This window comes from Hypomesus nipponensis, chromosome 8, assembly GCF_054491055.1.
Source record: "Hypomesus nipponensis isolate SF chromosome 8, ASM5449105v1, whole genome shotgun sequence".
NCBI classification, from domain to species: domain Eukaryota; kingdom Metazoa; phylum Chordata; class Actinopteri; order Osmeriformes; family Osmeridae; genus Hypomesus; species Hypomesus nipponensis.
In genome coordinates, this window is record NC_140368.1 from 17,769,822 (window position 1) to 17,830,769 (window position 60,948).

General features: G+C 41.5%; 1 pseudogene; it reads right to left on the reverse strand.

Moving 5' to 3' along the window:
- Positions 1 to 34,176: 34,176 nt before the first annotated feature.
- On the reverse strand, positions 34,177 to 52,604 carry LOC146276181 (uncharacterized; annotated as a pseudogene).
- Between the last annotated feature and the right edge of the window lie 8,344 nt (positions 52,605 to 60,948).

Sequence of the window (60,948 nt, forward strand, 5' to 3'; positions counted from 1 at the left end):
CACCACAAAGTAAAATGATTAAATATCACCCTGGCCTCTTTGCTTGTGGCGTTTCTGCAGCTGCCTTGCAGATTAGTATCCCCCAAGTTAACAGATGGGAAACTAATGTTCTGCTAGAGATAGTCACGCGAGTTTTCGTGACGTTGGTGACGTTAGTGGCGTCAGTGACTGTGGCTAGCAAGTTAGCCACCGTTAGCTTCACTTTTTGCCACAAAAACGTAATTTCTACTTAAACCGTGCAATGGAACATAAATCCCAATACAACCAACGCAATCGCTACCGAGACGAACCTTTTGACATCGCCGTTGTCTATGTAGTCCAAATATTGAGGCATCCTTAGGGGGGCGAAAAGAAACAATAAATAATAAATAATATATATGTGAGATAACAATGGTTTGTGCTCGCCGAAGGCAAGCACACCCCAATGAGAGGGGCGTGGTTATCGTCAGACCAACGCAGCAGATAGCTATGCTACCTGTATGGGGGTGACAGTGGCATCGCACTGCCGAAAAGCATACAATGTAGACAAGCTTTGCCCATAATGTCTGTGTCGTCTCTACCTTTGTATGGGAGTGATGGCGGTGACTTAGTAGCCTACGTGTGGGGACTTGATCTTTGATAGCTATGAAGTTGCGCTGAAGTTACCTTTATAAACATGGCTTTCGCTCGTGTGACGTGGAACTTGTCTGCAAAGCTAACAATCACTGCCAACACTGTCTTCCTAGGTGGTATGTTGGCTATCACCGGTCTCGAAGTCGGCAACTGTAGGCTAAGTGGCTGGCTATCCGGCTAGCTAGCTGACAAAATAATAAAAGGACGACATCAGTGTGGCCATTTCAGCTAGAGCTAGCTACTGTAGAGCTAGTAGTGTTGTGCTGTATTGGCACATATGAACAGCCAAACCCGTTTTGTCACTGAATGGTCATTAAAACGAGTCCAGTGGTAGTGGTTTGATTTAATATTGAATAATTCCATAAACCTGTACCTAATATCTGGGTTTGGTTATTGTGTACCGTGTTGAATGGGTCTTGGTCTTTACACGTCTTGGTTAGTTGCAAGTTTAAATTGCCAATAATAACAAAGCGTTAAGAAACGACTTCAATTTGAAGCAGTAGCCTACTGTAAATCCACAGGTATGGGTAATGTCTGGAATGGTCTGGCTTCACTTCAGGTCTCGTCTCACTTAATGGTAATGCATGGCATAATGGTGAGGCTAGATCGTTATTATCAGGTGCCTTATCGACCTAGTTATCCACATAATAGCAGAGCGATGTAGCGGTGGTGGCAGTGATTGTCTTCTTTGTTGCTAGCTGTGTTAGCTAACATTACCTGGCACTTATCACCCCCCACTACCTGTACATCTTGCACACGAACAGTGCTCGATAAGTCTCAAACTATTTAAGACTTCAATATCTATGTTCTGTAGAGCACTTATCCGCCCAAGTACCTCTACAAAATCTACTATCTGTGCCAAATTAATATATCCTGACAAGCCATGCCGTTCAGCAGTGCGATTCCACTGTCACCCCCATACAGGTAGCATAGCTATCTGCTGCGTTGGTCTGACGATAACCACGCCCCTCTCGTTTGCATGTGAGATTTGAAATAAATACAGCACAGAAATAAATGTAGTGTGGAAATAAATGTGGCGTGGAAATACATGTGGAAATAAATGTGGCGTGTAAAAGTCCCATGAAATAAATAAATGTTGTCTTTACAAAAACGTCATTTTGAAATAAATACATGTATTTATTTATTGATGTCGGTAAATGGATTCAGCTATGTAATTATATAATGCTATATTTATATATTTATTGCCATCTTTTTTTAATTTCAGAATTTATTCCACAGCCCTTATTTACCTATTTATTTATTGATTTAATTTTGACTAACTCTGCGTTCCATAGTTGAGCACTTCGTTTAATTAATGTTATAAGAACCTAAAAATAAATGTTATAAACGTAAAGTAGCAATGACGTTCCGTTGTTTATAATACAACAAGATATATGATAACATATTTTTGACACTTGCAAATCGAAACATTTGTCACATTTATGCGGCGCTGCACCCGGCTGCAGGCGGCTGACTTGAAACAGTGAATTCTCATTAGACTTTTTGTCCAACTTGAGACGGCTCAGAGTATACGTCACTGTGAAGTTGCCATCAGAGTACAGTGAGATCGATTCGAGAACTGCCGGCTGTGTAGCCGAGCGCATTTTCTCAAGAGCAACTGCACGGGTTCAAGTGACGACATAGCTATTTCATGATTGGCCAGACTCACACACAACAACTTTGATGCGTGTTTTGTAATATTCGGACACCCTTAGTTTCGCCAATGCTCAAATCCGGACCAACCAGTTGAATTGAATACAAAATGTATGGAAGAAAGGGTTTTACTCCGCCTCTTCACTAACGGAAAGACTAATCGGCCTTGACTGACGTCAATGCAGCAAACCACGAGAAGCTGAAATGTCTGACTTCACAGAGCCGTTTTCGGCCGCTCTCGCCAGCCGTTTCATGCAGCCGCAGTCCATGTCGAACGCACCTACTGACGATTGTGAGACTGACGTCTCCTTGACGTCACTTGATTCCTTCCTTCGCTCGATACAGTCGCCATACCATAAACTGACCAGCAGATGTCCCTATGGAGAAGATGTATCGAACGCTTCGAAAAAGCGATACTTTTTCGAGACAATTGTGTCAAATAGCTCGTTGCTTCGGGAAGCTTCGTTTCCCCCATCACTATGCACCAGGGTTAATTAAAACTCACCGAGCTAGCTACCATTGTGGTGCCGAGACTTATGCTACTTGGCTAGGCTAGCTACTTGACGCATGGTCACATAGGTTGTTTTTATTATCAGCTGATACTGTTACGAACCATTCGATTAGCTAACAAGATAATACACGAGTTCAGGGGGTGTTCCATCAACGTCGCTAACGCAAGTTGCGCTAACACGAATAAGTCTCACTTGGGTAAACGTCAACTTAGACTTAAGCCTCAAGCCATTCCACTAACGTTCTGTTCCACTAACAGGCAACGCTAATTCAAGCTAGACCTCAGTAAGCTTAGACAGCCCGGGGGCCTGTACTACGAATCAAGATTTGGCGTTAGCAAGGTAACTTCAGGTTCAACCCAGGGTTTTCTGTACTACAACGGTGGATTACTTGTTACTGGGGTAGATCGCCATGGTAACATATGCTGAACGGCTAAAGGCCGTTATATGCTACTCCGTACTATACGATTACGGACACATGGGAAGGGCCTACGCATAGTTGGAACGCCCTGAAACGCCCTCTCCGTCGTCTGCGGTGCCGACGGAGACCTTTCCCGTGCACCGTTTAAATTCCTGTCGATCCGTCGTGCCGTGCTGTACGCGACGGATACCTCTTGGCCGTGATTGGTCCGCTACAACATCATTTCCAAACAACATCATTTCCGACTTCGACAGAAAGGCGTTTTCTCTAAGGTCGTCTTTTTGAAAGACGTCTGTGATGAGAACTTCTTGGAGAGAAATTTTATTGTGAGCTAGTTTATGCTCTACTCTAGCGAATTCAGAAACGTTCTTGACGAGTTTGTTGTCTGTGCACTGACTGCCACAGTTTAGTGACCTAGAGTAGTACATTGTAGTTTTGACTGTAGCCTACATACAGTTTGTATGGATCTTTTTGTTTCCAATTATATCAGTCTTTTTGTTTATCATTTTTCACATTGGATTATACACTTGGTGGAGAAAAATGAATTCACAAAACCAGAGCCTTGTCTATATCGCAGGGGTGTCAAACCCATTTTCACCGAGGGCCACATCAGCATGGTTGCCGTCAAAGGGCCAGTTGTAACTACGATGTAACGTCAGTAACGATGTGTTTTTGTTGTAGCTTTTGTGAACATAGGGCATATTATGCTGCAATTTAAGTCCGCCTTTTAATTCTTGGACAATCTGCTGTTTTTCTTGGAGGATACATTTGCAAATTTTTCTCAGTGTTTGGTGACAAAATGCAAGCGCGCATAGCGCAAGAGCAAAACTTGTTTTGCCCTTAAATTGAACGCAGAATAGCTTTTTGAGCTTTATGTAAAATAAACATTGCCGTTTTCCAATAGCCTAGGTAAAAGCTTGTCTAATGAACGTGATGTCTTCATCATTGCTGGCTCCAAATTGTCGATAAGGGAAGCAGAAACATGCTAGCTTGGCTGAGTACTCTAACCAAGTTCGAGAGCGATACCAACTTGGGTTGAATGCCCGAGGACCTTGGCTGAAAATGCACATGGGGTACGTTCGCAGAACCGGCTGCATTGGAGTGCTGTCATTCAAACCATGCTCGCCTTCACCCAGTTAAACTTTGCGTTAAACACTGATGTGCATACACTGCTTTCTAGAGGCGGGATGTCGTCACTTTGCCGTAACACAATTGAAATGCATGGTGAGAGATGTCGTTTATGGTCAATCCACGCTGTAAAGCAGCGTAGACTTATTTCAATAGCCCATTAATCTTCCGCGGGCCACATAAAATGACGCGGCGGGCCTTGAGTTTGTCTTTAATGTCATATTATGTGACTGCACCTGCTGCACTCATCGTCTGACTAGTGACAGCTGGTAAGAGTGTCACACGTGTGATGAGAGGTGGGAGATAAACAACGACGATTTCTAACTTACAAAGACGCAACAAAGCAACGTGTTTTCGACAAAAAACCGCTTCTCCACATACTGTTCTGGCGGTGAATTGTTTTCAGCACCCCCTGCCTTCGGAGAACCATAAAGGCAACAGAAATGCTAATTAATCCGTCCTATCCGGCGGCCCGCCCATCCGTAACGGAGTCGGAGTACCATACTGGCACCTTAACCTGGTCGGGAGCAGGATAAATTGGAGATCAGAGATCAACCGGTATAAAAACCCCGTCCATTAACTCATTCTTGACGATAATCGTCACCGTTCATAGTAGATCCTGTGCAGCTTGGTGCGCGGATAGTGAGAGGTGCGCTCAGAAGAGCCAGAACATTTAGAGAACCCTTTCGCATTCCCTCATGAGTATCTTTTTGAAAGATATAGATTCTTAGCAGAGGGAATTACGTATATTGCCAGCTTCTTGAGCCGTAGGTTGCCAATGCGACGCATTAAAGCTGTGCACTCAGTCCCACAGACTGAATGCATAGCGTTTCGTTATTTCGCTATGGGTAGTTTTATAGTGTGGGTGATGCGGAGAACCTGAGCAAGAACACGGTCTGCTGCGCAATTTTGAACGGATTTTATTTAATGACATGTTGTCACCATATTCTTATTAATGGAGTGATGAAAAATAGATATCCAAAGTGCTCTTTGTCAAAACTGTGGACTGTAATATGTTGACAAAATGAAACAAGGTTTTTCACTCAATGTTCTGATTTCCGTTCTGGAAATGTATGCAAAGAATATCATATTTTACAACTTAATCATTTGCTCATTTAAACATAGGCCTACATTTACAGGAAACTAGTAATGAAAACATTATTTGGCCTACTATTAGTTATCAACTTGGGAGGTTTCATATTGATATGTTATTCCTATTCACTTAACCCTTTTGTCTTTGGGTTGCTTTGACCCATTTTCTAATCATTTCCATATCAGAAATTGGGGTTTCTTTCAACCAAAACCTTTCAAACCAAAAAGAACAATGGGTATCTGTACAAAGCTCTTCACAAGTGATACATAAATGATCATTTCACTACTTTCATTGATTTTTGATGTTTCATTCACTTTTATTGCATTTTTCAAAATAATAAATAGGACATTGAAAGAGAGAAGTGGTGAAAACCCCCACAAAAGATTCAAAAGGCACAACAAAAAAGCCACAAAAAGGTATAAAAATACCAAAACGTAGACAAAAGTTTAACAAATACAGGAAACAGGAAAAATATGTCAGTGTAACTAAGTTTAGTGTCGTTCAGTCATGTACGATCTCTTCTCATATTCTAGTTTTTCTGTCTCCAGCCTTGTTTTTTTAATTAAAAACCTTATAATTGAGCTCCAGGGTTCTTTTATACAGGGCCCTCACACTGTCTGCTCCAACCTGAAACAAATGAAGAACATTGTCCCTTTGCAAGGCACACTTGGAGAAAGTTGAAGGTGTCCATTTGACTACTGTGGTTTGATTTAATATTGAATAATTCCATAAACCTGTACCTAATATCTGGGTTTGGTTATTGTGTACCGTGTTGAATGGGTCTTGGTCTTGACACATCTTGGTTAGTTGCAACTTTAAATTGCCAATAATAACAAAGCGTTAAGAAACTTGACTTCAATTTGAAGCAGTAGCCTACTGGCACTACTTGTACATCTTGCACACGAACAGTGCTCGATAAGTCTCAGACTATTTAAGACTTCAATATCTATGTTCTGTAGAGCACTTATCCGCCCAAATACCTCTACAAAATCTACTATCTGTGCCAAAATAATATATCCTGACAAGCCATGCCGTTCGGCAGTGCGATTCCACTGTCACCCCCATACAGGTAGCATAGCTATCTGCTGCGTTGGTCTGACGATAACCACGCCCCTCTCGTTTGCATGTGAGATTTGAAATAAATACAGCACAGAAATAAATGTAGTGTGGAAATAAATGTGGCGTGGAAATAAATGTGGCGTGTAAAAGTCCCATGAAATAAATAAATGTTGTCTTTACAAAAACGTCATTTTGAAATAAATAAATGTATTTATTTATTGATGTCGGTAAATGGATTCAGCTATGTAATTATATAATGCTATATTTATATATTTATTGCCATCTTTTTTTAATTTCAGAATTTATTCCATAGCCATATTTATTTATGTATGTATTTATCTATTTATTTATTGATTTAATTTTGACTAACTCGGCGTTCCATAGAAACACAGCACGAGACATTCCAAGACATGTCGTAAGAATTACGACATTACTCGTGCAGATTTAATTTCCCGTTTCCCACGACCAACATCCAACCATACTTTTGTCACAAGAGTAGGTAACTCAGAGGACTTGAACGGCAAAGATGAAAATACAAGTGCAACTGGAATTATTGAGAAAGTCAAAACTGTGTTGACAAAGCCTGATATGAATTTCAATTCAACAGATGTATTTTTTGAGTCTATTGGAATTGATCAAGGTTTGTTTGAAAGAGCATACATCATATGTTCCAAAAAGAAAAGCATTGTGCTAAAGCGAAGTGCAAAAGACATTTGGGCAAATAAGTACAACAAAGACCTGTTGCGTGCATGGCAAGGCAATATGGATATCCAGTAGGCCTATGTCACAAATGCCTTTTCAGTAGTGGTCTACATACTGATGTATATTTACATTTAGTCATTTAGCAGACGCTCTTATCCAAAGCAAATTACAGTAAGTACAGGGACATTCCCCCCAAGGCAAGTAGGATGAAGTGCCTTGCCCAAGGACACAACGTCATCTGGCACGGCCAGGAATCGAACCAACAACCTTCTGATTAAAAGCCACTCCCTAACCGCTCAGCCATCTGACCCCGTATATCACAAAAGCATACCAAGAAATGGGATTGCTGATACAACGTGCACAAACTGAATGAATTAATGGGAATCTTGACGCAAAAGCAGCATTCAAACAGCTGGGAAGCGTATATCTGCACAATAGAGAAGTTTCAGCCCAAGAGGCAGTGTATCAATTAACACATATATGCCAGTGTTTCCACTATGTTGATTTTTCCGTGGCAGCCCGCCACGGCTACATTTCTGCCGCCATGGTATCAGAAATAGGGCTGTACAAAATTTCAGGCCATCTATCAGCAGTGATTGTTAGAAAGCATATCGGAGGATAGCACGGACGCGCTTCACAGCGCAGTTGAGACTGTGTTTGTGCGTCCTTGAGAACTGTAGAGCTAAGTCGTATAACTTATGTTGTGTTTGCCTTGGCACATACTCCAAAATAAATCTCAACATCAAGTAAGTAAGTGATGATGAAAACAGTCTTTGGATGACCAATGTAGTTGAGAGGTATAAGAACAGACCCAGGACAGCACCATTAGAGAGTCTATGCCTTGCCAGTTTTTGTTCTGAATATAGAGTACTCTCAAAGTCACAAGTTTCCACAGAAAAAGATACACACATACAGAACATAATCAAACTAAACAACGACTGTGGATTTTTGAAGCAAAGTACCCGGACTGAACCTGCGGTTGTGAGGTATCCAAGATTTTCTCCCCCCCCAAAAAAACAGAAAAGTACTTTCATTCATTATTGCAACTTTTTTTGCCATATTATAATGACTGTCACCTTAAAGGTCACATGACATTAAAACTTCCCTTAAGGAGGTTATTTAACATTAATATGAGTTCCCCTAGCTTGCCTTTGGTCCCCCAGTGGCCAGAAGTTTCGATAGGTGTAAACTAAGCCATCTGTATTCTTCTCCGCCTTTGAAAAAATGAAAGCTCAAACGCTCAGTTTGAAACTCTCCTCCTTGTGACGTCACAAGGAGGAAGGTTACCTCCCCTCTCTCTGCTGTGCCCGCCCAGATAATCTGGCCTGCCCATGAGAAACTGAGCTATGACCGTGCAAGTGTTTTTATCCTGGAGAGACATCATGGCTTGCAAACAAAGAAGCATTACATTTGGTCAGTTTGGATGTACAAAGGAAAACAAAAGTATTTTTACAGTTCCTTCATCCGAGCCTCTGAAGACCCAGGGCCTCATGTACGTACATTCGCAAACGTAGCGTTATTAACGCCATGGGCAAACCGCAGATTGCGCACGCTGTGATACTTCAGTTTACGTTGTATTTACGAAACCTGCAGGTCATCGGGTAAACAGCGCCTTTCTCCGCCCACTATACTGTACATTGCGAGCATTTAAAAGCGCAATTGAATGGGCCTCTTTCTCTCTTTCTATCATGGATCAGCCACCAAAGTCAAAATAGCATGAGTGTTTGAAATGGTCCCGATGCCAATATTCAGTGCCGCCGCTCCCATAACGCGCACTACGCGCTAGCATAGGGCACCAAGTCTGAGGGGGCACCAAAAAATTTCCAAAATCATCATAGCTATTATAATTATAATGTCGATATTAGTTCAGTAGGCCTATATAAATATTACGCACCTTTTAGGCATGTAAATCACAAAACAGGCAAAACAAGAGATATATTTAAATGCTCAAAAAATGTTACGACGGTGACATCCCCCCCCCCACCCCACAAAAAAACAAATACACACTCAACTTTCCAAGCTCGCCGTGGGTGCCTTTTCCTACCTCAGTGGCCTGACGAATTTTGACAGTAGGCTAGGTAAACTTTTCGAAAATGGCCTCAAAAAGACAACAGGAGTCAGGGGCAGAAAAAGAAATAAACTGCGAGATGATGCCCGTGCATCACTTTCAAGTAAGTCCATGTTTAATTATTGTTAAATACGGATAATGTGCTGCTAACTTATAGTTAGCCTATGCATACACCTCGAACTAGCTGACGTTATTGCTAATTTTAGCACACTCAAATATGTTATCTATGCATTTGAAATAACTGACGCCAGCTAGATGTTACTTTACTGTACATTCTATGATGCTTTTATATTCGATTGATCAAATAGTTTTCAAATGAGTAATAAAGGTGGAGAGCTCCTTGGCTGCTTGCTTTCAGTTTTAAATGTTTATAATTAATTTGGAAAACCATGCTAAGAAACGTAAGGGTGGGGCTGACAAATTAAGAGACAAAAATACATCACCTTAACTAGACAAGGTTTTACCAATTGAAAAACGGCTGTTTATTTTACATATTCTGTTTATGCTCCAAAAACTATTATGCACTCAAATAAAGGCCCCAAAATTCGCTCGCACGCATTGCGCGCTCGCATTGCGCGCTCGCATTAACTCCTTAACTAGCATCATATCAAACACAGAATGTAGATGCATTGACAGGGCAACTGTGGTGGTGGTGGGGGGGGGGGCATCATAAAGGAATTATGCGTAGGGCACCAAAATGGCTAGCGGCGGCACTGCCAATATTTGTAATGTAGAGAGGAGTTTAACAGCTGCTGTAATGGATTGTGAACGCTGAGTCGGAGATTCGATGTAATCTTTGATTTCTTCCAGTAACTGTAATATTGCATTGCTTTTAAAAGGTGGATAATTTTCACCGCAAAATGGAAGCACGTTTTCACGGGCGGTTTCTGCACATACCGCTGAATACATAATTAGGCACACTTTACGCATCTCCTCCCATCTCTTTATGGGAAATCTCACTTTCCCCTTGACCCTACCGTGAATGCATATACGACTCGGAAAAGCGCAATTTGCCATTTTCAGTTCCCGCGACAGGTAGTCTGCGCTTTTCCATCAGTGCGGCATATAAAAGCATCCAAAAACAGCATATCATGTGACCTTTAAGCCAGCCCAGTTTGATACATATGAGGATTTCTACAAGAATGGTGCAGTGAAATGTGGCAGTGATATCCAAACAGTGCAGTTAATTGTTGATTCTAACAAAACTTTATTTGAAAAAGAAAGCGATGAAATCGATAAAGCCAAACAGTTGCTGGAAAACAACATTGACTTCGAAGATGCCTGGGGCCTGTACTACGAATCAAGATTTGGCGTTAGCGAGGTAACTTCAGGTTCAACCCAGGGTTTTCTGTACTACGACGGTGGATTACTTGTTACCAGGGTAGATCGCCATGGTAACACATGCTGAACGGCTAACCTGGTCGGGAGCAGGTTAAGTTGGAGATCAGAGATCAACCGGTATAAAAACCCCGCCCACTAACTCATTCTTGACGATAATGTTGTCACCGTTCATAGAAGACCCTGTGGAGCTTGGTGCGCGGATAGTCAGAGGTGCGCTCAGAAGAAACAGAACATTTAGACTGACAAAACCCTTTCGCATTCCCGCATGAGTATTTTTCTGAATGATATAGGTTTTTACCAGAGGGAATTACGTATATTGCCAGCTTCTTGAGCCGTATGTTGCCAATGCGACACATTGAAGCTGTGCACTCACAGTCCCACAGACTGGATGCAATGCGTTTCGTTATTTCGCTATGGGTACTTTTATAGTGTGGGTGATGCAGAGAACCTGAGCAAGAACTCGGTCTGCTGCGCAATTTGCAACGGATTTTCTTTACTGGCTGTTGCCACCATATTCTGATAAATGTAGTGATGAAAAAAAAGATATCCTAAGTGCCCTTTGTAAAAACTTTGGACTCTAATATGTTGACAAAATGAAACAAGGTTTTTCACTCAATGTTCTGATTTCCGTTCTGGAAATGTATGCAAATGATATCATATTTTACAACTTAATCATTTGCTCATTTAAACATACATTTACAGGAAACTTGTAATGGGTAAAACAATATTTGTTTTACTTGTAAAACAATATTTTACCTAGCCTACTATTAGTTATCAACTGGGGAGGTTTCATGTTGATATATTATCCCTATTCACTGGGGTGTCTCCCCTTAACCCATTCTGTTGTTCTTGGGTTGCTTTGAGCCATTTTCTAATCATTTCCATATCAGAATGTTTTTTTTTTTTTTCAACCAAAACCTTTCAAACCAAAAAGAACAATGGGTATCTGTACAAAGCTCTCCACAAGTGATCCAACCTGGGTTACAAAAGAACTGGGTTACAACCTGAAACAAAAGAACATTGTCCCTTTCCAAGGCACACTTGGTCAAAGCTGAAGGTGTCAAATACAACCATGACATAATTTCCAATCCATATTTATGTGGTTCATTTCACAAATTAAACTGTAATATTTAGTAAGATGTTGGAGAAAAGTAAAATAAAAATCATGTCCAACCATGTAAATTCTAAATTCTATATCTCAATTTAATCAATTGAGTCATATTTGAAATTAGCACTTTAAGGACTTGTGTCTTATGTTGAGACCACCACCATTAGTAAGTCATCACAGACACACGTTCACACACTCTCACCATCTGTGTTGCAAGTGGTAAATACAACTCAAAAGTGTACCCCCAAAAGGAGCAGGCAGACACAGTTTCCTGATCATCTAGGACTTCCACTTGAGAAAGTAAATGGTATATTGGATCAATATTCAGCAACCACATATGTCATACATACTGGCATATGACTATGACTATTAGTTTCACTGTTACCTCTGTATGGCACAGTGGGGCAACAGTCACTGCAGAGAACAGTAATACATTTCACTCCTACAATATTCATAAATAATTGTTGAATGAACATGGTCACATTACTTTATTACTTGAAACATACATATGCCTGGGCTTCCAAGCTGTTGCCACCAGGGTCTGAAGAAATGCCGCCTTCCACTCCTTCCATCGTGGGGTGACCCTGATACCTGGAGAGGGCCAGCCCCCCCAGTTGCCTATTTTTCTTCCTGTTGGCTGCAAGCAATTTCATTGTTCTACAGGCCTTGTAGATATAAAATATCCTAAAGAGACTAGTTCAGGCAATTCAGCCTTGTACTTGCCTTAAAATAGGCTATGTACAAGGATTGGCTTACCGTTTTGAATTATGGTTTTATTTTTTATTTGCTCCCACAATCGTTTGCCACTGCAGGGTTGCAACCAAAATAATACAGCACCAAAAGTTTAACGTTGTGGAATGCACACGTGTAATTATGATCACATCTTCAATAAGTCATGTAGCTTACGCATTTACTGCGTCTGCTATTTTCTGCCAGATTGGCAGCTTTGTTGAATATTGCTTATATTATGTCTGTATTCCTGATATGCTTGTATTACAATATTTCACGCAGGAGGAGTAGACAAAGTTTGTAAGATTGTCTGCTCCTCCTGCGTGAAATATGCGGCTCTTGTTTCGTCCACGTTTGCGATTGGACATACGGTGCAAACACCACCCCTTTATGTGAACGCGCGCATATCTAGATTGGAAAGATCTGGGTTGAGTTAGAGAATTGATAACCGCCGTTGTAGTACTGCTTATCGTAATTGCGATTTGTTAGGTTTCGCGTAGCCGGGTAACTGAAAGTACTCCAGAGCATGTACATGCCCGTAGTACAGGCCCCTGGGCTCAAATATGTCCCGAAACTGAAAACGAGCGTATTCATTGTTTAGAACAGATGAAAGATAAGGTCAAGCCTAATGAAGATGATGATGAGGAACTCATTCCAGATCTGACAGCACACCCACAAGCAAAAGTGATGTTGAAGAAGAATATCAATGTGTCTGATGGTCTTGTCCATGGAGCATTTGGAACGGTTGTCCACATCAGTAAACGTCAACAAGATGATGATTTACCTACAGCTAGGTAGAGTAGAGTTTGACAACCCAAATGTTGGCTAGATTCAGAGATCAAATGTGAGGTTTTCTGAACATTCAACGCTAATTGAGGTACAAGAGGATAAAGTCACAAATGCTGGTGGTGTACACCGTCAATTTCCACTCAGACTGGTGTGGGCATGCACAGTTCAAGGACTCACTATTGAAAAATCTGTTCATCACTCAAAAAGATTTTTACTGCAGGGCAAGCATATTTTGCTTTGAGTCGTGTGAAATCTGCAATTGGACTGATAATTGAGGACTTCAAAGAATCAACCATATATTTCCATAACAAAAGACATGGCAATGAAAAGCTTGACTCAGTTTAAATTTGAAGTCTCTAATGTTAACCGTACATGTACACTAGCACTTCACGATATACAGAGTCTGAAAGCTCTCTTTCAAGATATTAATTCCCATAAAACTCTAATGAAAGCTGATTGTATTTGCCCACTTGAAACATGGCTCAATGTAGGCCCTGAAGAATTACCAGAACTTCCAGGATTTTGCTTCAACCCCAATCCAAGAGCAAACCAATGACACAGAGCCACTCCTTTCAGAACTGAGACGAAAACAAAGAGGTGGAGTGGGTGTGTACTATTCAGACAATATTGACATGAACATTTTGATTCCGGAACGATGCAATTTAGAATGTTTGTATTTTGCAACACCTCACGTAAATTTGACAAGTGCCGTGTTGTACAGGCCAAGCACTTATAAAATTGTTTCAACAACGGCTATTTAAGGTTATCTATGAACTCAAGAAGCATCCAGGGAAGTATTTCATGGGAGACTTTAACGAGGATGTCTTTGTATCATCTACAAGTATCATTCTAAAGTTAATGGAACAACATGGATACACTTAACATGTGCAAGCAGCCATGTATAAATTAAAGGCACAGAAGATGTTATTGTTGAAGTTGTGCAGACATACTACAGTTTTCATGAAGCAATACTTATTTCCCTCATATAATATGCTCATAATTGATCTGTAAGATATTGACCTTTAAGATATGTTCTGTATGTGTTCTATATTATATCACTTACATATAAGAATGTTAAACTAGACCTAAAATGCATTTATAAGTTTAAACTTTTAATTTGATGTATCGTTCCAAAAGATTTGGGAATTATAGAATTTACATGGTTGGACATGATTTTTATTTAATTTTTCTCCAACATCTTACTAAATATTACAGTTTAATTTGTGAAATGAACCACATAAATATGGATTGGAAATTATGTCATGGTTGTATTTGGGTTACAAGAGATTTCAGTTCACTAAACATTGGATCTTCTGAACCCTGAGAAGATAGCAGACAGAGCAACGCAAGTCATGACATCTCCAGAAAGACACTTAGAATGAGTAAACAGTTCAACAGACAATTTTTTCCAATACGGGCATGTAAAAAGTATTAAAAAATGAAGTAAACAAAAGCGTGAGCACAAAAGTATTGCTCATGAACGGGAAGGGCTTCTGAGGCCATGTCAAATGTTGATATGAATGAAGACATCACATCATTGCTGAGATATGACTTTACTTCCTGTTTTGGAAACATTGGCTGTACCAGACAAACGGTTGAGAAAAAAAATTAAAAAAAATAACAGGTAATGACTTAAGTGAGGCTTGGTTTGAAGATAATCTGTGCCAAAGTTTTGCTTATTGCAGTGCCCCTAGAGGTCAAATGGCACAACTTTTTTGAACAAGGTTCCAAGTCCTTATATCAAGTTTGGTGTGAATAATGATTGTATGACTGTACTAGAATTAATCTGTTATTATGATAGGGTACTTGCTGTAGATACGGGATATTAAAAACTTGATTTGCATCATTTTAGAAATAGATATTCACGCATGAAAACTATTGAAATGATTTCAAATATGGCAGATTTATTTATATTTTCACGTCACAATTTTCATACTTGAACAGTACCTCCTTGAACTTGAACAACTACAGTTTCCTTATAACTTTGTTGTTGAGAATGACACATTCTTGACACATATGCACAGAAATGCAGCTGTAACTCTGTAAACTTTAAATGTATTGCAGTCTCCCCTACCTGGAGGCGAACATGAAGCTGAAAAACGACTTTCTGCTAATCACATTGTTTCTTACCCTAAAGTTGCCCATTACTGAACTATCTTCTATGCTTCATATTAGTATGAAAAGCATCTGATTGGTCATGTCTGGATTGTTGATGTTTTTTTGTTTTTTTTACAAAATGTACCTGCAGAGAATATGTTGGAACCCTCTGTTTAAGTTAGAAGTACAAAGTTCATGTGTATATTTTTTCAAAGTAAAAAATGTACATTCTGGGAATGTTGTGCAAATATAATAAAATATTGTACTACTTTGTTGAGGTCAAAGAAAATGTTCATGACATATTTCTAAAAGCATTTGACAGTGTAATAGCACGTAATGACATCTTTATGACGAGTGAAAATGTTACCACTGTAGTTGGTCAAGGAAAATATTAATGACACTGTTATAATTAATGACATCTTAATGACATCTTTTTGACAATTCCTAATTGTACCCCTGTAGTTGAGGTCAACATTTTTTTTCATGACACAGTTATAAAAGCATTTGATCATTATAATGGTCTCATGACAGCCGTTGTCAAAACCAACCACATATGACAGTAGTATTTAATGCTAACACATAAAGCTAAATACCCTGCTCTAAAAAATGTATGGAATAGTGATGGGAAGTTTGGATCATTTTACTGATTCGGTTCTTTGAATCTTGTTCAGCAAAATGAAAAAAATTGTCATTCGTTCATGTCAAATGAGGGGGGGTGCTCAACATTTCATTTTATAGCCAATTCCCTGGCCTAAATACGTCCACTGCAAACACGTATCATACTCTCATGTTAGTGCATGTACACCAGCTGATACTATTTTAAAAGAAGTTCCTGCATTAAAATAATGTAGCATGACAGTTTGTATGATTTGAAATGGTCATTTATTATCACACTAGCATTTAATTATCACAGAAAACAATTACGCTGCACAGAACTATAAGTAAGTTACAAAAAAAGTGAAAATAACAAAACTTGTAATTATTACTTGTGAACGAATATCATTCACGTCTTATTTAACCTGGTCACGCGAAAGTGAACTGAACAAATCCTTTCTGTTTCCTCTTCTTTCTTAATTTTGTACGAGGGTCAATTCTACAGCCAGCGGGTCAACATATTTTGGTGATTTGTGTAAAACTTGGAATTTGAGTGAGACCGCATTTTGTTTTGACGTTAGCCTCAGAGTCAGACTCGGGTCGCACACTGGCAGTGTGTAGTACTGTCTTCAATGCCACAGCTATGGCTAAACTTAATTAGTTATGTCAAAAGAAACATTCTCATTTCTGGCGCTTTCAAACAATCATTAAAGTGTGGCTAGCAACAGCAGCTAGCTTGCCTCTAGCAAACTTCTTCTGAATTAGCTATGTCAAACTTATATATGTTTTGGGGGGCATATTTTCAGTTAGCAAACGGTACTGTTTGAATCGCAATTCCATCTGAAATACTGCAGGTGACAACGTTGTTACAGTAACTTGTTTCAAAGGGGGTTCGCTTGTTTCAAAGGGGGTTCTTAATTAACTATGCAATATGAGTAGGCTGGGAGTCAGGTGGCTGAACGGTGAGGGAGTCGGGCTAGTAATCAGAAGGTCGCCAGTTTAATCCCGGCTGTGCCACATGACGTTGTGTCCTTGGGCAAGGCACTTCACCCTACTTGCCTCAGGGGGACTGTCCCTGTACTTACTGTAAGTCGCTCTGGATAAGAGCGTCTGCTAAATGACTAAATGTAAATGTAAAATGTAGGCTAAATACTTCAAAATATCACTAGAAGGGATCACGGACCCACCTGCAACTGACGCAAAGCAAGCGCACCCTACAATTTCCCCAGAAATTGTACCCTCTTAGTTATTGGTGGCCAAGTCGCAAAGCGGCCAAGCCACCTTAGTGTTTCTACCTTTTCTAATTGGTGGCCGGGCCGAGAAGCCACCTTAAGTGTTTCTAGTTATTCTTATTGGTGGCCAAGCCGAGAAGCGGTGCAGCAATCTCAAGTGTTTCTACCTTTTCTTATTATTATTTTACATCTGCCATGGGAGTCTATGGCAGCCCCAAGAACCATATGGTCAGAAGTTGTGAAATTTGGCACAGTTTGAGACCAGTCCCTTCATCAATTTCACCAAGTTTCATGTCTCCCATTCCAACCATCTAGCGCCACCAATGGGTCAAAGTTGAAAGTGTGTTTACACGTTACCTTTGAACCATATAACGCATTTGCATTTTAAGGAAACACGTTTTTTCGGTCTCCTACCATTTTTACCCCCAGGAGTGGCACACATCACCGTCAGAGCAACCCTCACTAAGGTATTATTTATATGTTTGATTTTCAAAACCGTTTGTCAAAATTGTCAACAAAGCAACCAAACAGGAAGTTGGATCAAATCTCAGCCAATCTTTGAGATATCAATACCAAACTTGGTATAATGACTAGGAACCCTCTTCTGAGGATGTGCACACAATTTGGTGTCATGTGATCACTGGGCGTGGCCGAAGGAAGCAAAAATGTGTTTTGGACAATAACTGTTGATTTGTTTGCCGTCTTGGGACATCCCAAGTGTAACACATGATAACTTGTGATAACAGCCGAATTGATGTGGCTGCCATTTTGAATTCATGAAAACACAGTTTGCAATATGAACCAAATTTATCTTCAGTCCGAGTCTCACAAAGGCCATCACATGCTTTTTTGATTTTAGAAACCGTTTGCCCGGCAGAGCCAATCAAAATGTGCCGTTAAGCCAGCAAACAGGATGTTGGGATGTTGGGTCAAATCTTTGATGGATTCACACCAAACTTGCTGCATGCACTCTGAACTCTGTTCTGAGGATGTCTAAAACGTTTTCTGGGTCATTTTACTGCTTGGCCACCTCATTGCTGCTTGCAGCTATATTTAAGGTTCCTCCGGTAGGAGGGAACCTATTGTTTTTTTTTTATATTCTTATTATTATTTTTCTTTTCCTTGCGCCCCAATATCTCAAAAAGTCCCTGGTCATAAATGTTCTAATTTGGCACATTGATACTACATCCAAGTGGGTACCACAACACCAAATATGGGCCACATCTGACCATAGGGGGCGCCACAGGCCACGCCCCAAAGTCCAAAGTGATGACATTTCCACCTCATTGTTCCAATTCTTCTGTAACTTGGTGTGCATGCCTCATTTGTCATGACGAACAAAAAAGCCTCTAGGACCCATAAGGTCCGCCATGATGGATTTTCCTGTACAGTGATAATTTTGGAAAACATTCAAAATTCCTCTTCTCTTGAACCAAAGGTCTAATCAACTTGAAATTTACAGATATGTATCATTGACGTATTTAGAAACGTTACTTAAGGCAATTGAATCAAATACAAAATGGCCGAAAGGGGTGTATTCATGTAAATGTCCACATTGCCTCATTATGTTTGTGTCACTAAATCAAATGTATTTTTGAAGGATGGTTGAAACCTAATAGGTTTTAAGGTGACACGCCCCCGAAATACCATGTAAAGTTTCACCTTAATATGTCAAAATATGACTGAATTACAGCTGTTTGAACTTGAACAAAATCTGACAATGCTTGCCATTGGAGAAACAGCTTTTTTTACTATCCAGTTACTGAACTTTGTGTAGTCCATTGGCTGAGATGTTGCGCTGGTAAGCAAAGGGTTGTAGGTTCAAAACCAATCAGAGGCATAATATATTTGATTTTTTTCTAGTCTTCCGATAAATCCTCTGGTTATTAAACATAGCAATGCGTGTTTATTTGAGCCCATCACAACACTCCGATCATCTGTTTAGTGAGACTGTGTAAACCACTGCAAAACAAGCCAGGCTCACCACAGTAGCTAGCAACTTGTAGTCTACGCATGGTAGAGATAACTCTAATGGTTATCTCTAATGAAGTAAATTGATTGTTCAGGTGGATCCCTTGCCTGTTGCATAAATTCATTTCAGTAACCTAAGCCCGGACACATCCCCACTGAATCTAGGCATGATTTTAAATTCCCTTCCATGACAAGTTATGGCACTCCAAACAACCTTTAAAAAAAAAACTATGATTAAGTTATTCTTTACAGCAGCAACCCAGTCATCCCATTGCCCCTTTTTTATAGGAAATGTACAAGCAGTTTAAACTGTGGCTAAATCTAACAATGTTTACCACAGGAGAAACAGCTTACTTTTTATACAGTTACTGAACATGACAATATTCAACACTGAGAATAGCTCATTGGGCTGTGATGGTGACCTGTTTAGTGTAAGGTCATAGGTTCAAAGCCAGCCATAATATTTTGGCCTGTTTTTAATTTTGATTATCTGTTTAGTTAAACAGGATGACTTCATTCTGAAGTACCACAAACAATTTCACCTTGGTATGTCAAAATGATTGAATTTTAGCAGTTTCAACGTTGGCTGAATCTAACAACGCTTACCACAGGAGAAACAGCTTACTTTTTTATACAGTTACTGAACATGACACTATTCAACACTGAGAATAGCTCAATGGGCTGGGATGGTGACCTGTAAAGTATACGGTAGTAGGTTGGAATCCAGCCATTATCTTTTGGCCTGTCATAATTTTGATTATCTGTTTAGTTTAACAGTATGACATCATTCTGACATACCCTGCACAATTTCATGCAATTTCACCTTGAAATGTCAACCGTTTCACAGCCCACATTGCTGCAGTTTCCCGTTCTTGTAGATTCACCCTCTACAACATCCGGAAGATCAGGAGATACCTGTCTGAGCACTCCATCCAGCTGCTAGTCCAAGCACTTGTCCTCTCCAAGTTACTGCAAGGACTACTGCAACTCGCTGCTTGCTTGTCTCCCAGCATGTGCAACCCGCCCTCTTCAGAGGATTCAGAACGCAGCAGCCCGCCTGGTCTACAATCTACCCAGAAGCTCCTCATCTCTCTCCACTGGCTACCCATCACAGCCCATACTAGATTCAAGCAGACTACATCTAGATGCAACCAACTACATCAAGTCTATCCTGCAGCCTTAAACCCCCACCCGACGACCGCCTGGTGGTCCCACCGCTCAAGACCGCCCGGTCCCAACACAAGCTCTTCTCCTGCCTGGCCCCCCAGTGGTGGAATCAACTCCCCACCCCCATCAGAGACACTGACTGTCTCTCCACCTTCAAGAAAAGGCTCAAGCACTTGTTCCGGGGGTACAACAGTACTTAGGAATGGTTTGCTGGTCCCAATGTTAGTTTCATCAAGGATCACAATGACTCTTGCTAAGAGACTTGTTGCTCTTGTTGGTAATGGTAACTGATTTAAATTGTTGGACTCGCTGTGAAATATTTTTTACTGTTGCTTGCTTTTCTACAGGTACACTTGCGCTTATAGCGATTCATGTTGTTTAATTGTAACTTGTTTAACTACATGCTCTTATGGTTCCCCTTTGGCACTTATTTTGGTTGTTCACAATGTGTGCTTCATGTTTTGGCTACCCTCAATGTTTTCGGGGCTATCTTGTTATTATCAGTGACCTATGCACTTTGTAAAGCTCTCTCTTGGAAGTCCCTTTGGATAAAAGTGTTTGCTAAATGAATAAATGTAATGTTTCTTAACCTTTGTCCCAAAGCTGACCAAAGCTAATACTTGGCCCTTTCTACTCATACAATCTCAACAGTTGGTGTGTAGCAGAGAGGATAAAGAGACTTACTTGTAACCTTATCCTCCTGAGTTCAAATCCCCCTTCAGCCTGTTGTTGGCCAAACATGAAATAGTTTTGCTCTCTTGTTGTCCAACTCTCGATCTTCTACAGTGTACATGCTTATAATATTTTGCCATTTTGCAGAGGAACCCGCATTGCTGCTTGCAGCTATATTTAGGGTTCCTCCAGTAGGAGGAAACCTATTGTTTTGTTAGTATTCTTATTAGGGTTCCTCCGGTAGGAGGAAACCTATTGTTTTTGTTAGTATTCTTATTAGGGTTCCTCCGGTAAGAGGAAACCTATTGTTTTTGTTAGTATTCCTATTATTGGGGTGTGCTTGCCTTCGGCGAGCACAAACCATTGTTATCTCACATATATATGATTTATTATTTATTGTTTCTTTTCGCCCCCCTAAGGATACCTCAATATTTGGACTACATTGACAACGGCGATGTCAAAAGGTTTGTCTCGGTAGCGATTGCGTTGGTTGTATTGGGATTTACGTTCCATTGCACGGTTTAAGTAGAAATTACGTTTTTGTGGCGAAAAGTGAAGCTAACGGTGGCTAACTTGCTAGCCACAGTCACTGACGCCACTAACGTCACTAACGCCATGAAACTCGCGTGACTATCTCTAGCAGAACATTAGTTTCGCATCTGTTAACTTGGGGGATACTAGTCTGCAAGGCAGCTGCAGAAACGCCACAAACAAAGAGGCCAGGGTGATATTTAATCATTTTACTTTGTGATGTGAAACATAATTGTGAAATGTAATGTACAATATTAGCTGATATTTATTGAGTAAGTAGGCCCACATCTACTTTCGGAAACGGTAGTCTACTATTTCACTGAAGCATTAGCATCATGACATTAGCCTCTGTTGCTTGGGCAACACATACTACAGTGGTCATGATGCATCTGTTTTTAATCGTTGAAATAAACATTCCTCACAAATACGTTTTTGTTGTAGGATTTATTTTGACATTAATAAAAGATTTGTTGGTGAAATGACCATTACCTGTGGTTTCATATCAGTGTGGCGGCTCACTGCAACGCTGTAGCCTACCCGAGACACTAATGAGTAGCTAACAAAAACATCTCCACAGCTGTTTAGGAAGTCAAACGGCGACGGAACATGTTCGGCTTTCCCCTTACTCAAAAGTTTTTCAATAGGTGAAAGTATCTGACTACTAACCTGAACTTTATTGCCACAGCCTAAACTTTGTCAATGTCAAAACTTTGTCTGTTCATGAAAATAATTAATGTCAGCCTGCTTCAGCCTTGCTTTGCTGTAGGATATACATTTCACTAGGTCTTGCAGCGCTGCTTGATTTACTGAAATTATTATGAAATGTTATGTTTTACTAGCCATTTGCCTTCTTAAGCAAATCACAGTATTTCCCACCCCTCATAGTGTAACTGAGACGACCGTAAATAGCCTAAGTCATCTTTCAAGTAATAAGCCCCCGTTGAAGTGTTGAGCAGGAAATTAGCTGGTCTGTAGAGATCTTGGGTTGGTGGATTTACTGATGCAGAATTAATGTCAGCCTGCTTCAGCCTTGCTTTGCTGTAGGATATACATTTCACTAGGTCTTGCAGCGCTGCTTGATTTACTGAAATTATTATGAAATGTTATGTTTTACTAGCCATTTGCCTTCTTAAGCAAATCACAGTATTTCCCACCCCTCATAGTGTAACTGAGACGACCGTAAATAGCCTAAGTCATCTTTCAAGTAATAAGCCCCCGTTGAAGTGTTGAGCAGGAAATTAGCTGGTCTGTAGAGATCTTGGGTTGGTGGTTTTACTGATGCAGAATTCGCTCAAATAAAATCGATAGACGTAATGAGTGGCACATAACGTGAAGTAGGCCTAACATTGCATTTTATTTTGTTTGAGTTTTAATAACTTGTCCAGTGCATTGGGGCAAGTAGCACTAGCCTAAATTGATCTTCCAGACTTGCCGTACAAAAAAAATCCACTCTTCCCGGACAAGCCTTAGCTACATGGCTAGACTGTTGACACAGATCAGAATCCATCATATCTTGGACACTCAAAATCAGCAAATCTTGCAGCCAAATCAAGTAGCCTATATATATAGGCCTTTATATGGCTACAAACTTCTGGTCGGTTTCTAGCTGGCTACTTGTTACCAAGTTACAACTGTGTTGCAGGGGCATTCTTTGTCCACATTGCGAGCTAACAGTGTCCGGTAATGATGTTGCTATAAATAATGATGTTAAACCGAGACCACTAAGCTCTCAAAGAAAATGTAAGGTCAAAGAAACAAAAGAAAGGTTTGAGGTTACTCTGAAAATTATTAATAAAATAGGCTTCTAATAATAAAACTGCTAAATCCTTCTCTAACTAGGCTCCTCTATCATGCATAATGAAACTTAACGTTTTTTAAGTAATCAATAAGCCTGCGCTTGCCCTCATTACTCAAATGATGCCGTTCAGGGCGTTCAAATTACATAATAGGACGATAATAGGAGGATAATAGGACATAATAGGGCAACCAACAAGTTGTTTATATCTGATTACAATTTAATAAGTTATCTAGCGCTGCATCTTCATGAGCTACATTTGGCCTCCTTCTCTTCCAACCAACCAGTATCACCTCTCCTCCATCTGAGTGATGCATGTCATTTTTACAAACTTATTATCAAGGGAACACAATGGTCAGAACTGTAGTCATACACTTAAATGCTTTTTGAAATATGTAAACACCAGGAGAGTATGGGCAGCTGGGGCAGCCGCAAGCACACCCTCACAATTTCCCCAGAACTTGTATGCTCTCTAGTTCTTATTAGGGTTCCTCCGGTAGGAGGGAACCTATTGTTTTTGTTTGTATTCTTATTCTTCATATTATTTTTCTTCTCCGCTAAATGGCCCAATAGCTCAAAAAGTCCTGGACCCGATTTTTTCCAATTTGGCCCAATGATACAACAGGTCACTCATTACCCCCAGACGGCTAGTGGCCCATGAACGCCCATAGGTGGTGCTATAAAACACGCCCAAAGTCTACGTGATTTCCCCAGCGCCCCATTACTCCAAAATGCCTGAAAATTGGTATATATGCCTTATTTCTCATGGGGAACAAAAAAGCCTCAAGAACCCATAAGGTCCGCCATGATAGATTTTGCTGTACAGTCCAAATTTGGTACAACCTTCAGAACCCTTCTCCTCATGAACCATAGATCCAATTGACTTGAAATTTGTTACAGATGTGTAGAATGTTTTTATAAATGGTCAAATTGAATAAGAAATGCAATACAAAATGGCTGAAAGGGGTGTATTTATGTAAATGTCCACATTGCCTCAATATCTTTGTGTCAATAAATCTAATATAATTTTGACTCATGGTTTTTCAAACCTAATAGGGTTCAAAACGACATCACTCTGAAGTACCATAAACAATTTCATCTTGGTATGTCTATATATGATTGAATTCAATTGAATTGCTCCACAGCGCGCGCTCCAAATTCTCACAGGCTCATCCTGCTCCTTGACACTAGGGGGACCACCTGTCCCGCTTTGCCGCAGAGCATTTTCACCCCTTGTCCTGCATGTCGCATATTGAAAATGCTGTGCTTTACAGCGCAAAGAGGAACAGGTGGTCAACCTACTGACATGCGCGAGCTTGGCGAGACGCACACACATCCTTTCTGGAAATGGTGTGCTGACCAAGCCCCACCCTCACCCTCATTTCGCTTCAAATCGCAGCTCGCCGTTAAGAATATAAATTATTTTTTGGCGGCCATTGTTGTTTTCAACTGGAATCACCTGAAAGCCGTGTTGGAGGCAGCCACGTTCGGTAAGTCCTATTTTTACACATTTTAAGCTAGAATCAATGATTGGATTCGTGAAAGTACAGTACTCTTGAATGATGGTGAAGGTTTGAGCACTTTGAGACCTTTAAATTGTGATTTTGAAGTGACGGAAAACCAAACTCGAAAAGTAGCTAGTTTTTCCCTCTATGTAATTAGTGAATCATAGCATCTCGGCAAATTCATCAGAAAGGTAGAGGAGGGCAGCTTTTAGGAGAACAAGCGATTCCCCACAGACCTGTCCGCTCAGAATTTGATTTGGCTCGTGAAAGTCTTTGTAATAAGCCTATGCGCCAGGGAGACCGCATAGGCTTAGGCGGCAGCCATGTTTTAGTCGCGTCATGTTTATAAGTTCACCATTTTACAGTTCGGTCGACACCAAAAATGTGTTTGTTACCAAACCTCGAGGAGGGAAGCCTTTAGGAGATGTAGGAATTGTGCTTGTAGCCAGATGCTCCGATTATTTTTGTGATTTGTGGAAAACTTGCAAGTGGAGTGAGACTGCATCCCGGGGGTACATTGTTTTGACTTAGCCTCAGTGACAGACTCGGCTCGCTCACTCACTCACTGGCAGTGTAAACAATATCGTAATTCACTAAATTCTAGTCCTAAAACGTCAGGAAGGGCTGCTTTTTGTAGACAAGAGTCTACTGAAGATAGCCAGTATATAGGATCTTTCAAAACAAGCCTATTTCATTTGTAATTTTCCTGAGAAAGCGACCTACGTTAGCCAGGCTAGTTTCACTCGGTCAGCCTATTTAAAGGTCTCTGACAGTCAGAATCACTGTTTACAGGCAAAGGTCAAGCTGGTCTTTGGTCAGATGTGTATATTGACCAGTTTAGAGCTAAATACTCTTGCCAGAGCCTGGAATCGAGCCAAATGTTTGGAGTGACTGCATGGCCGGGTCTCCATCAGTTCAACACATTTGGATTCAAGTTCAAGTAATGCCACTGCATTTCACAGTCAAAACTGTAGTTTATTTTAAGTGTAGATGTAAAAAGCTTCATTTTTCACAACTGACATGGATCCTTTCTTCCCTTTTACAGGTCTGGAGGGTCATGCAGAGGCCTGCTCAACAGAGTTCAACAGAGGATGCTGAGAGAAAAACTGATCCCTTGCTGGACTACCCTCCTCTAGCTGGACAGAATCAGAATCAGGACAGCTTCTCTTCAGCCCTGAACCCAGGACAGCTTCATCCAGCTGGCCTGCCCTGACTGACTGCCTGCAGGCCCTGCTTGCCCCTGCCTGCAGGCCCCTCTTGCCCCTGCCTGCAGGCCCTGCTTGCCCCTGCCTGCAGGCCCTGCTTGCCCCTCCAGAGACACAGTCACCCCACAGACACAGTAGCACTGCAGACTGCTTTTTTGTGGACATTGATGAAAAAGGACAAACCAGCTTTTTTTATTTTAATGAAAGTCTAAATTTTTTATCCTTTCCATGTCCCAGCATGCCAAGCTGCTGACTTTTAGTGTCTTAAGTAATGAAACCAGTTCAAGTTATAGACTTTTGACCTGAATCCAATGATTAGTCATCTGAATAAAAACCACTCAAGAGAAGTACTGCTTCTTGGATGATTTGTGCTCCACATCAGTACATCTCACACATTTGCCTTTGTTTCCATGGGATTCATGGAATTGCTAGTTTCTGCTCCACCATTGTGTAATAAAAAATATAATTTAGGGCAGCAATTCCATTTTTGTGTTATCCTTTCGCATTACACACATTTAGTCAATGTTCTTAAACTCAACCGATTGTTGTCATTTTACCATACTGTTTATATTGAACAGACTTCAGTGTTTGGGAAGATTACTGTATATTTCCACTTTTGATCTGTATTTCCATCGTAAATTTGGTCTTTAATTTCAATTGGAAGGGGTCTTAAAACGTCTTAAATTTAACTTGTTTACACCTGTAGAAACCATGTGAAGCCCCCACTCCAGAGACAGTTGGTGACAGAGAGGCGGAGACATTAAGTTAAATATACTTATGACTTAAGAGTAGAGTAAAAAATAGAGCCTAAATGTGTACATGGAAGTTGAAACTCAGTTCTCTGAGTTGGTGCATGTCAGTTTAGGCAAAGGTTGTCTTTTAAACTTCTAGGTTTAAAAAGAATTCAGATTTGATTGGAACTCTCTCTTTTATAAATGTATAGTTGGATTTGATATTTACCAGCCATTGATTTCATCAAGCAAGTTGTTTAACTCAAACAATCATAACACAGTAGGCTACATATGGTATACAAAGCTGCAGTCAGATTTGGCTAAATTGTTAGCTTGGATGTTATCTTGACATATACATGGGGTCTTGATGATGATGCGCACGCAGCTTCAAGGCAGAAAGACGCGTTACATTTCAGAAGACGCCGAGACCTTAGCGCGTCAGTAGCATCTCGTCATATCACGCAGTCGGAGCACAGCTAGATCATCAGCGTCAGCGCTCTTGGGTACCCAGCATGCAGTGCGGGATGTCAAATAGGCAAAGACTTGTGAAAAATTGTGCGGTTACAACAGCCGTGCGAGGGATTTTACTTTTGTGTTTGTTCAGTTAGATATTTGTAATATTATTGTTTATCAGTTAATTTAATCTTGTTGGTCACCCTGAGAGTGCATGTTGTGTGGTTTAATCGAAAGTGAGAGTCGGCTATTGTATATCACTGTACGCAAAAATTTGATCATGGACTGTACCTTTAACCTTTTACAAATGAGGTAAATCTTGATAGTAAGTTGACTGTGCTTCTGGAAGGCGGTCTTCAAGCCATCTTTGAGATATTCTGGAAATAGTGTTGCAAGCAATGTGTTTTGACTGTGGGAGGCAATTTTTGGTCGTTATCTAAACCTCATGCATCCCCTACAGCATTTATGCTTTGGCGTGACTTGCGCTGGGAGGGAGCTAAACGGCATGGATTGGGATAGTGTGCGGGCAGGTGTATTTTTATATAGGGTGAAATGGAATGAGAAATGGAATACAAAATGTCTTTAAGGGGTGTATTTATGTAAATGTCCACATTGCCTCAATATCTTTGTGTCAATAAATCAAATATCATTTTGACTGATGGTTTTCAAACCTTATTGGGTTCAAGATGACATCACTCTGAAGTACCATCAACAATTTCACCTTGGTATGTCAATTTTTTTTTTTATTTGAGTAGTTTAAACTTTGGCTGAATCTAAGAACTCTTACCACAGAATAAACTGCTTATTTTTTATACAGTAACTGACCATAATATTCAACACTGAGAATAGCTCAATGGACAGGGACAGTGACCTGCAAAGGATAAGGTTGCAGGTTTGAATCCAGCCGCAGTCTTTTAGCCTGTCTTAAATTTGAATATCTGTTTAACTAAACAGGATGACATCATTATGAAATACCATGCGCAATTTCATGCAATTCCACTTTAAAATGTGAACCGCTTCTTAACCTTTGTCCCAAAGCTGACCAAAGCTAATTCTATGCCCTTTCTACTCATAAATTCTCAAGAGTTGGTGTGTAGCAGAGAGGATAGAGAGGCTGCCTTGTAATCTTATGCTCATGAGTTCAAATCCCTAGCCTATTGTAGTTGGCCCAACATGAAGTAGTTGTGCTCTCTTGTTGTCCAACTCTTGACCTTCTACAATGTAAATGTTTATAATATTTTGCCATTTTGCAGCGGAACCCGCATTGCTGCTTGCAGCTATATTTATTGGGGTTTGTGCTCGCCGAAGGCAAGCACAAACCATTGTTATCTCACATATATATTATTATTATTCTTTTTGCCCCCCTAAAACTTTGTTAATATTTGGACTACATAGACAACCTAAGTGTCAAACCTTTCGTCTTGGTAGCGATTGTGTTGCTTGTATTGGGATTTACGTTCTGTTGCACGGTTTAAGTAGAAATTAAGTTTTTGTGGCAAAAAGTGAAGCTAACGGTGGCTAACTTGCTAGCCACAGTCACTAACGTCGCAAAAACACGCTTGACTACCTGTAGCAGAACAGTTAAGCAGCTCGTTAACTTCTGGGAGATGATAGGTTAACTAGAAACGCCACAAGCAAAGAGACCAGGGTGATAACTATTTACTCAAAATTATGAAACAGTGTACAATATGATGTATGCGTTGTTATTAAGCTAGTACATCTATTTTTGGAAACAATAGTCTGCGACTGAGGTGTTAGCTTCATGAGTCTTGACATAGCTTCTGTTGCCCGGGCGACACAGGGCACATACATACAACATAACTCTACAACTGTTTTCAATCTTTAATCAAACATTCCTCACAAATACATTTTAGTTTTTGGATTTATTATTTCATTAGTAAACGATTTATTATTTCATTAGTAAACGATTTGACTAGCAAAAAAAATGTGATATGAAACACTTGTGAAACGTGTAATCTGATGATTATAGCTAGAGATAGCTAGCTAGTCTAGCTCTACTTTCGTAAACAGTGTACAGTAACGCTAAACGTCTCCTATTTTCACAGAGGAGTTGGCTCTAGCTGTTTCCCCGGCACATCTCTGCTACTATCTGTTACCAAAAGTGTTAGACCGTAAGTTAAAACTAGAGCTAATTTGCGACCTTGTAGTCTTCCGTTCCAGATCGCTTCGGCCTGGGGAGGTAGCCTACGGTACTGTACAATACGAGTGGCAGCTATAACGACAAATTAGTTAATCCTACAGCTAATTTTCAACCTTTCGTCTTCCGTTCCAGACCGCTTTCGGGGTTACTTGACAATTCGTCAAGCCACCAGATAGTGCCGTACTGTAGTAGCCAGATATATATATATATATATATATTTTGTTTTACATCTAGTCAGCTTTGCGCTGTTGGTTAGCTAGAATACAAAGTCATTCTTTACAGTCAAGTAAGTTAAATGTTCGGTTTACATAGTTACAGGCCTACACATTACAACAGATCAGAGTGGTTTACAAAGATGCCTTTTACATTCATACGTTTCTGAGCTAGCTTTTAAATAACTTAAAACGTATGTATTAAGATGCTTTTATGAATCAACATGACCTACACCAGCTTGCGATCCACTTTTGGGTCGGGACCCACCACTTGAGAAACACGGTCCTACAAATAGACAAATGCAATATACGTCCCATAGCTTACACGGGACCCTTTAATACAGCAAAGCTGGGTGTTCATTATTGCCCTTGAGAGGACTAATTAGTCGTTAAAGAAGCAGGCTGTCTCCCTCATGTTGGGAAACCAACAAGTTGTTTAAAATCTGATTAGAATTTACTTTCTAAGTTTCATCCTGAGCGCTGCCTCTTCATTTGGCCTCCTTCTCTTCCAACCAACCAGTAGGCTAACACCACTCCTCCAGCTGAGTAATATATGTAATTTTACAAACATATATTATCAAGGGAACATAATGGTCTTGGAACTGCAGTCATACACTGCAATGCTTTTGAAATATGTCCTATTGTGTTTACCTGTGTGTGAGACCTCTGCTGTCTAGTTTGCTGAGGTGGGAAGTCTGGAAAAGTATATCAGTTGCACATGGACAATCAGATATTGTGATTATATTTGGCCTACTTTAAAAAAAAATCTCAATATAACACAAACTTAACGGGTGGATTTTTATTGACAGCATTCTGGGAAAAGAACACCATAACATTAAGCCAATTTAAGACTTGCATGTAAGTAATGTGTCACATTACTTTTCTTAATCCTATGTGTGTGTGGTTTGTTGCACTTCCACTTCTTGACTCAACCAATTTTTTCTCATTGGGGTGTGCTTCCCTTCGGCAAGCAAAAACCATTGTTATCTCACATATATATTATTATTATTATTTATTATTGTTTATTTCGCGCTCCTAAGGCTCAGTCAATATTTGGACTACATAGACAACGTTGATGTCAAAAGGTTCGTCTTGGTCTCGATTGCGTTGCTTCTATTTGGATTTACGTTCCGTTGCACAGTTTAGAAGGTTACAACATTTTTGTGGGGACAAAGTGCTTTTTGTCGACGAAGGGTAACCTGTGCTAGCTACGTCACCACGTCAACACACGTTAGCAACGATGCATGAATACAACGTGATAGACTTTCTAGCTCGCAAATTGGAGCTTGGATTAGTGAAAAATACCATCCCCAAAAAATCACAACCATTTGGCTTTGTAGAGAAAGCGATTACGAGTGGAACTACAATCTCGTATTTTTGTTTTAGGTGGTTACAGTCTTTGAAATTTGATTGAGTGCAGGTCGCCCGTGAGACCGCCTCGTCTTTAAGGCGGCAGCCATGCTAGAAAGCATCATAGTTGTATTTTTTGTAGCTAATTTCATAGTTCAATTTTACACAAAAAAACTGAAAGAGGGAAATTTTATGACGATATGACTATTGTGAAAACAGCCAGGTGGTGAGATTTTAATATATATTGCTGTAAAAACGTTGATTTGTTTGCTACGTGAGAGCCTGTCAGCCTCCATTGACGACAGCGTACTCTGTTGCTTAGCGACGTCAGCTGATTTGAAGCCAAAATAATGCTCAAAGTCTATGAAGTTCAACGCCTTTGGCAAACTATTTCTCTGCTGATCATCAATACGAATGGTAACAAATACATTGTAAAAAGACACACTGTGTTAAGTTATTTTTGTTGGCAAGTAGCCGTGTAATAAGCAGGATAATGTATAGAACGCCGGTCATTATCTGGGAAATAAGCCCCTTCATGGCAAAACAAAACTGGCGAAAACTCCGCTTTGCGTCGTGCCTAACAACTTTCCTTACCTGTTCTAAAATCTGCGCAAACCACGGCCTCTTGGGGCTTATTGCTTAATTATCCCTTACAAAAGAAACGTTCTCATTTCCGGCGCTTTCAAACTATCAGTGAAGTGTGGATAGCAACAGCAGCTAGCTTGCCTCTAGCAAACTGCTTTTTAATTAGCCATGTCCCCCTAAATTAATATCAAACTTATTTACGTTTTGGGGGGCTTATTTTCAGTTAGCAGACGGTACTATTTGAATCGCAATTTCATCTGAAATACTGCCAGTGACAACGTTGTTACAGTAGCTTGTTTCAAAGGAAGTTTCTTGTTTCAAAGGGTGTTCTTAATGAATTATGCAATAGGCTCTGTGCACAATCGTACTGACGAACTTGCCAAAATTCGGGAAATCAGTTTCCGGTTTACTGGAGACCATCACCTGAGTTTCCAAAATTCTCAGCCTTAGTAGATGTCTCCAAGACCTGCCTTAAATAAGCGTCAGTGAAGTCCATCGCATTGTAAATGCTTTTTCCCCCTGCTCCAACAAGCTAGCGGGACAAGGGATTCAAACTGTACATATCCAGTTATCTGCACAACTATGAGCGTAAGTAGTATAATGTGGTGTTCCGGTCGGCTAGCGTCTAAGCCAGTTAGCGATGTGTTCATTTTAGTGTAGTATAGAAGCTTGTTTTTCTTTATTTGAAACGCTAACTGTCCGTTTATATGTATTACCATTTGTATTTCTATCCCTCTCTTTGAAACATGATAGCATAATATAGCCCGATAGCCCGAATTTGGGCTACAGCGGAAGTTCGTCAGTACGATTGTGCACAGAGCCTATATGAGTAGGCTAAATGCTTGAAAATATCACTAGATGGGAAAACAGACCCACCTGCAACCGACGCAAGCACACCCTACAATTGCCCCAGAAATTGTACCCTCTCTAGTTTTTCTGTTGATGTTCTGTTTTAATGTTGTTTTTATTTTTCATGCTTCTATTTTTTAAATCCTGTATTCTTTATTGTAAGGTGACCTTGGGTGACTTGAAAGGCCCCTTCAAATCAAATGTATTATTATTATATATCCTGTGTGATGGTTAACACTACTGATGTTAGCTAGCCTTTACCTGTTTTAAACCAATGCACTTTACTACTGTTGTTTTCAACCTGCTTACAAATGTGTTTAAAACAACTAGTGAAGGTGTTTTTGAATAATATGAATGCCATATACAATAACTGACTTTGGTTACTGTTGGGAAAATTGAAGATGTAACACATTTATCCTGTATAAGAATGATTCTGTGTTCAGTATTCCTTGTGTGTAGAGAGAGGCCTACCCCCAAATCTGAACTTTGGGTAACATGAGGCATACGTAAACAAGGTGGAGCTGGGCTGACCACTCTCTTACTGGGGAAGCCATAAAAGATGTCTGGCCTTATCTGTGTTGGGTGAATCATGAGGTCAAGCTTACAGGGGTCAAAAGGTACACACACGCACACACTCAAACACGCACGCACACACGCGCGCCAGGTCTATGCAAGGAGCCAATGAAGAAGAGCCATGGAACATTTGCATGCCTTTGTTTTAACCAATGACTGTAAAGAGTGGTTCTGCTTAAATAGCTAGCTAGCGCAACATGCTAGCAGATAAACTTTGTAGCACAATGGCGTGTGATGTTTTTGTCTCCTTGTGGGCCGGCCGCAAGCAATAAAGCTTTCTTAAACTTGTTCACCGACTGACTGTGCAATGCTTGATAGATTAATATTTCTGACAGTTACACCACTAATTTAGCTATTTTATTATTTAGCACAATGCTAACATGAATCTACCGATAATTCGATTTTTAACCAAGGTAGCCTATTGTACTGCAAAATGTCACACACGTAATTCCTCATCAAGGGATCGCAGACGTTCTCTATGTTTAGTCTTTATTGCTGTTAAACTTGAAAATCCCAGCTCGCATAAGTATGTTGTGGAGAAGGTGAGCAATGTTGAGACAGCCCTGTTTGCCACAATTGGGTATTCCTTGGCAGCAGTCAGCCAAAAGTTATCCATAGGTACATCAGCATGGAGCCGTTTTAAAGCGCCGTCTTCTTTGAGTTCAATCAATTGTTCTTGCTTCTGGAAAGTCAAATTTGTTTTATCCAACACTGCCCTGTATGGGTCCCTGACCCAGTCAAAATCGTTGTAGGCTGAGGGGAAATAAAAGGAAAGTTTCTCCTCAAGTGTCATCAAGTGTTTCTCGATCACTTCTCACAAAGCCGCGGTGTTGACTTTTTCTTGCCATTTTTGAGTGAAGGGAAACATCTGAAGAGTACCCCTTCCGGGGAGTTGTCGCCAGAGGCAGACCTTTGAATTAAATCCATTGATTTAGTCCGTGCATGTGAGTAGGTTTTCATCAAGGCCTTGCATTCTTGAGTTGAGGTCATTGAGATATCCGAAAATGTCTGCCAGGTACGCAAGTCTTGCGCACCACTCGTTACTTCCAAGCAACTTGGCACCATCGAACTTCTCATCTGTCAAAAATGTTTTCAGATCCTCCCTCAGTTCGTAAACGCGAGCTATAACTTTTCCCCGTGACAACCATCGGACCTCGGTATGGAGCAATAAGGCACTATGCTCTGCTCCCATCTCCTCACATAAAATAGAAAACAGGCGGCTTTTTAGTGGTCTTGTTTTTATGTAGTTAACCATGCTCACAACTCTTTCCAACACAACGGTTAGCTCTGCTGGTAGCGTTTTAGCAACAAGTGCCTATCGGTGTAGAAAGAAGTGGGTGACCAGAATATTAGGGTTTCTCTCACTCTGCGCACAAAGCGTTTGATGCGCCCGACCATGACTGCAGCTCCGTCGGTGCAAACACCCACACAACTGTCCCACTGAAGTCCTCCTTGGTTGAGATACTCGGATGTCACTCGGAATATTTCCTCCCCTGTTGTTTTTTGGGGCATTGCCTTGCAAAAAAGGAAATTTTCGCATATAGAAGATCCATCCACAAAGCGCACGTTAGCCAGGAGTTGAGCATGGCCACTTATATCTGTCGACTCATCGAGTTGCGAAGCAAATTTCCCACTGCAGCGTATCTTCTCCAAAACAACGCTCTCGATGTCAGCAGACATGTCATCAATACGTCTCGCTAAGCTGTTATCTGAGAGGGGAACTTTAGTAATCTCCTTCACTGCATCTGGGCCTAGCACGACATTGACAATGGCTTTGCAGGCGAGTAATATCAATGATTCCCCCACAGTGTGTGGCTTTTTTGACTTAGCTACAAGTTCCGCTACTAAATAGCTAGCTTCCAGGGCTCTCTCGGACACCTTTGTGACCTTTGTCATCATAGTAGCCTGTTTTATAGTGTTGTCACGTAAACAAACAAAATAGTTTGGATCCTTGGAGTGCAGGGTGTTTAGTTTTCAAGTGGCGTTTAAGCTAGCTAGGGACCATGGCACTGTTAGCTAGCTTTTCCCCACACACAACGCACAACAGACTCGGTGCGGCGGGAACCCCAGTGAAGGAAAATCCAAATGACAGATACTCATCACTGTACTGTCTTGAGCTCACCGTTTTAGCCTTCTTTTGACACCCACTTGTACTCAGCTCATCAACTGGATCAGGTGTGGGGGGATCTTGATCAGGACCTAGTTTTCTTTTCAAAAATGTCTCCATTAGACTTTTATGCGTAAACTGTACCTATCTCTTAATCTCACTTTTTTTAATTGTCGCCTCAGCAAATCTGCCTATTAATAATGCTGCGTACCGCCAACCACAGGCAGAGGGGAGTATTGAGTCTTCATACCACCAACAGCGCGACAACACAAACACACAAGTTGGCTCTTTTTTTTCACCAATAAAGTGACAGTATGAAAAAAATGCTTTTCATGGCACACCTAACAGCCTCTAACAACCTAACAGTGGTTGAAAAACACTGCACTTGATTAATGTGTTTTTAGAGCTATTGAGTCTGCTTCTAGAGGGTAAATTTGTTTGGCTACAGAGGGAATTATTATTATTTATTTATTTTATTTAGTTTATTATTGGAAAATAAATTACAAAGAAAAGTCCTACTTGCAGAAGGGAATTACGTATATTTACTTTAAAGTGTAAATTTCATTTCACATTTCATGCTTTGATGCTATGTAGGCTGTATGTATTTTTATTTAAGTAAATTGATTGTTCAAGTGTTTATACCGTTTACATACACATTGTTGTACTTGGAATAATCCTGCTGAGATCAGCAAATGTTTAAATAAAACATTTGCAGAGGGCATGAAGTTTTGGTGCATAATTGACATATGTTTTTGCAGCTTCACTATATATACTGAAGCTGCAATAAACATTGCATGTATATATATATGTATGTATATGTATATATTAGTGCTGTCAGTTTAACGCGTTATTAACGGCGTTAACGCAAACCCAAATTAACGGCGTCAATTATTTTATCGAGCGATTAACGCTCTTTTTGGCCTAGCAAACTTTGTAGTTTTTTTCACATGCTGTTGCAACAACTACCGACGTTAGAAAAACTACAACACCACACCGGATCTAGCTAGACCGGAAACAAAACAACAGGCACGCCAAACACTCGTTTGGCTTGCGAGCTGGCTAAAGAGTAGTAGCAGAGCCCGTTTACGGATATTAGACATTCTCTGGTAGTAGGCTAACGTTACGTTTTGAGTGGATGACGAGCGCGAGATGCCGAAATGGATGCCAATAAGATTCTGAATGGAAAGTTTGCTTTTAAAAAGTTGCCAAATGGTTCTATTGACAAGACCAGTGATCTGTGTGTTTTATCGTTGTAAACTGAGCTATCATCGCAGCACGTCCAGTCTGAAATACCACTTGATGGCCAAACACACAGCTGATGCGAATTCTCTGCCCCCTCGTCAAAGCCAGGCGATTGCAATGTTGTTTTCAATAAAAAAAAATATTTGCACAAAGCAATCCGAACCACTTTTCTATGTTGATAAGAGCATTAACATTTGAAAAAAGATTGGGACAAAAAGAAATCAGGGACATTTAGAATAGATAAAAATGTGCGATTAATTGTGATTAATCGCGAGTTAACTATGACATTAATGCGATTAATCGCGATTAAATATTTTAATCGTTTGACAGCACTAGTATATATATATATATATCCTGCCAATGGTGTGCGATATAATTCTTTTGTTTTTTTGCCAATGTTATAGTAAAAATTTTAAACAATTTAATTAGTTTTTTTGAAAAAATGATGCTTGCCTTCATATCGCATACACCAATTATGAAGTACAGGTCCAATTTTTGGATGCAGCGGGGATAATGGATAAGAAAATGGTGCTTTGGTAAAAATTTCTTTTTTTTGTTACCAAAGTGTTTATTGTTTTTTTAATTTGAGAAACACACAACATACACCTCACATTTAACATAACATTTACATTCTACACAATACACAAACTCTACTCAACAATCAGGGCAATAAACTGAGAGAAAAAAAAAAGCACAATGTAAATAAATACAATTAAAGTAAAAAAGGGGAGTGCTGGATAAGATTGAGTAACACTGAAAATAGTTCATTATGGGGCAGTAGTCAGTTGAGATGTAATAAAATGTAAGAAATGAGACCAGACCTGGTAGAATTTACCCCTACCATCATTCACTCTTGCAACAAGATCTTCAAAAGAGGCTGTGTCTGTCATTAGCTTCAGCCAATCTGAAAAACTAGGCCTTATTTGGCTCTTCCAGTGTCTAAGGACAATTGTTACTGCAGTGATAAACCCAGCTAGTGCCAGGGCAGACTCTGCCTTCGACACTTCTGGTGATAGAAGGGACCTATCTCCAAGCACACAGTTGTGGAGACTCTGGTAATGCTGTTGTTAACCACCCTCCAATAGCCTTAATGACTTGTCTCCAAAAAGGAAAAACTAGAGGGCAGTCCCATAAAAGATGGAGGTAGGAACCTGTAGCTTTCATACATTTCCAACGTATATTGTCTTTCAGTAATCGCATTCTATGAAGCTTAACTGGTGTATAATAGTATCTGTGGATAACCATAGTGTGTAAATTTACTAATTGCATCCCTCACAGGCCATCCTGCATTGAAAACCACCTTTTCCCATGCCTTGCCCTCAATGCTTAAGTTCAAGTCCCTCTCCCAGATTCGCCTTAAGGAATCACAGTGACCATACATACTATCTGCCATGATCTTATAAAGCAGAGGCAGTACGGACAAGCTCCAGCTCCCTAAAATAACAGAGCAGCTTATTTGTGTCTCCATCAAGTGAGACCTTCAGACTTGTTACGCAGCTCCTCAGTTGTAAATACCTCCAGAAATCTGCTTTATCCCTTAGATTGAATTTTAGTTTAAGTTCCTCAAATGACTGGAACAGGCCATCAGCATACAAGTCGCTCAACCTATTAATGTTTTGGTTCAGCCAGGTTGTCCAAACAAAAGGTTTCCTCCCTACTTTAATTGAGGGATTATTCCAAATGGATGAATACACTTGCTTATACTGGGATATGTGCAGTTGCTTATGTACTTTTGCCCATGTCTCCCTTGAATACTGCAGTATTGGGTTAGGGTGCCTATTTTTCTTAAGACCTTGTGACAGGGACTCAATTGCTTCAAATGGAGACACCAGCTCCCTCTCTATATCCAGCCATCCCAGACTTGAATGCTCACCACACCAGTGTTTTTCACCAGCGCCAATTTAGACACCTCAAAAGCTGTTCTGTATAATTCAACATTAGGCAAAGCCACCCCTCCCTTGCTTCGTGTAGTATACAACTTTTCAAGCTTCATAAGGGGCTCCTTGCCATTCCACAGAAATTCTCTAATTATTTGGTTGTACTGTTTAAAGAAAGAGTCTGGGACAGTCAGTGGCACCATCATCGATATGTAATTCACCTGAGAAGCAACCATCATCTTAATGGTGTTTACTTTGCCCCATAAGCTAATGTTGATCAGTTTCCACTTATCCAGGTTATCCTTTATGCGCTGAAGCAATGAGTTAAAATTAGCCTGTACCATGTCATTAATAGTTGGAGTAAGCCAAATACCAAGATATTGCATACCAGAATCTATCCACTTGAACTGAAGTGCATTGTTAATCTTTGGAAGACAGGTTCTAGATACTGGCATTACTTCAGACTTATGCCAATTAATCTTGTAGCCCGATATTTCCGAGAAGGTTTCCATAATTTCCAAGAGCTTGGGAGCTGAGGAGACAGGCTCTAAAGATTGCCAAAGGATGTCATCAGCATAAAGGAACAGCTTATGCTCCCTTCCTCCTGCTTTTATTCCATGTATGCTTGTATCTGATCTGATTGCCATTGCAAGTGGCTCAAGAAATAGAATAAATAATAGTGGAGAGAGGGGGTCCCCTTGTTTTGCACCCCTAGATATGTTGAAAAAAGATGACACCACTCCGTTAGTCAGCACTGATGCCTTTGGTTCTGCATAAATCAACTGGATCCATTTAATGAATCCCAGTCCAAACCCAAAGTTCTCTAGGACACAAATCAGAAACCGCCACTCCACCCTGTCGAAGGCCTTCTCAGCGTCCAAGGAGAAGGCAGCAACAGTTTCGTCAGCTTCTCTATTTTGCCACATAAGGTGGAGTAGACGTCTCATATTGTCAGAGGATGACCTGCCCTTCACAAAACCCACCTGATCTGCATGTATAATACAAGGAACAATCTTTTCAAGTCGTATAGACAGAACTTTAGTGAGAATTTTATAGTCTACATTAGCCAGACTAATGGGCCGGTAGCTAGCTGGATCTAGAGAATCCTTACCCTTCTTAAGGATGACAGAAATTACTGATTCATTAAGAGTGTTAGGCAGCTGACAAATTGATAATGACTCTGAATATACTTTTGTCAAGATAGGTGCTAAGACATCGATGTACAGCTTGTAATACTCAACAGAGAACCCATCGATCCCTGGAGCCCTACCTGACTGCATTGACTGGATGCTTTCCTAAACCTCCTCCTCTCTAATTGGAGCTTCCAAAAGCTGCACTTGTTCTGTTGAAAGATTCAGGAACTGGATCTTGGAAAACCATGTTTTCAATTTTTCTGAGTCAAAAACTGTATCTGATGTGTAAAGATTTTTATAAAAATCCATAAACACCTGGTTAATTTCTTCAGCTGAGGTAACTAGATTTCCATTGCTTCCTTTAATTCCTGGAATGGCACTAGCAACGTGTTGCTTTTTCAATTGTCTAGCCAGCAGTTTACCAGCCTTCTCTCCGCTTTTGTAGAAGCTGGCCACAAGCCTGAACATGGCATACTCAGCCTTCTTGCAGTATATAAAATTTAGGCTGTACTTCAGCTCACACACCTGTTTAAGGAAGTCTTCACTATAGTCTTCTGATAGTTCTCTCTCTTTGTTTTATCTCCCCTTCCAGCCTACTGATCGTCTCCCTATTTTGTTTCTTCCTTTTCACTGCTTCGGCAATAATTATGCCTCTTATATATGCCTTTGAAGCCTCCCAGATTGTGCCTATTTTTGAGGTAGAACCAATGTTAATCTTAAAGAAGTTTGTAAGTTCTTCTGAGAGTGTCTGTTTAAACACAGTGTTTTGTAAGAGTTACTCTTGACTTTTTCAACACAAGTAGATACACACACAGTTCCACTGTTGCATGGTCAGTTAGTGCTATGACCCCTATTGTGCTATCAATTACTGACTCAATAAGGTCTTTAGAAATGACAAAATAATAAATTCTACTTTGTGACTTATGATTATGTGAATAAAAGGTGTACTCCCTTTTATTAGGATTCATCAACCTCCAAATATCAACCAAACCAATATCCTCCTGGAGTTGACCCAATGGCACTCGACCCTTAGTTGGTGCATGGTAATACTTAGATCTATCTAATACAGGGTATGGGGTCTTATTAAAGTCTCCTCCAAGTATTGTATATCCATCTTCAAATATCCCAAGAAGTTTATTGATTTTGTGGAAAAAATCTGGGTCATCCTCATTAGGTGCGTAGATATTACATATGTAAATTTTCTTTCCATTAATTATAGTTTCAATACAGACAACCCTACCTTCTTCGTCTTTATGCTCCTTTAGTAAAACCAACTTCAGTTTCTTATGCACTAGTATTGCGACACCTCTTTTCTTACTGTCAAATGAGCTATGAAATACATGGCCCACCCATCCCTTTCTGTGCTTCATTGCCTCTGAATTTATCATATGGGTCTCCTGTAAGAGCACCACATCCGCCTGCCTTGATTTAAGATAAAGCAGACCCTTTTTCAATTTAGTAGGATTCTGTGTCCCGTTTACATTCCAAGAAATGACTCTTATATGACCGTTATTATTATCCTGTGCATTCATAGACATCATGCTCCATCATGGCATGCTACCACCACCAACCAGTAAGGACAAAAAAGGAGGGAAAGAAAAACAGAAAGAGAATGACAATACATATTCAAAAATAACATAAAATGCCCATACACTAACAGCTACAAACACCTGCACAATCAAACCTGAACGAATCCTTGAACCTAGGGTCAAGAACACAAACACCCCATCTCCACCCCCAATCCCTCACAAATGCTGTCCCTCAAGCTTCATGGGGAAAACCCCTCCCTTGATCTGGTCCATGAGGCGCTTATCCAATGGTTACCATTCAATCCCCCTAACCCCAACACACTATTTACATTTACATTTTAGTCATTTAGCAGACGCTCTTATCCAGAGCGACTTACAGTAAGTACAGGGACAGTCCCCCTGAGGCAAGTAGGGTGAAGTGCCTTGCCCAAGGACACAACGTCATGTGGAACTTTCAAATATGGTTGTAACATCCACGCTAGTTTTAGCTTGCGTTCTCTTAACTTGGGAAACATTCTCTTGTAACTCTTTAAGTAACCCACTAACCTGAGCCATCTCATGCATTGTTTTCTCCAGTGTTGCCTGAAGTCTGGCTAGGGCATCCATTGTAGGGCTGGGAACACCGGCTAAGTTGGATCCCACCTTCGGTGTAGTTCCACCAAAATAAAATTTGAACATACATGAATTTATCCTGAACTACTTTCTGATCATATGTTCCAGTCTGTTTGTTACGTCTTGTGTCAAATCTGGAGCCAATTACACATTTGACAGGTTCTACCGTTTCCCACTTGTCTGACAAACATTTTGATCGCATGTATTCTGAATTTAGAACTGTAAAAGGATTCTCTAATTCCTCAAAACATGCCTCAAACTTTTAGCACATATCAGTTTGTCTTTCATCAGAAAATACATGCTTAATGACAGATTCTTTAGCATGCTGATGGATATCTTGGACAATCTCTTCCATAGAAATCACAACAGAATTGACTACACTTTGACTTACACCTGCTACCTTTAGATCAGCAATTACAGATGCACAACTATTTACAATGCCTGGCGAAAATACCTCTGACACAGACTCTAAATTTTCAGTTGACGCTTCAATATCAGTGGCAATACAAGTGTCAACGGTACTTTGGTGTTGTAAAGAATCTCCTGCGGAATCAAATGAATTGCATACATGACACTTGTTAGAATGCTTTCTTAAACCAAAAAAGCTACCAAAAAAACTTGAACATTGCACTTGACCACATTTCAGATTTAGTGTCCTCCCTGTACATAGTCCATGAATTACCGTAAGGTGCTGGATGAGCCTGTTTGGACCTATATGGCTTATTTTGCAAAGAAAACACCTCATGGTTTTATTTTAGTAGTCTTGCTCTTTTAGATGTTTCCCTGCTCCAACACACCTGATTCAAAAAAGTTGTTATCTAGCTCTGTAGAAGCCTGGTAACGAACATGCATTTGAATCAGGTGTGTTGGAACAGGGAAACATCTAAAACAAGCAGGACAGGGCGTCCCTGAGGACAGGGTTGAGAACCACTGATCTAGATGCTGCTGCACACTGGTTCCAACCTAGAGGAGATATTAAATATAAGTATTTAGTAACTAGAGAGGGTACAATTTCTGGAGAAATTGTAGGGTGTACTTACTTGCGTCGGTTGCAGGTGGGTCCGTTTTCCCTTCTAGTGATATGTTCAAGCATTTAGCAAGGCTCTCAAGTGTCACGCATTGAGCTTGACAGTCACTCATTTCGGTCTTTTGTCACGCACTCCCGCCACACATTGTATTTCTCATGCGGAAAAACTATTTATAATATATTTAATATGCCGCATCGCCCAACCGAAATTTATCTTGCCGCGCCTCTTTCACTATGGAACTGGCAAGAATCAAGCACGTCTCCCCTGTAGTTCTAAGTCGAGCCTGCCACTTATCACCCAATCAAAACATGTCTACACAACAGCTAATCAGAAAATAGCACTATTGTATCTGGGTAAGATTTAACGCAACAACCAATGGAAAAAAAGCATATCCTGGAATCGTTCACGCGATTCTGCTACAACAGGTGCGTTCAACTTCATGCAGCGCCTGCAGCCGCCTGCAGCCCGGCTGACTTGAAGCAACCAATGGCATTCTCAGCTTCAAGGCAGCCGACTGCAGCCGGCGCCGCAAGTCGAACGCACCTAATGTCTCCCGAAAGTTTAGTTCACCTACAGAGCAAACCACTGGAGCTCGAGCATCACTTATGATCTCCTGTTTTAATGTTACAACTAATTCACAACTTGTTTGACACAAACAATGACAACTTCGAAAATGTTTCCCAGATAATTAACATCAGTTTTTCATGTGTATGTAACTTAACCAACAGTTTTACAGCCTGTTCACTGACACCTGCTCAGAACAAGTAGTCTCTGCAGTGGCGATTTATACCCTTTTTAGGGGTGCTCAAGACATCCTTAGTTTTTTGATGTATTCAATATTTTGCATAATACATAAACGTGTTAATTGTTATCCAGTGAAATTAGGGATTTATTTAAAGGCATGCAAACTCCTCACCCTTTTGAAACCAAAATGGGTAACCTACGCGATTCATGGCCATGGCCAACACAGCATTTTACCCGTACTTCCCAACTTTACAATAGGCTCTGAAACCAATGCTATACAAAACATGTCTTTATGGTTAAAAGAACATGACATTGTTTACAAGAGCACAGATTCTACATAGATGTAGCCTCTTAATTGTGCTCTCAAAGTGCACCAGATTCATGTGTTTAACTTTAAAATGTAATAATCTTTCTTCCGGGGGAGCATGCCCCTGGACCCCCCTAGAGGGTCGGGGGATTCGCTGTATCCTTCTCACCTTTTTCACCCCTGACCTGTTTGCATGCCTGTTATTAGCAAGGGGGTTTAGCACTTTTGCAAAGCACTGTATTCATGTCACATTCTCATGCGGGGCTGAGCACCCCTAAATGTCTGATCCTAGAATCGCCCTTGAGTCGTATCGCCGAGTCATATTTTCGTTATCACACAATGACTGACATATTGTCACATTATAAACATTTTTCCAAATAGGCTTAATAATTTTATTAGCACTAAATACATTTAAGTGTTTTGCATAGTCAATGGTCATCTATAAAATCATGTCATACTTTATCATTATATCCTGGCCATGGACGCATTAATCATTGGTGGCTTTCAAAGATGTCATGTAAAAAGCTATGTATTTATTTAGACTCCGGGGGGGGGGGAGAATGTCACTCTTGCCTGTCTTCAAAACTTGAGAGCCCTGATTTAGGCCGAATCCCAATACTCCCCCTTACCCCTTCCCCTTAGCCCTTCCCCTTAACTTACCCCTTCCGCTTGGCCCTCGAAAGTAAGGGGTAAGGGCTACATAGCCCTTACCCCTTCCGCTTGGCCCTCGAAAGTAAGGGGTAAGGGCTACATAGCCCTAGGAAATGGGACACCACTTGGTTACAGGTACGTCATCTAGCACGTATCGATATCTCCAAAGCAAGTAGTGTTATGCACTGATTTAAACGAAATTCGCTGCTAATGGAGTTTACTTTAAACTGTAGACATGCTAGTCAAAGAAATGCGGGACTGTTGTGCAATTCAGCACTGTAATATTAGCGTACCAAACTAGCGATTTTTAGAAACGTTTCAATTAGGAAAAGGGTTGCAAATATATATGTTCATGACTGCATATAACACAAAACAAGACTGTCATAATTTTTTTTATCAATTAATTAAGCCGAAAATATTATATTTAGGGGACTCTATGGATGATCTGGCCGCCATTGTTGCCGGTCGCGCAGTTTTCACATAGCCCTCGGTTTCAAGTAAGCTCCCGACCTCACTTGGTTTTAAGGGGTGTATACCCCTTAGTCTTAGCCCTTCCCCTAGCTCAAAAAGAGTATTGGGACACCACTAGTCTCACGGGAACGCGCAAAACGAAGGGGAAGGGGGAAGGGGTAAGGGGGAGTATTGGGATTCGGCCTTAGCCTACTCATTGCTAATTCATTAAGAATTATGCAAGAAGAAAAAAGCTAACCGCCTTTGAAACAAGCAAAGTCAAATCAAATGTATTTGTATAGCCCTTTTTACACGCAATCACAGAGGGCTTCACATACGCCCATAGAACCCCCTTTGGAATAAGCTACTGTGACAACGTTATCACTGGCAGTATTTCAGATGGAATTGCGATTCAAACAGTACCGTCTGTTAACTGAAAATATGCCCCCAAAACGTAAATACGTTTGACATTAATTTAGGGGGACATGGCTAATTCAAAAGAAGTTTGCTAGAGGCAAGCTAGCTGCTGTTGCTAGCCACACTTCACTGATTGTTTTGCGCCGGAAATGTTTCTTTTGACATAATAAAGTTTAGCCATAGCTGTGGCATTGAAGGCAGTAGCCTACTACTACACACTGCCAGTGGGCGAGCCGAGTCTAGGCTAACTTCAAAACAAGACACAGTCTCAACCAAATTCCAAGTTTTACACAAATCACAAAAATATGCTGACCCGCTGGCTGTCTTAGCAATCGCCATATCTTTAAAACACTGCTCTCCATTTTGATAGAATTTGGTAGAATTGACTCTGGTACGAAATTAAGAAAATACTCATCAGACGCGGATCGACAACACTGTTGTTGCTGCCACAATCGTCAATGGAGGCTCTCACGTAGGAAACAAATAAAAGTGTTTACAGCAACCTACATTAAAATCTCACCACCTGGCTGTCTTCACAATAGTCATATCGTCATAACATTTCCCTCTTTCTGTTTTTTTGTGTAAAATTGAACTATACAATTAGCTACGAAAATACTACTATGACGCTTTCTAGCATGGCTGCCGCCTAGAAGACTAGGCGGTCTCACGGGCGACCTGCACTCGCTCAAATTACATAGACTTTCACAACCTAAATCAAAAATCCGAGATGGCAGTTCCAATCGAAATCGCTTTCTCAACAAAGTCCAATGGTTGAAAATATTTGGGGGTGGTATTTTTCACTCATAAACCAGGCTCCAACTTGTGTGCTAGAACGACTCATCACCTTGTATCCATGCGTCGTTGCTAACGTGTGTTGACGTGGTGACGTAGTTAGCACAGAGTTAGGCCGAATCCCAATACTCCCCCTTACCCCTTCCCCTTCGTTTTGCGCGTTCCCGTGAGAGCTAGTGGTGTCCCAATACTCTTTTTGAGCTAGGGGAAGGGCTAAGACTAAGGGGTATACACCCCTTAAAACCAAGTGAGGTCGGGAGCTTACTTGAAACCGAGGGCTATGTGAAAACTGCGCGACCGGCAACAATGGCTGCCAGATCATCCAGAGAGTCCGCTAAATATAAAATTTTCGGCTTAATTAATTGATAAAAAAATTATGACAGTCTTGTTTTGTGTTATATACAGTCATGAACATATATATTTGCAACCATTTTCCTAATTGAAACGTTTCTAAAAATCGCTAGTTTGGTACGCTAATATTACAGTGCTGAATTGCACAACAGTCCCGCATTTCTTTGACTAGCATGTCTACAGTTTGAAGTAAACTCCATTAGCAGCGAATTTCGTTTAAATCAGTGCATAACACTACTTGCTTTGGAGATATCGATACGTGCTAGATGACGTACCTGTAACCAAGTGGTGTCCCATTTCTTAGGGCTATGTAGCCCTTACCCCTTAGTTTCGAGGGCCAAGGGCTAGGGGTAAATTAAGGGGAAGGGGTAAGGGGAAGGGGTAAGGGGGAGTATTGGGATTCAGCCTTACCCTTCGTCGAGTTAGTTACAAAGTTACCCTTCGACTAAAGGCACTTTTCGCCACAAAAACGTTGTAAATCCCAATACAAGCAACTAAATCGCTAGCAAGACAAAACTTTTGACACCTACATTGTCTATGTAGTCCAAATATTGCCAGATCCTTAGGGGGGAAAAAATAAATACAAATAATAATCAATATATATGTGAGATAACAATGGTTTGTGCTCGCCGAAGGCAAGTAAACCCCAACTATACATCAGATCTCATAGTGAGTATGAGGTTGAGATGATTTTCACACAATATTTCAAAGTACTGTAGACTCACGGTGTTCCGTGCAAACTCGGACGTAGAGCGACTTTAATTGAGGCCGCAACGGTCAAAAATAAGGCTTCAGCTAATCTGATAGCATCGTTGTTGCTGGAAAACACCTGCTAACTTTCTGAGCTATGATTGACATGATGTTGAACCAATAATATAGGTCAAAATATAAAAAAACGGCGACATCCGGCGTTGTTCGGCACATCATAGTAGCTCACGGTGTTCCGTGCACTGTATTATTTAACTCATGGTGTAACGTTTGCTTCTTTCCACCAGGGGTCCAACAGATGGAAACATGTTTAACTGACAACCACAACGATAAAACATTTAAAGACACTTGTGAGACACATATAAGAACCTTATATGTGTTTATACTCATAATATAATATACATAATATGCACATGTATAGTATGGATACTATTATATGGATGATAATAATATGTATAATAACCTAATATACATTATTATTCTATACTATCCATATAAATTACCTTAAGTATGTATATTACGGACTATTCTAATTGCCCATTATTTTAATAACCAAATTAGTCGCTTAGATTTGCTTTTGCTTCTGAAAGGCAACACATTACACTTTCTTTCATCGCAAGGAAGTTGGAGTAGGAGCTTGTATTTATGTGGTTGTATCAGTTATTCGCTAGCACACAGGTTTTCAGGGAAACTTTATGGGAATACAGTGGAAGCTCCTGTGATTCTAGAGGTTACCCCTTACCTTGAATATGCGTGTCAAAATGAAAGCTGGTGGAAAGTTGGCGTCCGTCACAGGGTTCTCACAGGGACAAGTTATTCCTTTGGCTACTTCTCAGCGTTAGAAATACAAGGTTCTGTGAAATGGACAAATTGTATGTGGACAAAGCCAACTTCAATCCATAATTGCATTCAATCTTTATTTCCATAGCTATTCTGGTTTCAAACTAGCATAACTACTGTACATATCCTACACAAAGATATAGAATTGTAAATCAATTGGAGCCCTGCCTTCAACAGAGAACTGTGGGATGTTGTGTTTAGAAATATATTAGGATCATTAGCTTCCCTGCATAAGAACAGGTACTGACAGGAGGCGCGACGAGAACGCTGATCCATATGCCTCCCAAAAAAAACTATTAACATTAAAGTTGATTTTAAAAGATTGAACTGATTATAGATTGAACTGATTATAGATAAACAGTTGAAATGCCAAAATAGCCAAAGATAGCAAACATATATACAAAGATAGCAAACATATATACAAAGTGCTAGATTTCACTAAGAAAGCACTTGGGGCAGTACCAGTCCCCTGCTGGCACACTTACAATCCCCAAACAAGTGAGGTGGAACCAGAGCTCACAAAGTTCACATTGTACCCACTCATAGATGGCATCCTCCACACCTGCCTCCTCACCTGAGGGAGGGGATAGGCTACGGCAGACAGCGCAATGTCCGCCAAGCTCCTCCACTACTGCCATCTGCCTCTCCTTCTCTGCCCTCTTCCTCTCCTTTTCCTCCCTCTTCCTCTGGGCCTCCTCCCTCTTCCTCTGCGCCATCTCCCTCTTCCTCAGCACTTCTGCCTGTCTCCAAAGCCGAGCTTCCTCCTTCTCCTTCTCCTCTTCCTCCTGTCGGACCAGCAGCTCGTTGTACTCGTCACTGGTGACGACACGAGCACCAAGTGGTGGCCTCCTCCTCACCACTGGTAGCCGCTGGCCTTGACGGTTGGCCATCACAGGGGGCATTAAAATGTCTCCCCACTTGGCTGAGACCAGACCTGCTCTCACCAAAGGGTTGGATAGGGCAGGTCCATGGCAGGTGCAGGTCCGGCAGCAAGGGGTTGCTGCAGGGGGGGCAGGGCCGGTGGAGAGGGCTGGGTCGGTGATGGTCGCCGTGGTGGGGGCTGGGCCAGTGGTGGGGGCTGGGCCGGTGGTGGTCGCCATGGTGGGGGCTGGGCCGGTGGTGGGGGCTGGGCCGGTGGTGGTCGCCATGGTGGGGGCTGGGCCGGTGATGGTCGCCGTGGTAGAGGCTGGGCCAGGGGTTGGGCAGTTGGTGGAGGCTGGGCCAGGGGTTGGGCCGCCGGTGGTGGTCGCCATGGTGGGGGCTGGGCCGGGGGCTGGGCCGGTGGTGGTCGCCGCGGTGGGGGCTGGGCCGGTGGTGGTCGCCGCGGTGGGGGCTGGGCCGGTGGTGGTCGCCGCGGTGGGGGCTGGGCCAGTGGTGGTCGCCGTGGAGGGTTCCGGTCTGACTTTGGTCAGCTGTGTCTTGTCGTAGCCTCCCCTGTTGCAGGGGAAGAGGCCTGTCCTCCTGAAGGCTGCCCTGATCTTTTCATGCTTGGCAGCCTTAGGCCAAGCCTCCTTAAGGAGGGGGGAAAAGTTTTTTTTCCCCAAAAAAACATCCCCCCTCACCAGGCCAAGACGGGCAGCATCCCTGTCAAAAATCCTCTTCAAAGGACCAAACACCCCCACATCCAGTGGCTGCATGATGTGAGTGGTGTGTGCAAGGAGGCACACAACCACCACCATGTTCTCTCTGCAGAACCGGATGGCTTCCCTGTTCTTATGTGGCTCCGCCTGGTCGACCACAAGGAGCAGAGGCCTCTCTGGCGGGGCATGTTTGATGAAATGGCCTAGCCACTTCAGCCACAGGCCACTGTCCATATACCCCTTCTCTGACCTTCCATAGATGGCACCAGGGGGACCTTCCAGGGCATATGGAGCACTCGGGAGGCATCCAGTGAAGATGACGAAGGGGGGGATGTCTGCCCCTGCAGCACTGATGCAGCAGTGCACGGTGATGTGCTCCCGGGTGGTCACCTGCTGCCGGTAGACGTGCTTCTTGCCCTTAGGCGCCAGCACCCGCTCTCTCGACTTGGGTTTGTCCCCAAACCCCGTCTCATCGGCATTAAATACCAGATGAGGTGTCGTGTGGAAGCCGTGCTGGTGGAAGATCGGCTCATACAGCTCAAAAAACACATCGATGGCTTCCTCGGTGGCCGCAAACACCCTGGCCCTGTCGATGTGACTGGGGATCCTGGTAGACAGCTCTGGATGGCGAGCCCGGAACCGTGACCACCAGTTTTCACTCAGGCCCCGCTCCAGATTGACCAGAGATGCCCTCCCTGAGGCTCTGACCATCTCCAGCGCGTAGACCTTTATGTGGCCCGGCTCAATGGCCACCCATGGTCTGCCATTCACAAGGAGCACCTAATGAGCTCCTCCTCCTCATCCGGAGTGATGGCCAGGTTGGTGTGGGGCCCATGGGTGTACTTACCTCTCACCCAATCCTGGAGGGTTGTGGCAGGCATGCCACATTCCCTGGCCACTTCCCTCACACTCCTCCCCCCACTCACCTCTGCCACCCTTACCTCCATCTCCTGAGGGGTGTAGGTTCTCCTCCTCTTTGGCTGTTTTGATGTCATGGCTGTAGAAATAGGCAGATCCTTTGCGTTATCATTTGTGGCATAATAGATGAAGCTTGAGTTCTTCTAGATATTGTTTTGGCTGGTGTGCCACGGATAGGCTACAATACAATATATTGATGATCATATATTGATCATGCTAAGTCTACTAATAAAGGCAAAAGACGCCACAGGGATTTGAACCCCGTCCTGACAAAGCAGGAGTGCCACCACTGGAGTCAAAGGGAGCGCCAGACAGTAGTAGACCCTACTGTACCTGTTTTCTATTTCATAATATATTAAATAATGTTGACTATAGCATCAGTAATAACTGTTCAGTAATTGTATTTGAAGTAAGAGAAATATCACGTCTAAACAATATTGTTCAGTCTTCTGATTTTAGGTTGCGGCTGCATAAGACACATGACAGTTAAGGTTTCCTGAGGTAATTTATTTTTAATAAATTGTCTAATTGGGTAGTTTCGATTATTATTGTAAAGGAATACTTTTGCGTTAAATAAAATACGATCAGTTTGACGTATTTCAATACATAACAATACATTTATATTGGTTTCACTCAAAGGGACGCGTCATGACAGTCAATTTTCCTGCGGTGATTCTAGCATTAAACCATCGCGTAATCAAGACTGTAACAAGTCATTTTAAAACAACAAATTGTATGAAATAATACGTCAAAACATACTTTAATATGTTTTTGTTTAATTTAAACATTTGTTAGTTGATAAAACAAGGCTTAGAGAGCAATTTCCCTTACGGAGATATGGCTCCGCCTAGCTAATTGCTATGCAAATTCCTCTCCCGGCACCATTTTTATTCAACGGTAGGGGGAGCTTCGCTACTTACTGTGCTCTTGTTGCCAGCAGAAGTCCAACTGATGTCAATTTGACTTTGCTGGAAGCGGGAGAAAATTAGCTTTGTAACAGTATCGATTACACATTATGCCAGGGAGTATTTTTTATTGGCTGTGGTGTTTTAGGTGACGTGTACGGAACACCGTGAGTAAAAGTTGTGCACGGAACACCGTGAGTCTACAGTACCTTTTGAAATCTGATGATCTTATCTGCTGCTTGAGATGCATACATCTTTCCTGAGGCCTGTTCCATAAAGCGAGTTTACCGAATAAGCCTGATTTATGCTTTCGTCAATTAGCTTGACTACTTAAATCTGACTTGAATTAGTAGGACTGCGTGAGCTGAAATTGGTCTTTATGGAACCGCTTTAGCCCCGCTTGACTAATTCAACTTATTCAAGTCTGGTTTAGGACTTTAAGTTTAGCTTTTTGAGCAGCCTTTATGGAATACGCCCCTGGTCTCTTTCACCCTTGTGCAGCAGGTAGCAAATGTAGCAGCAGCAGGATGGCAGATATGTCACAGTCCCAGCCTAGTGATCAGTAAACCAGTGTCAAGTTCACATAATACCACTATTACATTCAATTGCAAAATACTTATAGTGCATGGATTAACACAGTAATGTCAAGATCAAACAGTATTCATACTGTCAGCCTCAACAGCTGACTCAGCATTGTGCATCAAATCCAAGTGTTCTGTGGTGGGTACGAGTCCCTGGCTTTCCTTCATCACCTTTTCTTTGAAAGTGGTTGGCCACTTCTCCAGGAATTTGTTGGCTGTGGCCTCACCAAACAAAAGTCTGAAGTCTTGTTCTATCTGCAATGCAACAAACAGACTTGAAAAATAAAAAAAACACCACCATTCTCTTGAGTGATATCTAAGGCATTATTTGGTATTTTGGTGATATAGTAAATAAAAAAGTTATACTGTGTCCAAAAACCGTGGGAAGACCAAAAATACATCTGCTGACTTGTCTGCATTATTGACCATTGCTTGGCGATACACAAAAGTAGTTTTCATCTTTTCACGGATAGTGTCTTCATCAGCAGAGTATCTCAAAACAGCAATGGCTGCTTCCACCTCCTCGTCAGTTGGTCCTAGGTCACTGGTGATGGGTTGTCTACCATAGCCTGGCCCACCAACTAAAGACAAACAACAAATTGACAGCCTCCTATCTGTGCAATTCACAACACACAGCACAAACTCAGTTAAATTTAACTGAACTTACTTTTGGGGGCTTTGCTTTCTGAGGCCTCTTTCTTCAGCGTTTTTTCTTTGTATGGTCTTCAAACGCCATGCCAGGTATCCAGACCCACTCTCTGGATCGTAGTAATGTTCCTATGTAATTAGATATGAACATAGATATATAAATTAACACAAACATTTAAAATAATGAATATGGACATAATGTTGCAATTACACCTTTACTTACGTATCCATGTTGTGAATATGGGTCTTCCAGATAAGGAAATAATGCAACAATCCCCTCTGCATACATCACCCTGACACTTTTTGGGGGGGATGTCCTAGGGAAGGTATTTAAAATTCAATGAAACCATCAAATCCAACTGGCATCACACAACATATAAGAAAAGTAATAACTACACAGTAATTACGCAATGTGTAATGCTTACCCATGTGTTTCTGTCATCTCAGCAGCAAGTATGTTAATCATCTGTCTCCTGGTGGCATCTGTGAGACTTTTGGTCTTATCATACTCGTGTATAATACATTCACCAGCGGGTTTTGATGTTAGGATTTTTTCAATCAACTTTAAGTCAAATTAAATAAAAAACATTTATTTAAAATGTGAAAATATATATTTTTATATAATTCGCTCAAGAACACCATATGAAAACACATTCAGACTTGAAAATCATTTCTACTACCTACCCCTTTTGCCTCACAGATCACTCTGCATAGTCTTTTAGGTTGGCTTCCTTCAACAGTGTCTGTGTGATGGACGCCTAATTTTCTTTATGTGCATGTTAACATTCAGCAACACTATACAACTGTCTTCACATAAATAACACATGTCACATTTGTTCCTTAGTTCTTATATCATCTTTATTGCCTTTGGTTTAATATATTTGTTAGTTTAGCTTTAGCATTTTTGTTACCTCTTTGTTTGACCATCAGGAGAGCAGCATGGCTGCCGTGTCCCAGTAAAGGGTGTCCGACTGGAAAACATGATGCTTAAATGGAGTTCCAGAGTGGATGGGAAGCTCCCATCCCTGTCTGGGCTGTAGGGGTGTTTGCTCCAATTTTGCTCCGATTATTAAGTGGGAGGATGTATGGCATCCCCTCCCTATATTTATTGTGGCAGCCCAGGCTTATATAACTGTGAGAGGAGCAAGCAGAGGGGAGAGAGAAAGAACCAACCTAGAAGGAAGACCTCTGTGCGTATGAGGCATTGGTTGGTTCTCATGTATCGGTTTTATCTTCACTACTCTGTTTTATTTACTTTGTCCATGTGTTCCATCCGTTCAAATGTAAGTAATAAACCCCTGAGTATTTTGCACCCTACTCAGTTCTCGGGTGCCTTCTTGGTCATGCCCTCACATATGGTGGCAGCGGTGGGATGGCCAGTAGAAGATACTGAGTAGGTTCTCTCTTTCCTTGTTTGGCTGAAGTGGTCAAATGTCCGAAGACAACCAAAGACACAAAAGAAACTTGCTTGACACAAGATGTCTACTCGACCGAAAACCAGGGCCGGGCCAAAGGACCAACCTGGCGATGACGGAACAGGGAAGGAGTATGGAGCCTCTGGGGGTGACGCTGTGCACAGTCAGACACCACAGCCTGCTCTGTCATTCGACAGTTTGGTGGAAGTAGTCCGGAAGAGTATGGAGGCACAGCAGGTGCAGGCGGAAAAGCAGGAGCACCGGTGGAAGGCCATGCAGCACCAATTTCATCTACTGCAAGAGGAGGTGCATGCCAGAGATGCCCGAGTCTCTGCAGCAGAGGTGCGTCTCGGTCCTGACCGCCTTGAGGAAGGAGACAGTGCTGAGGACCTGGTGCTAGGGAGACGGGAAGCCAAGGAGCCACGTCGTTCCGGACTGTCGGCTGGTCTACAGCTGTCACCTGCACCCTCTCGCCGTGGTCAGTACGTCATCCAAGAACCAAGGCTTCATAAGCTAACCGAAGAAGATGATGTTGAACATTTCTTGACTACATTTGAGAGGTTGTCTCTAGCGTGCCAGTGGCCCCAACCGGACTGGGCCGTTAGGTTAGTCCCTCTGTTGACAGGTAAAGCTAGAGACGCCTTTGTGCATATGGACATTGCAGACTCATTGGAGTATGAACGAGTTAAAGAGGCTATCTTTAACAAATACAGTATAAATCCTGAGACCTACCGCCAGAGGTTTAGATCACTGGACATTGAAGTAGATGACACTCCCAAAGAACTTTATGTCCGTCTCAAGGACCTGTACGGGAAGTGGATTCAACCCCAACAAAAGACATTAAGGAAAGTGGGGGAGGTGATCATTTTAGAACAATATCTCCGCATGCTGTCCCCTGATCTGCAGGTCTGGGTTAAGGAACATGACCCACGTTCGGCAGCGGAGGCAGCAGCTCTTGCAGATGTGTTTGTGGCGGCAAGGCGAGGAGCCCAGCCTTGGGGCTTTGCAAAATGAAAAGCAGTGGAAGAGCCCTGGAGACCTAATCTGCCAGAGATGAGTCCAGCATCCTCTACAGGAGTGAGTAGAAATTTCAGTGCTAGGGACACCCAGGGTAGTCAAGTCAGTACTGCTAAACCCTTTAGTAAGATCCTTATTTGTCACCTCTGCGGTCAGGAAGGTCATATTAAGCCTATGTGCCCCAAGAACACCACCAAACTTGCTCATCTGTGTGTTGTACCAGAGTCAAGATTGAGCTTGCCCAGTAGTAAGCCAGACATAACTGTACATGTTAATGGCCATGAGGTTAGAGCATTGGTAGACACAGGGAGTGTACAAACTGTAGTGGAGGATCACTTGGTTCCTACATATTTGTGGGACTATAAGACAACAGTTTCTATCTGTTGCATACACGGTGATGAGAAACGTTACCCCACTGCAGAGGTGTACTTGGATGTGCAAGGACAGTGTTATATGCTGAGAGTAGGGCTGATTGATCACTTGCCCTATCCTGTAGTGTTAGGGAGAGATTTGCCTATTCTATGTGACTTACTGAGCCCCAGTCATTCATGCAATATGGCCCTAACTAGAGCGCAGGCCAAGCAGAGGGAAGAGGAGGCCCCCGTACTTAGCAAACTGCCGTTCTATGATGCAGAGATTGAGGGAGAGCCAGGGAAACCCCGTAAGAGCCGTTGTCAGCGTGGGCAAGATAAGTTTTTGCGTACGGTAGTGAACCCCTCAATGGTGGAAAGAGAAGACATGTCCTCTGGATATAAAGTTCCCAGTGACATTCATGAACAACAAAAAGCAGATCTTGCCTTGGCCCCCTTATACAAACATGCCATGGAGAGGGAACAGGCTGGGTCACGTGTCTGTGAAGGGAAATTTGGAGAGGAGTACTGTCTGAAGGATGGTGTACTATATCGACAGTATGGCTCAGTGGAGCAGTTAGTTGTCCCAACTGGGGCCAGGGAGTTAATAATGACTTAGGGCACTCCATTCCCTGGGCTGGCCACCTTGGTAAACACAAAACCATGGATCGAATCAGTCGCCATTTCTTCTGCCATGGTTTCCGTTTGGATGTCACCACCTTTTGTAAGACATGCCCTCAATGTCAGCTGACTTCAGCCAGAGGCCCCCCGAAAGCGCCTCTACAGCCTTTACCCATCATAGGAGTTCCATTTGAGCGAATTGGCATGGACATTGTTGGACCGCTGGAGAGAAGTAAAGCGGGGAACAAATATATGTTGGTTATCAGTGACTATGCAACCAAATATCCAGAGGTGTTCCCATTAAAAAACATCAGAGCCAGATCCGTTGCTTTCAGTCTTGTACAGCTGTTCTCACGGGTAGGAGTTCCCCGGGAGATTTTGACGGACCAGGGCTCCAACTTCATGTCCACCCTGATAAAACAAGTATACCAATTGCTGGGGATTAAAGGACTCCGGACTACCCCTTATCATCCCCAGACGGATGGTCTGGTGGAACGTTTCAATCAGACACTTAAACAAATGCTCCGGAAGTTTGTTGATGAGACTGGATCTGATTGGGACCAGTGGATTCCATACCTTCTGTTTGCCTACCGGGAAGTCCCACAGGCCTCAACAGGATTCTCGCAATTTGAGTTGCTATATGGCCGTGATGTTCGAGGACCCCTTATGTTGCTGAAGGAAAGTTGGGAGGGAGATAAAAAAACAAACAGAATCTGCCAATGTTGTCTCCTATGTGGTGGACATGCGGGACAAACTTGAAAAGATGAGTGCACTAGCCAAGAAGCATATGACTGAAGCCCAGCATTGTCAGAAAACTTGGTATGACCGGTCAGCTAGAACTAGAACTTTCCAACCTGGCCAAAAGGTGCTCGTTCTGCTGCCCAGTGAAACCAGCAAGTTGTTAGCTAGATGGCAAGGTCCCTTCGAAATCATCAAGAAACGTGGGCTCACGACCTACGAGGTTGCGACGCCTGGACAGGCCCGCTCCACGTGGACCCTGCATGTGAATCTTCTGAAGGAATGGTTTCCAAGGACTGAGGAAGCAGCAGACGTGCTGTTACTCAGACAAGTGGAGGATGAAGAGGAAGTGGAAGAACAATATTTACCCACTGGAAGGCCTTCAACCTTGGAGTTTAACCATCTGACTGCAGGGCAGCAGTCACAGATGAGACATTTGCAGTGCGGATGTGTTCAGCGAAAACCCTGGTCACACCACACTGGTAGAGCTTGACATAGTGCTGAATGACAATGCTCAGCCAAGGCGGATGAGCTACCGGATCCCAGAGCGCCTCCTAGTGGCCTTGAAGGAGGTGGATGGGATGCGTACTATGGGGATTATTGAGCCCTACAAAAGTGAGTGGTGCAGCCCAGTGGTGCTGGTACCCAAAAAGACTGGAGGTCCACGATTCTGCATTGATTTTCGTTACCTTAACTCTGTCTCTAAGTTTGACTCTTATCCGACCCCTCGAATTGATGACCTGATCGAGCGTTTGGGTAAGGCCAAATATCTCACTACGTTAGACCTATGCAAAGGCTACTGGCAAGTCCCGTTGAGCGCTAGGTCCCGGGAGCTGACGGCATTCCGGACGCCGTGGGGACTTTTCCAGTTTGCGGTACTGGCGTTTGGGCTCCACGGTGCTCCCCCTACCTTCCAGCGCCTGATGGATCAGGTGCTACACGGTTTGGAGGGGTTTGCCTCAGCTTATTTGGATGATATTGTGATCCACAGCTCAACGTGGGAAGAACATCTGGGACACTTGAGAGTGGTGCTTGAGCACACCCGGAAGGCTGGTTTGACCATTAACCCTTATAAATGTGCATTGGCCAAACCTGGACAGGAATACCTGGGGTATGTGATAGGCAATGGTGTCCTCCGGCCACAAGTTCAGAAGGTCCAGGCCATTGAATCATGCCCTCTACCGCAAACCAAGACTCAGTTGAGGTCCTTCCTTGGATTGGCGGGGTGGTACCGAAGGTTTATACCCAACTACTCGGGGAGAGCTGCTGTTCTTACAGACTTGACACGGAAGACCCAACCGAACAAAATCTGGTGGACTGAGGAAACTCAAGCGGCATTTAAAGACTTACGGAGAGCCTTGGGTGAGAAACCAATCCTGTACAGCCCTAATTTTGATGACTTGTTTGTTTTACAAACGGATGCTTCTGACTGGTGTTGGAGCTGTTCTGCTGCAGGGCACCCAAGCGGACCGCCATCCAGTGGCATACATTAGCCGGAAGCTGTTCCCGAGAGAGGTCCGTTATTCTACCGTTGAAAAGGAGTGCCTGGCTGTGAAATGGTCCATGGACACCTTTAGGTATTATCTTTTGGGCAGGGAATTCATATTGGAGACTGACCATCGGGCTTTACAGTGGATGCACAAAATGAGAGACTCTAATTCACGGATAACCCGCTGGTACCTTTCTATGCAACCTTTTAAGTTTACTGTTTGCCATGTCCCCGGTAAGGACAACGTCACAGCTGACTTCCTTTCCCGCTGTCCCTGCTGGACACCGGAGGAGGGGGCATGTGTGATGGACACCTAACAGCGGCCCACACAGGGACTTAAGTATCCTTATTTTCTTTATGTGCATGTTAACATTCAGCAACACTATACAACTGTCTTCACATAAATAACACATGTCACATTTGTTCCTTAGTTCTTATATCATCTTTATTGCCTTTGGTTTAATATATTTGTTAGTTTAGCTTTAGCATTTGTTACCTCTTTGTTTGACTATCAGGAGGGCAGCATGGCTGCCGTGTCCCAGTAAAGGGTGTCCGACTGGAAAACATGATGCTTAAATGGAGTTCCAGAGTGGATGGGAAGCTCCCATCCCTGTCTGGGCTGTAGGGGTGTTTGCTCCAATTTTGCTCCGATTATTAAGTGGGAGGATGTATGGCATCCCCTCCCTATATTTATTGTGGCAGCCCAGGCTTATATAACTGAGAGGAGCAAGCAGAGGGGAGAGAGAAAGAACCAACCTAGAAGGAAGACCTCTGTGCGTATGAGGCATTGGTTGGTTCTCATGTATCAGTTTTATCTTCACTACTCGGTTTTATTTACTTTGTCCATGTGTTCCATCCGTTCAAATGTAAGTAATAAACCCCTGAATATTTTGCACTCTACTCAGTTCTCGTGTGCCTTCTTGGTCATGCCCTCAGTCTGCCTCTTCATTAGGGTCACACACAGAGAGGTTTAGAATTACTTTGTCATCAGATCTTACAGAGGATGATAATGGAGAGACACCTGTGTATTATGAAATTGTACAAAATAAAAATATTATATCACACAGCACTATTATATTCATGAGGATAAAAAAATGCACTAACCACATATTCAATGAATGAGTATAAAATCTGGATTAGTTTTTATTGTGTTATAATATTTTACTAACCCATCTTTTCAGCTTAATAGTTAAAAGTTAATGATTACCAAGTTATTTTATGCCTAGAGTGACCTGAAAGGTTCTAAGTGACTCCTTTGCAATTTCTTGAAAAACCTCTGAGTCGACTTCTGTGTCAGACTGGTCATACACCTTGATTTCAGCCTAACATTCTTTGGGTATGCTGAATTTTGTGAACAATGGTAAAAAAAAGAAGGAAGTTGCAATTATGTTTTCTGGTCATTTAATGAAGCATGTACACTGTATATAAATTAGGATTGAACCAGTAAACACATTTTGATTGTAGAGTATTTCCTTCCCAAGACAATAAAAGGTCAATAATTATTTCAGGTAAATACAAAATAAATTGCTCATTCAAATGTTTTTTATTTTATTTGACTATCTTTTGAAGATGTAAATGTAATCGTAAAAACATTGTTGACTCAATTAGTTTGAAAGTCATGGTAAATCAAACTTTGTAATAGGAATGAATAGTTTGAAATAATGTACACACCTATGGAGCTAAATCAGGGCCAAACGTTTTGTTTATTCAAAAAAAAATCTTTAGTCAAAACTAAAGCTTGACATTGGAAATGTACGTTTTGGTCGAAAACTTGAATAAAACCATGTATTCAAAGAAATAAGTGTAGCACTTTTTTTTCAGGTTGAATAAAATTTCTATTACATTTTGAAATAATTTTGAATAAGTTATTAATTTTAATTTTTCACATTCATATTTTCACATCGTTTCAAATTTCATGTTTTCAGATTCAAAACTTTTTTTTTACGGCTTCAATACTTCTGCGTATCTATGACACGGGTTTACACATTTATATTGCGTGCCATATATACGCAAAATAGTTGTTTTGCAAGCAGTTTATACTCAAATTTTTCCCATCATTTCTATCAACAGAAAATGCGTGTCTATCACACGCAGAACTTTATTAACTCTTTATCCATTAAACGTCATCCTTCAGACTCGGATTTTACGGAGATTCATGATATCAAAGCTTCCAAATGTATTGTTTTTGAGTTTTTGTGGGGTAAATTTCACCTCAACCACCTTTAAATAACAACCAATAATTATGATTTGCCACCAACACCAAGCAGCATTCTTGTAAATATAAATAAGAAAAAAAGATAGGCACACACACACAGGAAATATAAGATGTAGTCTATACAGGCCAGGATCTTGCCAGCTATGGAAGAATGGGCTGTGAAGATTTAAAAAAATGATTTCTGATTTAACTCTTTATAACTCGAGACAACTATCATTTCAATATTTACCACACACTTCTAATTAGTGATCTCCGATTTGGCGTATATGTGGCACGCAAAATAGATGTGTAAACCCATGTCATAGATACGCAGAAGTATGAGACTGTTAGCGGAGAGGACGCCATGCCGACTGCCGAGTCTTCTGCCTCTTTGTTAGGCTGTCACTCATAATTCCCGCCTCCGAGTTGAAGCCACGCCTCCTATGCAAAATCGGGGCCAAAAGTCAGAAACTGAAGAAAAAAAAAACTGAAAAAATAAATAAAAAAGTTTAAATCTGAAAACATAAGATGTGAAGCTGTGAAAATATCAAAGTGAAAAAAAATGAAAAAATTCTTAAACTGGTTGTTCCCATCCTTGATTGTGATTGGCTATATCACGTTCCATGCCGTTGTAAAATCCAGCATAACCTTACAGGTTGTCCTCATAACATTTTTTAACATTCCATATTACGATTTATGTAAGAACAATACTTTGTAGTGGCGGAAGAATGCCGGTTTATTATTAAACTATTTAGTTTCTAATTGTAATCAGATGCCCGAGCCACCTCAGCTGGCCGCTCATGACGTGG